General features: G+C 30.7%; 4 protein-coding genes across 8 annotated transcripts; 2 read left to right on the plus strand and 2 right to left on the minus strand.

Moving 5' to 3' along the window:
• Positions 1-12,906: 12,906 nt before the first annotated feature.
• Positions 12,907-15,648, plus strand: LOC108332289 (myb family transcription factor EFM). Its single transcript, XM_017567461.2, has 4 exons — positions 12,907-13,376; positions 13,705-14,319; positions 14,607-14,683; positions 14,890-15,648. The coding sequence occupies exons 1-4, from the start codon at positions 13,187-13,189 to the stop codon at positions 15,358-15,360; spliced, it is 1,353 nt and encodes a 450-aa protein (XP_017422950.1). The 5' UTR covers positions 12,907-13,186; the 3' UTR covers positions 15,361-15,648.
• An 11,459-nt stretch (positions 15,649-27,107) lies between these two features.
• LOC108321141 (zinc finger CCCH domain-containing protein 25) lies at positions 27,108-31,125 on the minus strand. The gene is made up of 9 exons (XM_017552835.2): positions 30,809-31,125; positions 30,573-30,671; positions 29,977-30,449; positions 29,800-29,866; positions 29,622-29,675; positions 29,243-29,311; positions 29,098-29,163; positions 28,924-28,992; positions 27,108-27,530 (listed from the first exon to the last, which is right to left on the minus strand). Exons 1-9 carry the CDS (start codon positions 30,917-30,919, stop codon positions 27,438-27,440), a joined length of 1,101 nt encoding a protein of 366 aa, XP_017408324.1. The 5' UTR covers positions 30,920-31,125; the 3' UTR covers positions 27,108-27,437.
• A 7,177-nt stretch (positions 31,126-38,302) lies between these two features.
• Positions 38,303-51,288, plus strand: LOC108323858 (protein argonaute PNH1). Of its 5 annotated transcripts, none has more exons than XM_017556646.2 (25): positions 38,303-38,525; positions 39,540-39,687; positions 44,285-44,372; positions 44,504-45,129; positions 45,251-45,459; positions 45,599-45,745; positions 45,870-46,003; positions 46,166-46,275; positions 46,692-46,798; positions 46,884-47,022; positions 47,110-47,226; positions 47,450-47,557; positions 47,643-47,714; positions 47,807-47,926; positions 48,103-48,262; positions 48,565-48,686; positions 48,827-48,964; positions 49,041-49,183; positions 49,459-49,521; positions 49,668-49,731; positions 49,834-49,969; positions 50,155-50,228; positions 50,434-50,528; positions 50,606-50,637; positions 50,781-51,288. In XM_017556646.2, the coding sequence occupies exons 4-25, from the start codon at positions 44,866-44,868 to the stop codon at positions 50,945-50,947; spliced, it is 2,721 nt and encodes a 906-aa protein (XP_017412135.1). In that variant the 5' UTR covers positions 38,303-38,525; positions 39,540-39,687; positions 44,285-44,372; positions 44,504-44,865; the 3' UTR covers positions 50,948-51,288. The 5 variants fall into 5 exon arrangements, with proteins under 5 accessions (XP_017412135.1, XP_052729573.1, XP_052729568.1 ...); XM_052873613.1 differs by having other exon boundaries at positions 44,848-45,129; XM_052873608.1 differs by lacking the exon at positions 44,285-44,372.
• A 3,477-nt stretch (positions 51,289-54,765) lies between these two features.
• On the minus strand, positions 54,766-56,226 carry LOC108331228 (GDP-fucose transporter 1). Its single transcript, XM_017565877.2, has one exon. It carries the CDS (start codon positions 55,951-55,953, stop codon positions 54,901-54,903), a length of 1,053 nt encoding a protein of 350 aa, XP_017421366.1. The 5' UTR covers positions 55,954-56,226; the 3' UTR covers positions 54,766-54,900.
• Between the last annotated feature and the right edge of the window lie 15,863 nt (positions 56,227-72,089).

The raw sequence follows: 72,089 nt of genomic DNA on the forward strand, positions 1-72,089 counted from the left end.
GAGTTCTAAGACATTATTTTGGGTAAAGATTATTTGTGTCAATGTTATAATGAGTTTTAATTATCTCATCACTGATCTAGTGTCTTCTGGAACCTTATCCTTATTATGACAACATGGACATGAGCTATATGAAAAAAAATAAATCCAAACTTGCACATTGATGATACATTCATTCTTCATTATTGTTAATAATAAGATTTTAAAGGTGGAGAAAACTAAATAAACAATAAAATGCAATTTTATCCTATTAATTAATTAATTTTGAAAGTGAATGCTTAAACGACATAAATGAGCGACTCCGGAATGAATACATTAATTATTTGACAGACATTGAGGTAATGATGAATGATGAATGATGAATGATGAGTAGGTTTTCTTGACATGCAAGTATGCGTTTGAGGCTTTGAGCAACATAGAAAATAATGGTTTGAATGTTTGGTTGTTGGGGTTGGAAAGTATTAGTAGAAGGAAATATACGGAATTAAGAAAAATGTAAGCCATAAGTGTTGAAACGAAATCCTCTTTGGCTGGATTTATTACAGGGTAGAAAAGAGAAGCCTTATTATATGGAATGTGTTTGATGATTATGAGAAAAACATTTATTAGTGTTTGTGTATGTAACATATTAGCAACCAAAGGCGTAGGTGTATTAGTGCATGTGTTTGAGGATGTCCACAACAACAAAGTTGAAGGAGAGGAAGAAGACAATCATTCTGATACAGAATTGTTGTATGAATAAAAAGGAAGGGTTTTAGTGTGTGACCACATTCTTAGTTAAGATCGGATGAAAGCAATTTAAAATATTTTGAACATGATTGCCAGGCTGTGAGCTTTCCTTGCACATGAAACAACCTACTCGCTCAAATTATTGGTGGTCACTAAACACACTTTAATAATAGTAAATAATTTAGGAAAAAGAGATTTTACTTCATTCGGAAATGCCAAATGGATTTTGATCCTGGGAGTGGGAGAAAAGATACGTCCAAGCGTCTGTTTGTGCGATGCTATCAACTCATTCGGCATCTCAGTTAAAGAAAATGTTTTAGATATATTTTTTATTATGAAGAAAAGTATTTAGATATATATTATGTCTCAAAAGTTACCAAAATGTTACACATGTTCAACTTTGGTTCATATAGGATCCTTTTTATTAGATATTTCTATTTTCAAATATTTTACTCAAAAGTTGGTGAAATATGCTACATGATATTTAATTTATAATGTTTTTCTTCTATTTTCAACAATTTTATACTATATTATATATATATATATATATTATATATATATATATATATATATATATATATATATATATATATATATATATGGGTTTGTTAACTTGCGTATGTTGTTTTTTCAGTGAGTATATTTTAGCAATGTGTATTGGGTTTTAGTAGATTATCTTCACGAATTCTAAGTTTTAAGATCAATAGTATTTGAATAATTTTCATTCTCAAAACTAAAAAAAACAAGAAACCCTCAAACCCTTACTCACCTTCATCATTCCTCTCAACTCTTTCTCTTTCATCTTTCTCACTCCAACATTTTCTTTGTCATCCCTATTGTAGCCCCAACTGAAAAAATCATAAACTTTCGCCTAATCCTAATCCACCTTTCTCACTTATCCAATTTGTTTCTCTCTTATCTCCATACTCTCTCACCCGCACAATTCCAATTGAAGTGAAATATTTCGGATAAATCAATGCAATTAGGAGGATTTGATGAAAGGACATCAATTCAAATCTTGGATTTTCGAATTGAGAGAGATATTGAGAGAAATCAAGAATTCTCGCTACTTCTTATATTCATGGATAGGTTGGAGCAACAATATCATAAAAAATATCTAAAAAAAACTAAAATAGTGGCAATTTGAAACGAAATATAGTTCTAAATCCATGTATTCTTTTTGTACTATTTTTTTGTACTAGATTCAATTAAATTGGAACAAAATCTTTTATCATTTTTCAAATTCTTAGATTTTATCTTAGTTGTTTTCATCTTTTTCTTAGATTCGAATTCGAAAAAAGTTATAAGTTCATTAAAAGCAACCCGCGATATCACAATTTGTTGTTCTTGATCTGTTCGATCATTTGCTTTCCACTTTAATAACAAAATAAAAGTGTTTTATAATTAAAGTGGAAAACAAATGAATGAACAGAGGAAGAGCAACAAATTACGGTGTCGTGAGTTGCTGTGTGTGGGTGACAGAGAGTACAAAGATGAGAGAGAAACAAATTAGATAAGTGAGGAAGATGGATTAGGGTTAAGCGAGTGTTTCTTATTTTTTTTCAGTTGGGGCTACAATAAGGATGATAGAGAAAATGTTGGAGTGAGAAAGATGAAAGAGAAAAGGTTGAGAGGAATGAGAAAGCTGAGTAAGGGTTTGGAGGTTTCTTGTTTTTTTTAGTTTTGAGAATGAAAATTATTCAAATACCCTTGACCTTAAAACTTAGAGTGTATAATATATAAAGGTATTTTTGTCTATTAAAACTCGTTACACATTGCTAAAATGTACCAACTGAAAAAGAGGGTACGCAATTTAACAAACTCATATATATATTACATAATTATATGTTGAAGATTATTATTTTATTAGTCATAAATATTTAAAGTAATCTAATTATATAAAAATTATGGCTAAGAATATATGTTATAAAAGATTAATTGTATAAATAATATAAACAATATTTTTAATTTAGTGAGTGATTAAATTAAAAATGTTATAATTTTAAATATAAATTATAATCCACATTTGTCTAAATAGAAGTATATTATTTTTAATATTTTCTTTTCATTCTATCAAAAGAGAAATCCATAAAAGAATCTAGAGTATTCTGTATTTTAAAGTGTACTATACCTGGTGACCAATTGGCTAAGGAGAATCCGGAACCAAAACAGAAAACCGACTGACTGTTAGACAAACACTAATCAGAAAAGGTAAATATCATTAATAGTCAATTAATACATTTAATGGCCATATTAAATGCGAATATATGCTATTTATGATCAGTTATTGACCTGTAGTATTATTGAATTTATTGTCATATCAAATATGAATGAATTAATGAGCTTGATTGCTATAAGCCCTATAAATATAAGGTTAATGCCCAGGTAAAGACATCATTTTCTATCCTAATAAAATATAGACCTCTCTATGAAACATATCTGACTTGAGCGTCGGAGTGTCTTCTGCATGTCAACAACTCATCAAAGTGGATTGCATTTTTTTATAGGATTGAAGATCAAAAAAGAGCAGAACAAAAAAGAACGACCGACCCTCGGACCAATTCAACCAAAACAAAAAGATTATATATTGATAGTTAATCTCATCACTTTTATTGTTTCCAATGATAAATTTAATTACATTTTCGTATTGTATTTTCTTTAAAAAAGAAATCTATAAAGAAATCTAGAGTGTTCTATATTTGGAAAATTATATATTCATTCTAATCTCATCACCTTCATTATTTCTAATGACAAATTTAGATATATTTTTGTATTTTATTTTCATTTTGAATTGGAAAATGATTCATAAATATTAATATTTGATTATGCTGTAATTTTGGTTATATATTAAAAGCATGACTATTAGTATCAAAATATGTGTTAATAGATTTATGATTCTTCTCTTATAATATTTTTTTTTTCAAATTAATTTAAGTTTTTCCTCAAATGGGTAGAACCTAATTATGAAATTTAGAGATTTTAATTTTATTGAAACTTAAGAATTAATTATAGTTTTTCGTTGCCTAAGAAATGGTAGTGGATGATGTTTTGCTGCATGCGTGAGTCAACAACGTGAATAAGTGCAATTGGAATTTATTGAAAGCTATGGATTGGGATCAAATCCTGTTACGAGAATTGAGAAAATTTAATGTCTTAGTTTTGCAGTAATATAATTGGATTCTTGGTTTTATTTCCTGGTGTACATTGAATTGCATGCCACTGGAAGTTAATTGCAATATAAAAGACTTTACGAAAAATGTTAAATGTTTGTTTTTATGTTTATTATATGAGTATTGATCTATCCAAAGGTGATAATTATGATATTTTTTCTCTTAATGATAAATCAATTCAAATACGAGTTTATTATAAGACATATTTTGATATTTTGTTATCAAGATTATTACAAAAGATAGTCTTAAAAATTAATATTAATGATAGACTTAATTTTTAATATTAATGATAGACTGGTATCATAAGACAAGTTATGCTATTATTTAAACGTATTTATGATAATTAATATATAATTAATATTTATATGAGTTGATCTTAATTATATTATTTGTTTTATTCTAAATTCAATTAATGTTAATTTAATATTTGTTTTTAAAGACTCGAAAGAGAACATGAAAATGTTCTCGGTTCCATACATCTTGACTTTGTACTATGAGAAACTCACTTATCCTACAATCATTATTCTTTTTTTTTTTCATTTTATTTATGATTTTAATTAGGAATGGGAACATTATTCTTCCTTTTTCGAATCATTCCATAGTGAAGTCAAATATGAACTATATTTCAAATTTCTTTATGCAAACATCACATCATTAAAAAAAAACAAAAATTAGAATAAAAAATAAAATCATTTAAATTAGATAAAAAAGAAATTAAATAAAATACTTAATATTTTTTATTATGAAATTTTTTATTACTTATTATTTTTATTATTTTTTATTATAAATTTATTATTAAGAAAAATATTCTTAAATATCAATTAATATATCTTAATTGATATGTCATAATCAATCATAAGTGTCTCATCATCAATTATGAGTTAAATGTGTATAATTAATCATATATGTAATTTTTTACAATTTTTTTCTTATATCAACACAGAAAAAATAACTTATTTCTCCTTTGGTTTCATACATATACTCTTAGAAGATTGAAATTAATTCATATATGTTAAGATGATAACCATAACATGCAACGAACATTTTTCTAAGATACGTCTCATAATTTTTCTCTTATTTTCTTAATTAATACCTATTTTAACTCGCATAAAATAGGAAAATATTAATTAATGAAATTAATACCTTGATCACATGAAATTAATGGAAGGGTGAGAATGGATGTCTCTAAAAATTTAATGGGAGTGGAAAAAGAAAAATAAAGTCCAAGACTCAATTATATCTGATGCAGTTTGTGTGTGAGCTGCTTCATTTAATGGCCCTCACTCTTTCTTCTTTGTTTTTTAGTTGGCCCATACCAATTCAGTTTGGATCCACTTCAAATATCTTTCCCCATCCACATTAACTTGAATCAGTCAAAGTTTAAAGTTATCTTCAATTTCGAATGCTAAGCATTCCTGAAGAACAAACAAATAAAAGATAACTGGAATATATATTAATAACCATTTAAATACGCAATGGTGTAATAGAATGCATAGGAAAAGTATTTTCAAATATAAATAATTTTTTTAACACTCTTATCAGATAAAAATTCATACGAAACTTGTTATGAGATACTTCAACTTAAACAAATAGTATATAAGATTTTTTTTTAAAAAAAGACATTTACTTTTTCCAATAAGTTTCTTAATTAGTGTAGTACATCAAAATAAACCATTTAAGCTTGTTCCAACAAAATAGGTCTATAATCCTCGTACTTGTTGCTCTTACATTTTTTTTTTTTGTAATTACCAAATATCACAAACCCTTTTTTAAGATATTAAATATACGTAGTTTCTCATTTAATATTTTAATCAATATCAATAAATTTACTATTTCTATATATATAATTTTCAACTATTTATTATGAAAGTTGTGGTTAACTTTTGTGACCCAGTGGCATCTAAGGATAGATATATATGAACTGCTTTAATCTGAATAATTAACCTAATCTTATTCATATCTACAGCTATGAAAAAGGCATCTCGATCGAGAAGCTATGAATGCAGAAAACGTAGCTAAATTCAAAGGATGAGAAAACAAAGATACATGAACTTCCGTAGAAAAACTGAACCTGAGTGGAGACTACATAAGTGCAGAATTTAGTGTTTGACAAGGATGTTTGACGTAGGTAGTTATAATTTACTTTGTGTTGACACATCAATAATGGGGAGTCAACATTTATTTTATTGCAGTGTTCAAAATTCCAGTCTTCGCCAACACTCTGAATTATAGTGTATAGCTTTATCTCTTTACAACAAGTTCATCTTTTCAATAGAGGCCGACCAACGTGATTCTATTCCATCCTCCACTCTCTCTTATGCTTCAGATGCTATAATAATATTAATATTTTTTTTTCTGTATAATAATATGTACATTTATTCTTTTATCTATGGTCAAACTCAGTGCTGATTTCTTGCTGTCTGATAAATATATTGGTCTCTTGCATGATCTGTAATATATATTCATAATCGCTTAAACTGATTATACTATGAATTGAGGTTAAACTGATGATGAGTTTATTAAGAAAAAGGAGGGTCGAAGATGAAGCATGCAGAAAGTTATGTATTCTCTGACATGGGAGCATAAACTAAAAACAGTAATGAAAATTGAATTGAATTATTTTTATTGGATGCTTAAAAGGGATGAGAATCTATCCTGAATGGAAATTTAGAATATTTAGTAGCATAATCCTGTTGGTAATATACTTTTAATTTAATCAACAAGTTCAGTCTCACTGATTCTCGTCTCATATGATAGATATGCAAATTCCTTCCACCCGTGGACGTACCTTTCCTCGGCTTTCCGCAAAGCCCACCACAGAATAATTTTTTTTTTTATAAATAATAATAATGTTTACTCAAACTACGTTATTCGTTTTTCCCTTTTTTAACTTATAATGCCATCTTCTTTTTATCCAACTTTAACAGAATTTTCAAAATGAATTTCATGGTTGCATGAACTGCTACCTTTTATTCACAGTTGGATTCACACGAATAGAATATCTCATTTCATAAATAGTCATGCTTCTTAGTAATCAACTTCGTTTTATTGAAGTATCTTAGACAAACCATTTGCATTTTTAATTAGTTTCGGTTAACTAATTTTTTAACATGCCTATTTGTTATAAAAATTACTTTTTAAAGGGTTTTTCTAGATATGAAAAATAAAACAAATTTATAATATCTATGTAATAAAAATTTTACTTTATAAAAATTTATTGTTATTTGTCGAATCTATGTGATCCATTATAAAGAGTTTATTACACGTTGATTATTCTATCGTATTATTATTGTCGAATTATTATTAATATTTAATTCCATGTTCGAAACTTAATTTAAGATTATAAAAAAGATAAAAGTATTGCTATCTAAACTTGAATATAGACTTTCGTGTTAAAATTCTCAGCCAACCTTAGACTAAAAGAAAACGAAAATCATAATAAATAAAACAAAGTGCAAAGTTCAATATTCGAAATTAAAATAAGTGGGGAAAAAAGCGTGTCGGGTACACTACATCTGAAGACTAAGGGTTTGTTTCAACTTATAATATTGTGGTTAATTTAATTAAAGCTAGGGTTTTTATTTTGTATGCTTGCCTGCATAGTGGGTGTAGAAAGGAAATCATAAATTATAAGCAATGCAATATTCTGCTTACCATTTTAAGCTTATGTGTAATAATTGTCAACAAAAGCTACTCCTAATCTTTGATGCACAAATTTTATGAATTATTATATAGGTTTGCTAATTTAGGTAACATATTCAAGTATACCAAATTTTATAGTTGTAAAAAAATTCTTATTCATAAGAGACATACTTTAAACACATAAGTATTTTAATAATTTTTATTTTTAATTTAAAATAAAAAATAGAAAAATAAGAAATTATTTAAATACTTTTAACTTTAAAAAAATTTAGAATTCATAATATATAATAATATTTTTGTTAACTAAAATTTGATACATTTATATAAGTTAACAAACTTTATATATATATATATATATATATATATATATATATATATATATATATATATATATATAAAGTTTTTGAGAAAAATGTCAGTCCAAATTTATTTAAATCATCATTTTCTTTTTAAGGTAATATAATTTTTTTCTTAATATTTTTATATACAGAACTCGGTCCTTTTTTTTCCTACTTTTTCTAACAATTTGATCTGGTAGGTGACTTTTAGAGTTAAAACATTAAGAAAAAACTTTTACAATTTTTCATATTTTGTGAAATTCTTTTAAGAATATTAGATGATATTTTACAAGATCTATAAAAAAGATTACAATAAAAAAATATTTTTTTTTCATTCTTTAAAAAATTTTGAAAAAAAAGTCCTGGGAAATATAAAAAATTCCCCACTGATAAGAACACCTCCGATAAATTTGAAAATTATTTTCAGACTCAACAATGAAATTGAAGATATTAAAGGTAAAAAGTAAGAATAAAAGAGGGAGGATTTGTAACATACTTTTTAATTGTTAATTGAAATAATAACAAATAAGGTCATTAGTTTAAAAGTAACATTTATAGTCTATAGTAAAATTGAATTAATAAATTAGTAGTAAATATGCAATTAAAAGATTTTGTTTTCGGTGGTGAAATAATTGGAGGAATCTGAGGAAAACATGTGATATAAAGTTAAATGGAGTTGGAGAAATAGAACGTTATGGACCATTGTGTTTGGTCTTCCAGACCCAAATTAGCGCGTAGGATTCAAGAATTTAGTGAAGAATCTTCACGATTGAGTGCAAGATTGAAAGCATTAGGTTCAACAAATAAGACTACAGATTGAAATTATTAGGCATATCTATTGGTGGAATACTGTTTATTCCTCTCACATTATTTTTTTTTTTCAATTTTTACTCCACTCAAATGCAAAGTGTTTTAACAACCAAATCTTTATTGATGTTTTATTTAGTTATTAACATGAATATATATTTTAAGATTTTTTTATTCTTATAACTTCAAATCTTATAATATCTCGATGAGGTGGAGATATAAACAATCTTGAATGAATATATTGTATATATCTACATGAGTCAAAAAGAAAAAAAAAACATTAAACATATGTGACAATGAACAAGTTTCGTTAATTATGAAAAGTAGTAAAATTCATGAAATATGACTTGCAACTAACAATTAATATTGTTTTCTTGCGTAATCCAATGTAAATAATATTTTAGTCACTTGTAATATGCATTATATTTGTTTGATATGTTGTATAATGCGTGCAATGTCATATTAATGAAATGGAACAATGTAACTTTTTAGTATCTCGTAAGAGGGGTGTGTTTTCAAACAACAACAGTATAATAAATAACGACTAAATTGTATAAATGGGTTAAAGTGTAATCGAAAATAATTATTATTTGATTGGAGTAATAATTTCAAACGAATGTAAAATAATATCTCTTCTTGACACAAATATATACTTTTATAATTTTATATATGAAAAAAAGCCATAAAAAAGAGAAAAAGAAATGAAAACATATTTTATTTTGTCTTTTGTCTTCAATATAATCTCCCATTGGAATATATATATATCTATTATTTATGAAATTCATGGTTTTAATATCTTATTTAAATTTTCTATTTAATGCTATTATTAAAAGAAACCATTGTAGTTTACATTATCACCCTTAATTATTGCATTATGTATGGTTTGTGAACATGGTGGGTTAAAAAATAAAAAATGAAATTAATATGTATCTGGAGATATTTTGTAAGGTGGATAAAAAGTGATTATTCAGCTATAATGTTCTAAAGGAATAGTTGAAGAATTATTTGGCTAAAATCTCTAAATAGAGGAACAACTTTAAAAAACAATACGTGGATAAGATTTTCATATTCTATCGAATAGATCACGTGTGGCGAGCAGGTTAGAAAACTTTAGTATGACAAGCTTGATTCCATTTTTGGTTGTGTTTCATTTATAGTTGTTTCAATGCAAATATAGCTCACAACATGTGTGCAAACTTAATCCTTATGTATCCACTGAGCGACATGATACGATGACCATCTTAAGAAGAATCAAATTCTTTTAAAAGTGAAATTCTTTAAATTAATTTTATTTTATTAAAAAAAATATTTAATTAATAATTATTTTTACCAGGGATGAATCAATATTCAATCTTTAGTTGAATATATTTTGTTTGTGGTTTTATTTTAGAATGTTAAAATAAGTGAAAAGAAATTAGGCGAAATGTGAGTTGCACAATAATAAGAAAAGAATATGGTGAAAACGGCAGAAGGGAGGAATATTCTGACAGGTACTGCAAATGGGCCACGCAAAAGGGATATTCAGAAGAAGGACGATAGGAAAGAATATTATGGACACGCGTCTCGAGGATAATAATAGTCATAATAATATCAATTTTTTCTTTTACTCTTTTTTTAATCTTTTTTTTTTCTTTTCTTTTTGTGAAGAGAGAAAAATAAATGAAATAAAAGGAAGAATCCGAAGAAAAGGTGTGAGTTGGAGTTTAGCTTGTAGAAGAAGAGTGAAGTTAGAAAGCAACCAACCATTTTTATTGAAAGCTCGTGGAATTTGATGCAATCTTCCTCTCACTTTCACACCCACACTGTTTTTCCTTTTTATTTTTTTAATTCAAAATCTCATAATCTTTTGTTGGTGCATCCCATGAACCATGACATGTAAAGATTTCAATTTTAACTCAGTTATTTATAGTATTCACATAATATCTCAGATTATGAGAATTTTATAAGGAGTCACAATACTTCATTGTTACACCCAAATGCATAATTTTTTTTTAATGGTTAAATATTGGTTAGGGTAGAACCGGATCTGATCCAAATGAATATTGCTTAAATATTTTGTATAAAGCAATAAAAAGAGAGCTTATTAAATATTTTAAATAAATATAAAATAGTAAAATACCATAGTGTTTTAAAATACTGATGACATTACTTATAAAATATTATAATAACAATAAAACCAAAATTTTCAACAAACTGAAAAGGTTAAAAATCACCAAAAATAACCGGCCAAAATCAAGTTGTATCTATTATATCTATTGCAATATATAAAACTTGAAAGACGAATTATGACACGTTAATCAACTTATTTTATTTTTGTCTTTTGCATTATTTTCTTACAATTAATCATCATTTGTTTTGATCATCTATTTTAATTTCTTTAAAATATTGAACAATTAATATATATATATATATATATATATATATATATATATATATATATATATATATATATATATATATATATATATATATATATATATATATAATCTCACAAGCTTTACTTTGAATACATCTATTTCATTGACTTATGTTAGGAAGTTAAAATAAGCATCATATACTCAATGAAACTATTCCGAACACTTATAAAATTCTGACTTATTTTATAAGATATATAAATAAAAATTGACTAAGTTGTTTTGGCTTTTTACAATTTACAATTAAGTGACTTATAATAATTTATCATTAATATTACGTGAAAGTCTCAGAATATAGGCTTGAAATGAATAAGTTTGATAGATGCTTAAGGAATTGTTGAGAGAATAATGTGATGAGTTATAGTATATAAGAAAAACCATCATAACCAAAAATGCAAATAATACATATGTTTATGATCACTTTATCGTTAGATCAAACTCACATGAAAGTTTAAGTAATAAGAGAATAGCGACATTAGTATATATATATATATATATATATATATATATATATATATATATATATATATATATATTTGTAATTTAATAATATCTCTTTGTGTATTATATAGTTTGATAAGAAAATTATACAGTAGATAGAGAAGATTTTAAGAAAAAGTAGAGTTTAATTTGATTGTTTGTGTGAAAGCCGGAAAGAATGAAGTAAACGAGACGTGATCCAATGAATGAACCATATGAAGGAAAAATGGTTTAACATGCAAAAGAGAATCTTCTTAGCTTCTTACCCACTTCATTAAAGATGGTAGCAGAAGAAGATTCTCGTCTGATAGGCTCCTTTATCACTCTTTTAGAGCATGATTTTTTTTTTCTTCCCTTTAAGCTTAGTGGGTTGTGTTCCCTTAATTTAGAGTCGCAGAATTGGAACTAAGATATTCCTTTCTTGGAGCCAAATATTTTATTCTGTATAGTGAGTGTCTAGTTTTTTAGATTAGATATTCCTCCCCTTCCCTCAATGCACTCCAATTCATCACAATTATGCAACTTTTTCGACTCAAAGAGAAAGTTGCAAGCTAGTTTGATACTAAACACCTATTTGAATATGTGCTTTCCCTCTCCTTCTTTCTCCCTTTCTCTTTATTCACTGTGTTGGTAAAAATTATGTTCATCGTATATGCTCCCCCACAATTCAAACTCTTTCCATTAATTAATCATCACAGATTCATAACACCAATTCCATAACATCTGCATCCATATCTTCATTTCACAAAGGAAAATCTATTATACTACTACATACACATGCATGCATGCACATGCATATACATATTAAATGATATATATATATATCTATCCTTTTACTTTGTGCCTAAGACTTTTGAAGAAAAAATTGATGAATATATCCTGTAAATCAAGATATGAGTGGTGAAAAGAAGTATGACAGGAAGAAAAGAAAGGGAACAAAGATAATAGAGCGTTAATAAGATTTTGATTTGAAATTGTTGGAGAATCTGAGTCTTATTTGCGCACAGGCGTAGCTAGTATGAAAAGAAAGGGAAAATAAAAGGAGTAGATGAGGGATAAAAAGAGAGAAAGGAGTAAAGAAAAAAAAGGAGTAACAGTAAGAAGAATCATCTTTTGTATTAGTGATTTTGAATTCGTACAAAGAACACTGAGAGGTTCTAAAACCAGGCTCTAAGCACATGACCCTCTAATGTCAGACTCTCTGATTCCTTCACCTCTCTCATTTTTTGCACTTTTTTTGCATTGGTTCTTTGTAGGAAGTTACTTCTCTCTGCTTTATCCCATGCTTTTTCTTTTCTTTTTTCTCTCTCTCTCTCGAACCTGCTTTATTCCCATTGAACTCACCTCTAAAAGAAGACGATCCTCCCTCGATCCTCCTTGTGTTCAGAAACAACACTACCTCCCTTTTCTCTCTCTCTCTCTCTCTCTCTCTCTCTCTCTCTCTCTCTCTCTCTCTCTCCCACCAAAAACCACAAAGGAAGAAGCCAAACACGCTCTTTTGCTCTTGTTTGTTCCCACATACCACCCTGTTCCTATTTTGGCATGAACATATTTTAAACAGTGAGTGCTTGTGAAATCAGTTGCTATAACTATACGTGAAAATTAGGGAATGGCATCACCATCAGAACTTAGTCTTGATTGCAAGCCCCAAAGCTATTCCTTGCTACTCAAATCCTTTGGAGATCAAACTGATCAGACCTACAAGCTTGAAGAATTCCTCTCTCGCTTAGAGGAAGAACGTCTCAAGATTGACGCCTTCAAGCGTGAGCTTCCTCTCTGCATGCAGCTTCTCACCAACGGTACACAATTCAAATCATCCTTTCATAAAAACCACCATTAAATTAATTCAACATACAGAATCGTAAACCTTAAAGATTCAAGCTTCCGATTCTATTTTAAATATACAGATACATAGATAAATAGATGCAACACTAACAAATTTACTCGTTCAGTATTCCGTTTTCTTATCATTCAGATTTTTCTAATAATAAAGTCCAGTTTGGATATATGATTAGCCTTTATCATCGTCTTCTTCTTATATTATAACACGAAACCATGATTTATATATTCTTCTGTGCACACCAAACAATTCAGTAATTACCCACGCAATTCTTTTCATTGAAATAGCCATGGAGGCTTCAAGACAGCAACTTCAAGCCTTTAAAGTAAACCATGGTGCAAAACCAGTTCTGGAAGAATTCATACCCATGAAGCACTTGGCCTCAGAAAGCTCAGAGAAGGCAACAAACATGTCAGACAAGGCAAATTGGATGACATCTGCGCAACTGTGGAGCCAAGCGAGTGAAGGAGCCAAACAACAACCAACATTAACATCACCCAAAGAAGCTGATATAGGCTTCAGCATCAGCCCCAAGCTGGCTCTGGACAACAAGCCGAGGAACGGTGGAGGAGCCTTCCTTCCATTTTCAAAGGAAAGAAACTCCTGCCAAGGCTCCACATTGCGGCCTCTACCTGAACTTGCCCTTGCCTCTTCGGAGAAAGAAATGGAGGACAAGAAACGAGCAGAGGCAGAAAAGGGACTTTCGTGTCAGAATAAGAAGGAGAATTCTGGCAGTGATGGAGCTGTGGTTGATCAAGGAAAAAGTGGTAGCCCAGTTGCATCATCTCTTGCACAAACAACAACAACCACTTCGCAAACTCATAGGAAAGCTAGAAGGTGCTGGTCACCAGACTTGCACCGTCGATTTGTTAATGCTCTCCAGATGCTCGGTGGATCACAAGGTATATAACAGTTCAATTTAACATAGTTAATTGTTTCTTTGTGTGTTAACTGTATAACTTTGAGAAATATTCATTTTTTTTTGTGTCCGACAAGAAAGAGTATTACAAATATAACCGATTAGGCTGTTATATATCTAATTGAAAATTAATATACATGACAAGATTTTTAGCTTTATAGTATCAATTACTTTAAAGGTTGTCATAAAGAAAGTGATTTCTAATTTTTTTTTCATGGGTTATTTGAATTTTGCAGTGAGTAATTATGTGTGACTTTGAATGTTTTACAGTGGCAACCCCAAAGCAGATAAGGGAGTTGATGAAGGTTGACGGTTTGACCAATGATGAAGTTAAAAGCCATTTGCAGGTAAATGTTTTTCTGTTCAACTCTTCTTGTATGTTCAGACAGACAGGCACCTTTGTTGTTGCTGTACTATTACTGTCATTGTCAACCTGACGTACCATTCTGCATTCCCAAACGAACTTTTTGTAGTTTTGTTACCGTGTTCTTTTCTTTAATCAATTAATTAATATAAAATTCATAATTACATTTCGTAATTATTCTGTTAACAGAAATATAGGCTTCACACAAGAAGACCCAGTCCAAGTCCTCAAGCGAATGCAGCTGCTCCACAGCTCGTGGTCCTAGGCGGAATCTGGGTCCCACCGGAATATGCCACTGCGGCACACACAGGCACCCCAACTCTCTACGGCGCCCACCCAACCTCTCACGCACCGCCGCCACACTACTGCACTGCCACTCCTGTGCCGCAAGAGTTCTACACTGCGGCGCCGCAGCAGCAGCTGCTTCCGCCTCCTCCGCCTCATCACAACCCGCTCCACCACCTGCACATGTACAAGGCAGCGGCACACGGGCATGGGTCACCGGAGTCGGACCTTCCCGGAGGAGGAGAGAGGTCGGAGAGCATTGAGGACGGGAAGTCGGAGAGTAGCAGCTGGAAGGGAGAGAGTGGGGAGAACGAAGGGGAGAGGAAAGGGATCGGTGAAGAGAGCAATGGGAGTGAAATCACTCTGAAATTCTAGGGTTTGTGAGAAGTGGTTTTAGAATTAGGGTTTTGGTTGCATACCTACACATGCATGTTGAACTATTCATTAACAAGAATGGGAAAAAAACAAAGTAAGTAGAACAAAATATCCTAAGCTGTACTTTTTGCATATATATTTCTGTGGTAGTCTCCGGTGCAGAGGGTAAAAGAGGCATAAAAGTGGACATTTGTTTTGTTTTTGCTTTACCAGATGCAAAGTATCGATGCTGCTATGTATCAGTATCAGTGTACTACTATCAAGGGAAGAATTGGATTCCTATAATTGGCATTTTCTGGGTTACAAATTTACCCTTAAGTTTCCCATGTAATAACAATGTCCACCACTAAAAGGATTTTTTATTTTTCCATTCTTACTTGGACTGTTCTGGAGAAGAAGGAACTGCTTGAAAAGAAAGAAGAACAAGAAGAGAAACGCTAGTGCTTTATTTTAATGATAATGAATATTGACTTTTGTTATTACTATCTATATAAAACTATAATTTTAAATAAAAGTAGTTATTGATTAAAAAAAACGACATAAAACTTGTAGTTTTATTATATATATATATATTAAAATAAACAATCAAGTGTTGTTAAAGTCGTTTATATTTAACCACGTAAGACCTTTTGTCTGGGGATTTTCATAGTTTGAACTAACGACAGTTTTTCTCTGTAAAGCAATCAATCTTTATCTGTGTGAAGTTCTTGGGAGTATGCAAAAGAAATGCTGCACACAACACACAGTACTTCAGCCTAATGAAGGAAAATTCACTTTAATACGGCCATTAGCACTTCAAATTGCTTTTATAATAAGGAGGAGTTTCACCGAAAAGATACAAATATCAATAACATCTGAGTTTGATTATATAAGAGATTGACATTATTTTTTATCCAAAATCTTAAGATAATAAGTTAATGAGAATCTTTATACAGTGTTTTACTTTCTCATTTTTATCCAATATAGATTTAGACTCACTTATATTTTCAACATTTAGATCACTACTCAATGAAAAATTGCCAATTGTTACTAATTATAGCTTTGATCTTTGCCAACTCTTCATCATTTCCATTACCTACTCTTGATTTGAATTTGCATGTTCTACCCATACATCAAACTGTAGAAAGCCAAATGATAGTTTTAATATTTATTGCATTCCGTGTTACGTAGCTGTCATTGCTAAATTTGACCAACACTCTTATAATCTGATATTTAAAATTTATGAAAAATAATGGTTTAATCCCTAATTAATTAAATTTCCCGAAAACTATTCCCCCTAAAAAGTTATATTATTACGCAGTGTCGTGTGCGCAAAAGAAAAATCAAAGATCTATATATTTATTGACATAATGAAAATGTTGAACCAATATTTAAAAAATGGTTCATAATCATAAGTTTAACCATAGCATCAAGAAACCTTATTTAACTCTCGGACCAACAACTTCTTTGAATAAAATATATTGGGTTCAAAGATATGGTGAATTATGAGACATTTTTGTAAATGGATATTCGATTTTCTTTTTAAATAAGGTTATATAATTTGAGGGAAGTCAAGTTACTTGAAAAAAGTTAGGTATGTTGGCTTTAAGTTCTTTAATTTAGAAAAAAAAATATAATATAGGAATGTTAGCTCTACAATAAATTAGAGTAAAGGAAGAGAAAAAAACGTCAAGTTGTATACTAGGTCGTTTTTTCTCAAGAATTACATTCACTTGGTCATTTGTCTTTGATCAAACCAATTCATTATACTTTATAGTTTTTATGACATTCAATATACAAACATAATACCCAACAATCAAGATATTAAGTCTTACAAGATCTTGGCAAAACATCTCGTAAAACTCAATCACAATCACACTTTAATAACACATACACACACAAAAATAAGGTCACTTGAGAAGCTAAACTTCCAATTATGAATGAGAAATAAAAGTAATCTTCGAAGTATTTTTCTATATAAGATTTTGAATTCATTAATTCAATAAAAAAAAACTCTAAATTCGAGGAAGTTCTTGTATCCACTAAAGTGTACGTGTTATCCACTAAAGAGGTTCAGATAACAAAACATGTTCTGGAGAATTTTATCATTTGGGCTAGCTAGATTAATAAAGTCATCCGTAGTGAAGTTAGTGTTTATTTTATTTTATGTTAATTATGTATTATTTTTTGTAACATTAATAACATGATTTATATTTGTATATTGTTACTATGGGCTCATAATCGACCGAACGGTAAAAGTGCAGAAGAGTCAGCTCGACCGATGATACCTCTCAGGTCAATGAATCGATCGGTTAAGACAGCCGTTAAGGTAATTAATAGTAATAACTGTCGGGGGTTAATGAAAATAATTGTCATTTATTGACAATTAATATTGTCATTCATTGGTGGTTAATGAGTCAGACTTAACGGTAACCTCATTATAATTTATAAATATATTTCTGGCAATGGAGACAGGTAACTTTTAACTTGAACTGAACTTAGAGCTCTGATAACTAAATCTTGATTACAAGATTATTACACAAAGTCACTGACTTGAGCGTCGGAGTGTCTTTTGCAAACACTCTCCCTCACGGCTTGGACAAGGAGAAGAGAGAAGACAACACAACTAGACATCGGAGCAGACAACTTTGAATGTTTTAGATTAGGGTTCTAAATCCTGCCGAAACATATACTAATTTTATTTAAATGTAGAATGACTCTAAGAAAAGGTTAACATTTCTTTAATGATATTACAACTTATTGTAGTTACTAATACTTCACCACCTTCAACCACGGCCATTTCTTGTAATTTCTTGAGTTCATTACATAAGAGAATTAACACTTTGACCATGTACGCGTAAGTTACTAAATCTATTGTTTTTTCTCTGTTACATAAATTAAACATAATAAATTGAATTATTAATATTACGTAATGAATGTTTCTTATACCGTTATGCAAACTCATTTGAGATTAAGCTACAGTTCACTACACTTCACATAAATTATTTATCTTACTGTTTTTATTTAGTTACAATATAAGATTTATGTTTAACTTTTAGTGCAAACATGAATCAGAGAACTGTAATGTGTAGATGGTATGTAGTGACACAAATGTATACATTTATCGATATTATTCTGCAGTGAAAAGCGATAATAAAAAATTAACTCAAAATTAAGAATGAATTTAACTTTTTGTTTATTGAGTCCAATTTTGAATTTCTAATTATTCTGAAACCCATACTCCTTGAAGGATGAAGAAGATACGGAATTCATTAAAATGTATTTATTTATTTTAGGTATTTTGTATTAGTTGTTGATTTCCTTAGTTTTATTTAAATTTACATGTGAATGTTATATTAGTATTAAACTTTTTTTTTCTTGTATGATATTTAATTAATGTTTATCATTATACGCATGTTTATTAAAGAGAGATGAATCAATGCTATAAATACTAGCGAAACCAGAATTCGGCCTATGTATTGAAAATTCGGAATGGGCGTAGGCCTATTTATTGAGAATTCAGAAGACCTATTTATAGAAAATTATGAACGGGCTTGGGCCATCATTGAAAGACAATTGCTTCCTGTATCCCATCAATTTCTTCATGCATCCAATCAATTTTCCCAAATGACCATTTTATTTTTTATAAAAGTGACCTCCGGATTATGAATTCCGTAACAGGCTTTCCGGAATTTTTGGAATAATAGTTATCGAAACGAAATCTTTGAAACGTGATTTTCTGAACAAAATTTCCGGAACGCGTGAAGTACATTCTGAAACAATTTTTTTAATAAATTTTCAAAATACACTTTATAAATGCATATAATACTTTTCAAGATAAAATTTCCAGTAAACTCTTTAAAAATGTGAAATGTTTTTTAGAAAACTCTTTTCAGATGATATTCTTTTAGCATTTTCTCTCTTCTTTTGCAGTAGCGGTCTGGTGATGGTGGCAGTGGAGGCCACAATGAAAGTGGGAGTGTGATGCAATGGTGAAGGATATTTAAGTATTTCTCTCGTGTGATGGGATGCAGAAATAAATTTTTGGGGTGCAGGAAGCAATTGCCTTATTGAAAATTCAGAATGGTCTTAGGGTAATGCACTGAAAATTTGGAATGTGCTTGGGCCCGTGTATTACAGAAACAGACAGGATCACAGCCTCATTCAACCACCAAAACTAGAGTTGTATGGGTCCTTTCCAAGTAAATAAGTTGAGTGTTGCTGCCTCCACCACCACAGTCTTCTTAATGTACCTTTCCAATTTATCTTTTTCAAAAAATATCATTAGGTTAAATTTTTTTTACTTTTACCATTAATTTTTTATATTTTTAATTAAATATCCTAATTCAATACCTCATTCCAGTACACACCACCCCCTCCCCTCCTCTTTTCCTTCTCTTTGTTAGAATAGCTACAGCGGAATTGTTAGCGTGGAATAACAAACCAAGAGAGTTTTTAATACGAACGTGTGCCTTTTAATTTCTACTCAATTAAACTTACCAAGCAAATAACAATGACAAATAAAGAGAGTAAAGTTGAGAGAAATTTGCACAGATGATTTTATCCTGGTTCGGATCTTACCAATCCTACGTCCAGTCGCTTATCTCAAACAAGATAAACCTTTTTCACTAACACAAAACAATTACAAATATTAATCACAAAGAATAACAATTTGTAAGAGTTTAGAATTACCACCTCTCTTGAAACCACAAGAGATGAACTTACACTTCCTTTGAATCTTCACAAAGGATGACCACCTCCTTCGAATGATTCACGAAGGATGATTCTCTTCCAGTCACTTCCTCGGACACACCAAGGATGAACAAGCTATTCCTCTGTCACCGTAGTAGCACTTCAGGACTTTGCAGACAAGAGTTTCCTTAGCTTCAATAGAGTTCTCAAAGAGTTCAGAGATCTTTAGCACAATGGAAGAGTTGTTTTTGAGATAAAGAGTGAGCCATTTTATAGACTCAGCCTAATACCCTTCCATTCTTCGAAAACGGGCCATCTAACGCATTTAATCGATTAACATAAATATTAATCGATTAATAATGAGTACAACGGCTAGTTTTTCAAATCTGAAACCCCCAACGACTAGTTTTTCAAATCTGAAACCCCCAACGGCTAGTGTTAATTGATTATTCTCAGGAATGATCGATTAACTAATCGATTATTACAGGGACAATTGGGTTTTCAGTGTCAGCCTCGTTTTAATCAATTAAAACTGGGTTTAATCGATTAAAACAGCTTGTGGATGATTCTCAACAGTAAATAAATCAAATATAAATTACAAGAATCAACCCTAATACATATAAGAGCACTATTACATCAACTTTGATTATTCTAAAAGCTTTATAAACTACAGAGATCTTCAATCTGCCTTTATGGATCTTGACTTGTTCAAATCTGTTCATCATCAAAACTTCATCTTTGATTTTTGCTAACATTCTCCCCCTTTTTGATGATGATAAAAAACTCCTTTGATTTAAAGCTTTTAGTAATAATCTGGATAAAACACAACTTATGGAAGAAAAAGTGCATTAGTGAAAAAACACAAATAAGCAAATAAGCTTTAAACATTTTCTCCCCCTTTTTTATCATAATTAAAAAGTTGTGTTTGATGTTCTCCCCCTAAGATAATACTCCCCCTTAATAAAAGCATATATGCATATGAGCTAAAAATGTTTCAAATTTAAAGATTCATTCAAACATACACAATAGGATATTTAAAGCTTATAATTTTAGGATAAAGAACTTATAAAACATTGTTTATATCTTCATCTTGAGGATTGTCATCATTCTTCGCTTCATTTGTTGTCTTCTACAAATCTTCATCATTGCCTGCATGTAATTCAACTGACTCAAGAGATTTTGCCTCAAGGTCTACAATTTCATCAAAGACAACATGCACACATTCTTCTATTTCAAATGTTTTCCGATTGAAAACTATATATGCTTTGTATATTAGAAGATATCCAAAAAAAATAGTTTCATCGGCCTTGGAATAAAATTTTCTTAAATTTTGTTTTAAAGAAATTCTAAATATTAAACAATAGGTACCCAACTACTTGTATGGGTCCTTTGGGTTAGATTTAGAAAAAAGAAATCATTTTACAACCCAAACATATCTATCACTTGGAACACCATAATGCTTAATTTTACATTTATTTGAAGTATGACCCTTTTTCATACAATAAAAGCATGATACAAAGTTTGTGTTCCAATAAGTTGTTCCTTTTTCTACCCATGTTCTACGGGTTCTATTATTATGTTTATTTTTAATTTTAGGAACATACTTATTTTTAACAACCTTATTTTCATTATTTTTACTACATTCTTCTAAGGTTGTGTGTTCTAGTAGTTTCTTAAAATTTTCACAAGAAGCACATTCATCACTACTAGTAAATTTACCCTTTTCAAAAAATAAAACTTTATTTTTCAAATCTTTATTTTCTTCAAAAATATTTTCAAAATTTAATTTTAAATTTTTATTTTCTTCAAGAATATTTTCAAAGTCTGATTTCAAATTTTTATTTTCTTCAGAAATATTTTCAAAATTTAATTTTAAATTTTTGAAATCCTTTTTCAATTTCTTATGAGCTTTATCTAATTTTTCAGATTCTACTATTAAAGCGGCATAAGTTTCATGCAATTCATCTTCACTAATTTGACTATAATTATCAGAATCGCTAGATGTACTTACTTGGCTTCCAGCGTCGTCGTTCACCACTAAACAGATGTTTGCTTCTTCATCAGATTCGCTCAAATCGGAAATTGTTTCGTTGTCATCGTCCCATGCGATGTAGGCTTTCTTTTTCTTGAAGTTTTTCTTTTCCTTTAATTCTTCATTCGTTTTTTGATTTGGGCAGTCCGCTTTTAAGTGCCCCCTTTCTCCGCAACCATAACAATTATAGTGTGAGGAAGATCCTTGATTTTCTTTCTTTTCGAATTTTAATCTTCCTTTGTCTTTTGATTTCATGAACCTGTTGAGCCTTTTTATCATGAGTCTCAAATTTTCTTCATCTTCTGAATCTTCATCTTCCATTTTGCTCTTGCTCTTTTCTACCTCAGATTTCAAGGCTAGACTCTTTTTCTTAGTTTTTGCTTTTGCTTCTTCTTCATCTAGTCTTCCGAGGTCAAGTTCATGCTCTCTCAACTTTCCAAATAATGCCGCCATAGTCATTGTGTTGAGATTTTGTGACTCCGAGATTGCAGTCACCTTTGGTTGCCACGACCTGTCTAAAGACTTCAAGATTTTAATGTTAAGTTCATCGGTATCAAATGACTTACCTAGTCCAATGAGATGATTGACAATGTTGGTGAAGCGTTTTTGAACGTCTGAAATTGTTTCTCCTTGCTTCATCCGGAACATTTCATACTCTTGGATTAAGGAGTTCTTTCTTGCCCTCTTTACATCATCTGTTCCTTAATGCGTCACTCTGAGTACGTCCCACATTTCTTGAGCAGTTTTGAAGACAGAGACCCTGTAGAACTCATCAACAGTCAATGCTGATGCAATGATATTCCGAGCTTTTACATCATTCTGAAATCTTTTCTTTTCTTCAATGGTCCATTGACCACAGGGCTTTGGTTCCTGTGTATTGTTAGTAGGAACAGAAGAGCCAGACGCAATAACATCCCAAATTTCACAATCAATAGATTCAATAAATATTTGCATTCTTACCTTCCAGAATGCATAGTTCTCACCTGTGAATAGTGGGGATCTATTGATTGATGCACCCTCTGCAAAGGTTTGATGTGATCCTGCCATTTGAATGACTATCAAAGAAAGCTCTGATACCAATTGTTAGAATCGCTGCAGCGGAATTGTTAGCGTGGAATAACAAACCAAGAGGGTTTTTAATACGAACGTGTGCCTTTTAATTTCTACTCAATTAAACTTACCAAGCAAATAACAATGACAAATAAAGAGAGTAAAGTTGAGAGAAATTTGCACAGATGATTTTATCCTGGTTCGGATCTTACCAATCCTACGTCCAGTCGCTTATCTCAAACAAGATAAACCTTTTTCACTAACACAAAACAATTACAAATATTAATCACAAAGAATAACAATTTGTAAGAGTTTAGAATTACCACCTCTCTTGAAACCACAAGAGATGAACTTACACTTCCTTTGAATCTTCACAAAGGATGACCACCTCCTTCGAATGATTCACGAAGGATGATTCTCTTCCAGTCACTTCCTCGGACACACCAAGGATGAACAAGCTATTCCTCTGTCACCGTAGTAGCACTTCAGGACTTTGCAGACAAGAGTTTCCTTAGCTTCAATAGAGTTCTCAAAGAGTTCAAAGATCTTTAGCACAAGGGAAGAGTTGTTTTTTAGATAAAGAGTGAGCCATTTTATAGACTCAGCCTAATACCCTTCCATTCTTCGAAAACGGGCCATCTAACGCATTTAATCGATTAACATAAATATTAATCGATTAATAATGAGTACAACGGCTAGTTTTTCAAATCTGAAACCCCCAACGGCTAGTTTTTCAAATCTGAAACCCCCAACGGCTAGTGTTAATTGATTATTCTCAGGAATGATCGATTAACTAATCGATTATTACAGGGACAATTGGGTTTTCAGTGTCAGCCTCGTTTTAATCAATTAAAACTGGGTTTAATCGATTAAAACAGCTTGTGGATGATTCTCAACAGTAAATAAATCAAATATAAATTACAAGAATCAACCCTAATACATATAAGAGCACTATTACATCAACTTTGATTATTCTAAAAGCTTTATAAACTATAGAGATCTTCAATCTGCCTTTATGGATCTTGACTTGTTCAAATCTGTTCATCATCAAAACTTCATCTTTGATTTTTGCTAACACTCTTTCCTTTCCATCACCCATACCCATCCTCCCCCCTCTCTTCTCCGTCACCCACTACCTCCCCCCCCCCCCCCCCCCCCCCCCCAACCTCTTCTCCTTCCCTTTTCCATTTCCATCACCCATCCCCCTTCCCTTCTTTTCTTTCTCTTTTTCATTTCCATTACCCACTCTCACACTTTTATCTCCCCAGTTCCAGTAATCAGAACATTCTCAGGCTTAATATTCCTATGGATCACGTTCATAATCATGACAATACTTAACCACCATCATTACCTCCTTCAGTATCCCAGCGGCCATGTGTTCCGAACACGGTCCCTCCCTCATCTTATTAACCAACCTTCCTCTGGAGCACAGCTCCATCACAAGGTGCCAACACTCTGCATCCTCATACACCACTTTCAGAGTTACAACCCCAGGGTGCCCCAACACGTGCTGCATTATCTCCACCTTGCGGTGCACCGTCTCCTCCCCTTCCTTTGCGTCTTGCACGCGTACTCCACGCTTTCCCATGTATATATATGTAAATGTGTACTGGTAAGGCCGAAACGGATGTGGAAATCCGTTCGGCCTTCAGCGAACATGGATATCCGTTAACTGATGTTTATTTTTGTTTATTTTTTTTAACGTTTTAAACATGGTAATTCAATTTTTACTGAAGGACAATTATGGAATGGGGTGGTGCAGGAGAAGATTCGTGGTGGTACAGAGAGCAACACCCAAATAAGTTTTACTTAAATGTGTTCATTCGGGCCTTGAGAAAAGTTAAGGCGCTACTTTATGAGTGTTGTTCCCTCTACCACCACCAAATGCTCTCTGCATCACCCCATACCTAATTTTTCATTCCAATAAAATGGATGTCAATATCCGTTTCACTTTTAATAAATGTCAACATTCGTTTCACCTACAACGAATGTTGATATCCATCAACGAATGTGACAACATCCATAAACTAAAAAATAGAAAAAAAACTTAACAGATGTGACCACATCCGTTAACGATGTGACACATCCATTTAACTAATAATATGAAAAATATTATAATAATTAATTAAATAATAATATATAAATTAAATTAATAATAATTATTTTATTAAATAAAATAAAAGTAATTTATGTATAATTATGTAATAAATTTAAAATAAAATTAAATAATATTTATATATTAATTTAAAATATAATAAATTAATTAATTAAAAAAAGAACTTATGACACATCTGTTTAACTAATAATATAAAAAATATTATAATAATTAATTAAATAATAATACATAAATTAAATTAATAATTATTATTTTATTAAATAAAATAAAATTAATTTATATATAATTATGTAATAAATTTAAAATAAAATTAAATAATATTTATATATTAATTTAAAATATAATAAATTAATAAATAAATAAAAAATTTAAATGACACATCGTTTAACTAATAATATCAAAAATATTATAATAATTAATTAAATAATAATATATAAATTAAATTAATTATTATTATTTTATTAAATAAAATAAAATAATTTATATATAATTATGTAATAAATTTAAAATAAAATAAAATAATATTTATGTATTAATTTAAAATATAATAAATTAATAAACTAAAATAAAAAAAAAACAAAGAAAAATCTTAACGGATGTGACCACATCCATTAACAGCACGTTTATTTAACTAATAATATAAAAATATTATAATAATTAATTAAATAATATTATATAAATTAAATTAATAATAATTATTTTATTAAATAAAATAAAATTAATTTATATATAATTATGTAATTAATTTAAAAGAAAATTAAATAATATTTATATATTAATTTAAAATATAATAAATTATTAAACTAAAAACTAAAAAAACTAAGGAATCCGTTCAATTAATTATATAAAAAATATTAAATTGATAAACTAAAACTAAAAAAAAACTTGAATGAATGTAATCACATCGTAAATGACATATCCGTTGAAGTATTTTTTCTTTAAAGGATGCGACATCCATTGAAAAGAAAATTGTGAGGGTGTAGACTATTTTAAAATATAAAAAATAGTTTTAGAATATTTTAAAAATGTGATGATGCATGGAGCAATGGTGCAGGGTGTAACCCTCCTACTTTATTCACTACCTCACTTGCCCTTCAGTCTACAACTTTATTAGGTAAATTACCTCGTTTTTGTAAGGCTACAGTTTTTATTTCCTATGATAAGTATTCTTTTTAATATTTCTCTGTTTTAATACAGTAAAGACCGCATTTAAACCATTCTTGGGTAACATAAAATTCCTATTTTGTGCAGTGGAATATGTTGAATTTCGAAAGCAACAAGTTGTAGAATACGATTGTCCCACTAAACCACCAAAGTAGACAGGCCCAATCCATAATTTACCCAAATCAAGTAAAACTTTCATACCAAGGATCTTTCATTTATTTTATTTTTTGTATGACCAGAATACATACATGACTTCCACTTAGTATCTAACTAATCTTTCTTCACCAGGCTAACCCATTTTGAGATTAAGTGTTCCAGTTAAGACATCGTGGCTAAGTTGGACCCAAATTTGGTTACACGCTTCAAGTGGAAAACTTTTGAATATTACCAACAAAGTTATCACTCTATTTGACTATGGAACAGAACAAATAAACATTTGCCTAGTAGCAAGTTTAGTACACCAAGTCCACAGTTTTTTCATGCCAAAATACAAGCTTTTGGATAAAACATACCACTTCATGCAATTGAGTATAGTAGTGCTATGGATCATACCCGAACTGGTTATTGTTCTCTCAAGGTCACCACCAATCAAACTAAGATAAAATTATAGAGCTATTCTTGTTACCAAACAAGTGAATCATAATATCAAAGGAATATTTCTACTAAAAAGGGATTATTCATATGAGGACAGAAAGGATCAGACATTAGGTTAAATAGAGATGACAATGAACAAAAGATAACACTGAATTCTCTGACCTAATACAACAAGTCCAAAAGGTACACCACATGCAATTTGTTTATCTTGTGAATTTATAACAGGTGAATCCATAATTATGACCAAGTTAACCAACAACTAAACAGTATAAGCAAAACTCTATTGATGCTATTTAGTAAAAGCTAGAGTTGTTGAATCAGAAAAAGAAAAATAAAAGAGATTCATTGACTTATCCAGCCATTTTTTCTTCATATCAGACAAGGTATTATGTGTGCTAAACCCATTTTAAGCATCAGCGACACAATCTGAAATTTCCAAATATAGAATTACTATCTAGCATCAAGACTTCCATTTGTTAGTTGTCCATCCTTTAATCCAACGCCATCACCATCAATCTCTAACAGTACTGTATCAATTAGAGCCTGCAAGTCCCAAAAAGAAAACACTCAGTCGTGCTACTATTACGACTTCATCTCATCCATTTGGACGTGGAGATAGAGAAGAAAGGAAACAAAGCTACTGGAGTAATAGGAACAACTGAACTCAAATAGAGCTCACAAATTTATAAGACAACTCCAAACATCAAACAACGTTCATAATTTCATATCAATAATGATGAACAAACATCAGAGATCTTTCAAATCTCAACAGGTCTATTTCATACATCTCCTTTATTTCTCCAAAAAAAGGTTTGCCAGGGTATTTTATTGCATAGTTCTTTTTGTCTTTTTGGACATAAACATATTTTTTATTCCTGCAAATATTGTTAAATATGATTTTAGTAAAAAAAGTTTTTTTTTGGGTTTTGGCCCTCACAAATTTATTTATATTTTAAATATCCATCTCTTGTTTAGTGCATAACATGCATCTACACGAGCCATGTAAATGACCATTATGACGTGACATGTATAGACATATGTAATCACCACTACGTATTAAAAGGGACCAATTGCCAAAAATTAAATGGATGAGGATCAAAACTAATCAAAAGTATTGGATGTCTAAAACCAAATTTAGCATATTCACATGAATAAAAACACATTTCACCCTTCACTTCGGGTACTATTATGGAGCATGACTATCTGTGACAATAGCTTTAGTTGACGTTTCTTGTATATTCCATTCCTCTGCGGCATACTCTTTTCCTTTACATTTGTACATCTCTAACTTGCATTACTAAAATTTCTTACGTCAAAATAAAATCCATGTCTTTTGGCCCCAATTTAATAATTTAGAAAAGATAGAAATTGTTTGCTAGGAACTTGGATATTACGGAGTGCCTGAGTCTCAAATTGGAGAAGTATGGGTGCACAATGCAATATTTCAGTGTTCGGTTATTTCCCCTCACTGAATAGCTTTTGAGGGTGGGTCCACAAGTGTTTGAATGCTTATCAACTGGTAGCAAAACTAGCTGTTAGTGCCTCGAAAAGGGTACTTACTTGAGTGAGACTTGGGCACTCCTACAATACCCAAGTTCTAATGATAGGCTCAAAGACAAAATAACATATAGAGATAAATGGGGCAACAGAAAAAACAAGTCATGAGACTCGTCTTCTATACAAATTATACTATATAATGCTTCTATGTTGACAAACAAAATTCAAGGAAACACAACAATTTGAAAAAATAGTTTATAAAGGGAGCATTTGTCACAATTCCACATAAAATTCAATACACATAATGCACAAAATCATGTGAAATTGAAAAAAGCAGTATCCAAAATCACAATGTATAATTTAATCATTTTTTAAAAACACAGAACATACTTTGCAGATCTGTACATAAATCGGAATTATGTGGTGTTAAGGCTCAAACCTGAAGTTCCTTTTCACTAGATTTAAGTCTTTCTGTGTAATCTTTCACTTGCAGAAAACATTTATGAAGCTGAAGATCAATTGCCCAAATTCAATGTTAGCAGCAGTGCATGAATTTGGCAATAGTATAGAGACTGCAAGTATTTGATTTATAATTATGACAACTAGATACTACCTTTATCAACTGCATCTGACGATATGAAGTGTTTTTCTTTGCATTGATCAGTGCATCCTCCAGTTTCTGCAGTAAATATTTTCCAGGTCAGAATAGATTTTTTGTTCAAAGTAAGGACAATCAAAAGAGTATAGCAAACAGATACCTTAGATTGCTTTTGCAATTCCTTAACATGGACCCTTTTCTCTTCCAATCCCTCTTCCATTAGAGAAACCTGATAAGCCAAAAATTCCACTTTCCACGTCATCAACAAACAGCAGAAATAAAAATAACACAAAGGGCTGGAGGACTTGTTATCCGGAATTGGAAGACTTCTGAAGGAAGTGATATGCCAACTTGGTATTTAGTAAACATTGGAATTCAGGGAAGTCTTCGTATGCATTTGTATGCACACCCCAAAAATGCAATTGTTCAGTTAGAAGAAAACATTTGTCACACTACCATAAAGCTGCTTGCTAGCATAGACTTGACCATTTAACAAATTGTAATCATTCATTCATGTTTGCTCTAAAGAGATTACAAACCTCTTTTTTGAGTTGATCAAGCTGCTTAGTTGAGCTCTCTAATTGAGCTTCTACCTGAAATCACACAAACAAAAAAAGTGCACCACAATCAACTACAATTTATTGTATGCCAATATGCAACCTAGACAAGAAATTCAGAATTCCTCACATTTCAGAAATTTAAAGGCATTTGCATTACCTGATCATCGTCAGCACCAGTTGATTCTGATGAAAGATCCATGCTATGTTGATTTGTAACATTCAAGCTGCAGGAAAAGCACTAATAAGTCCAGTAGATTATGCATGTAACAAAAGTAAACTGAAGAAAAATGGTTGGAAATAAACATATGTCAAGAAAAATGGATGGAAATCTTACTCATTGTTTCTCCTTGACTGATCTTTTCTATCCTCATCAAAACTTCTATCAAGGTCACTTGTCCTATCCGTTTTCCTGTCTGCATTAAAATCCAAGTTGTGGTCTCTATCCACATCTCCACCATCCCCCCTGCTATGTTCTTGTTCATTTTCAACTCTATCATCCTCTCTACCCCAGTCATTATCTAACATAGGATCTCTATCTTCATCATAGTCATGTATATGCTCAAATCTTCTATCCCTGTCCTGGTCTCGGTCTCGAGACCTATCACGGTCCCGACTCCAATCATTGCTCCGATTCCTGTATCCATCCCTACCACTATTATCATGATCATAATCTCGGTCTCGATCTCTCCCACGATCCCAATCTCCATTCCTCTCATCATTATGATAGTAATACCGTTCTCTGCCAAAGTTTGACCTGCCCCCACGAGACCTCACCCCATTAACTTTAACCACACGCCCGTCAATGGTCTGATTCGGAACAACAGAGAGTCAAATGCCTAAAACCCAAGCTAAGCACGACAATAATAATTCATAACCAGATATTAAAGACCCTAAAACATGTAAAAGAGGATAAATGATTAAATTACATACTCTGCCATTCATGTCGTTGATGGCGTCGATCGCTGACCTAGGATTCGTGAAAGTAACAAAACAATAGCACTTCCCCCTACCGCGTTGGTCGTTGATAATCTGGCATAAAAAAATTAGCGATTGAAACAAAACCCCGATGGGTGGAATTGATTATTTGTGAAAGGAATTACATAAATAAGGTGGTTATAAACAAAGTTGGTTAAAACCCTAAAAGAGATGGAGTTAGAAAAATGGACCTTCACATCGAGAATGGCACCATATAAATTGAAGACAGTGCGAATGGTTTCGTCGGTGATGTCGTAAGGAAGACCCCCAACATATATAGAGCTATCGTCGTCCATCGTCATTTTTCCTTTTCTGCTGTGTGTCGATCTTAGCTTACCTTACATTATTTACTTGTATTTGCATGCCATCAATGTTCTTCTTGCTTTGCGTCAACCTTCAAACTTCACTTATTCTTCCTTCCTCGCTGCCACTATCCCCTGATCCTTATTCAGTCAATCAGACATTCTACTTCACTCAATTCTGTTTCATATGCTAACTAATTAAAATATCGTTAAATGTCCTATGAAATTATATTCTAGAAGTCGAGTTCTTCGGATTTTTCTTCGACATGTTTCATTATTTAATCCAATTAAATTCAAACTTTAGTGTTTATTTTGTTAAATTTTCAAATGCGTATTTAACTTACTTGTAGTTTAACTTTTCTTTTCAATAAAATGTTTTCTTTTACTATTTTATAAGAATTTCATAACTAGTTTAAAAATGTACTTAATATGTAACATGTGAAGCTAAAATATTTAGACTAGTCAAAAAATAATAACCTATTAGGTAAAATTTTCATCATCAACTTTTCATCCAAAATGTTTCTGTATTAGAAAACCTTATGTTAAATCAAATAGCAATTAATATTAGCTAAATGGTTATAAAACAACAATTAATCTTCATCATTTATTCACAAGTCTATAATTTGAACTTTAGATTTAATTAATTAAAATAATCTCATATAATTTTAAGTTTAAATTTATTTATTTAACTACATAAAATGTAAATAACTTTATTTTCCGTTTCAATTATCTTCTTTTGTTTTTTTTTTATTTCTTTATTTCACTGTGTAACATTCTTCAATACCATGAAAAAAGAAAACATGGTTATTTATCAGTCTTCTTTAGGGAAACTATTTTACTCACCTTTGACTGAGTTAATGGTCCCTTATTTTAAAATTTTAACTATAGAGATATTTTGTATTGTTTTTGTACTGATGGACTGTGTACTGATGGGCTTATGGCCAATGTGTTGAAAAGAAAAACAAAAACTTAAATGGAACCATTTTTTCAGTAAATGAAGGCATTGCTTTTTGCACCCTCTTAAGTTCCTCCTACGCTTCATCGACGGTGTAAAATAACAAATTGTTCCTAAATTTTCTACCTTTGTACGTGTGCGTATAGATAATAAATCTCATGGAAGTGCTTTAAATATTCTTGCTCATTTCATTCTTGTCTCCTTTTCACTTTCCTGTTTCCTACTAAAGTTATTTGTTTTCGTAATATGATGTTTAAGGTAAGATGTTTAATGAAAATATATATATTTGAATTTAAATTCTTTGTACTAAGGGATATTTAGAGCTCCACATAATCGTTTGATGCACAGAATTAAATAATTTTTTTTATTTCAATTAAATGAGAATAACAGAAAATTCAAGACGTTGTAATGTATACATACCAACTTGTTGGGAAGTTTGGTTCAAGAGGTAATAATTTCAATATTCTTCAATGAAGTCTTAAGTTTGGGATTTGTAAATAAACAAATATACTAGAAAGAAAATATTTTCATGATAAGAAAAAGTAATTACAAATTTAAAGTTATTTTGTAAGCATAGGAAGGGGATAAAATTTGTAGAAAGTATATGATGGATGAAGAAATTGGGGTGTCCCACGGGTACTATTGGTTTTTTGTTGCATTGTAGGCTTTTGTTAAAGTGAGAAATGATGAGCATAAAGAAAGGGCAACAAGTTGAGATAATGAATGCAATGCAAAGTAAGGGTTTCTTTAACTTCATGTGTAATTCAAAGCACGACATGTAACAGAATGATTGCTATTATGATATGGATAACAACCTACCTCATACTAAGACCCATATTTTACAAATATGCATGTTGCATTGTTCGATTGCGTGGTCGAAATCATTACCTATAAATTAATCAGGACAAAAAGTCTAAAAGATCAATACCTTTATCATTTGTCCTTTATACACCTAAGTACACCTTTCGTTGCCCTTTTCCATACCAGTCAAATTACTCTATTTTATCTAACTTAGTCCTAACCTATAAGGATTACGATAAAAAAACATTCACAGACCATGAAAATTTTTCATTATAAAAGAGTTCACAAAATCAACTATCTATCAAATTTTTAAGTCTTTTTTTTTTATTATAAAAAATATAATAATAAACTTTGCCCTATAAGTTATAGTTGTGACATCGTTTAATCATTGCCAATTTTAAAGTATAATTAATTCAATTAACTTTTCGTGTTCGCAGTGTGTCATTTTTTATTTATATAATTACAATTTTATTGATTTTTTTTTTCACAACAAAGACTCTTTTCCCTAAAAATTAAGTTTCTGCATTTTACAGGTTGGTGGGTTGAAATAGAATTTCTTGAAGTATGGATTGCGTGTATTTTTCGAAATATTCCTTGCAGCTGGTTAAATGTCAGTGTTGGTAGCATCATTTATCTGGTAGGAGCTGGTTTCTTTGATTAAGAAAATGCAAGCATAACATAAGCACATCTTAATTGTTACATTAATCACCATTGATAAGCATAATTGGGTTGCATAATAAGGTGAAAATAATGTTAGAAGTGGACTTTAAGTCTAACTCAATCCCATAAAATTGGCTTGTAGGGTAAGATTTACACCAATTTATCTCTAATCGATATGGAACTTCCAACACATTTCCCTCACGCCGCGTGAGATTAGGTATTTTAATGGGTGATTCGATAGGAGTGAAACAATATGTTCAATAACCAACAAATATTGATAGGATAAGCTCTAACCATGACTCTGGTACTATATTAGAAGTGGACTTTAAACCTAACTCGACCCCCACAAAATCGATTTGTAATGTGAAATTTGTTTCCACTTATAAACTGTTAATGACTTTCTCCCGACGTGAGATTTCTAAGGAAAAGGAAAATGGTTAAAGGTTAGAAAATGAGTGTGATGATTTTTTTGAAAAGTAGTTGATAAGTTAAATGAAGATGAAGAACCCTAATGAGTGAAGCTGTGGTTTGAAGAAAAGAGCATCTAATGACTGTTATGGTGAGATTGATGGATCCCCTTCTAATCATTCTTACCTTTATGGACATGCATGTTCCTTTTGATTGCAACGTTTTGTCAATCATTCTCACGTTTTGCTGGGTCAAGCTGCGTCCAATATTCCGCAACCTTTTAAAACAAACACAATCATTTCTCCCTTTGACTTCATAACCACTTTCTTTATTTTCATTTCTCATTTTCTATTTTTCTTATTAAATAAACTCATTTAAGAATCCTTTTTGTTTTTTCTTAAATTGTGTACCTTTTTTATTCCATTTTTTCCTTAAATATTATATTATGTAGAGTTAATTTACTAAATTGAATAATAAAATATATCTTTCTATTTCGCTCAATTTCCCTTTTCCTCTCACAAATTACTTTATAGCTCTGTTTGGGCATAAATTAAACTACATCGTTAATAAAATGTTTTAAGTAATAGAAAAATATACATTATGGAAATATTAAATTAATATAATGATAAAGTTATAAATTTTACAAGATAAAAGTAATAATAGTTAACGAAAGAGTTTATATTGTGAAATCCTTAAGTGTGTATTTTAATTTTTTATCTTAAGAGTATTTTAGATAATATAATAAAAGATTAAAAATAAAGTGGATTTAAAATATCATTTCAAAATCTATTTTTCACTCTAGTTTTCACTTACTCCGCATTGATTTGATTAGCTTCCTCTTGGGAAGAATACCTCGGCACACATTACATTTATTTGAAAAATAATCATAGAAAAAAGTAAAACGTTATATTTATAAAAAAAAAGTAATGAAAAATAATATCAGTATAAATATTTTTGTCATAATACCATTACTTTTTTTTTATATTTATTTCCACCGTCTTAAAAATTTAATACTTTACCTGTTTGAAGTTAACATCCAATAGACCAGTCAAATCAGTCAATCCACTTTCTGAAAAATAATTATTATGTGAATATGTCAAACTCAAGTTGGATTATGTGATAATTTATTCCGAGGTTTTCTCACAACAATATAGTCGGCATTTATTTATAAATATTTTAATAATGGAATGAATAAAAGTCAAAATAAAAGGTGAGAGATTTAACTTTTTTTTTCAAAATAAATAGTAATTGTGTAATTTACTTTTAACCTTGTATAAGGCGAGTTCACCAATGGATTATTGTCTGTTTCGGATTATTTTTTACGATAAATATTTCACGTCATACACTGTCAAATGTTTTTCTAATACAAAGACGTTGTATATTTAGATTTAAAAAAGTTAAAAAATATCTTTTTATATAAAATTAAAAATATTTATGATAAAATATATTGTTGAAAAAGATTAAAGTATATAATTTTATTTAAAATAAAAATAAATTAAAATTTTAATACTTTTAAATTTGTACTTCACCTACTTTCATTCTTTACTCAATTTGATTATAGATAAAATAAAAATATAATTAGCTTCATTAAGATTGAAACATTAATATAATTGAATTTTCTATATTACAAGAATGAACTATAATATACATTGAAATTACATATGAAAATTATAATTAATTTAAGTATATTATTTATTTGATATAGTAAAAAATTGTCGGTGCGTAGCAATTAAATATGTCCTTAGCGTCGTGAAGGAAGATTCATAAAGCCCATGGCCCAACCACCATAACAGATGTAAAAAGGGTGAAGATTTCAAGGTAAAGGATTCATTCAAGCTTCGTACTTTTTTCTCTTCTAAAATTATTGCCATTTAGATTACAATCATACACAATATTTCTACATTAGATCTTACTTACAAGATTTTAAATACAATGTCTTAATTTTTTTATTAATTGTCTATTGACAAGAAAATAGAGGATTTAATTACTGACATTAACTAGCGACACTAATATCATTTATTAGGTAATGAATAAATAAATATTTTCTCTTTATATATTATTCTTGTATATTTTTATTCGATTTCAAACTTACATATATTTCCAATAAAAAAATAGAGTTATTACTTTGTATTTCTTAAAGTATTTTAGAAAATATTATTAATTTTAGTGGGCATTATTTGTTCGTACCTGAAATTTCAAATTTATCTATTTAATTAAAACGAACTACGAATTTATTGATTATTTTATTCCATTCATATATATTAAATCGAAATAAGAAGAATAATGGAATCTAAAAGAAATATTGTAGATCCATTGGAAATTTTAATAAGTTTCTCGATTGAAGAAAATATAAAGTGTGTATAGAAGTTGATTATTTTCATCCTACGTAAACATATGTTTGCGACAAAATATATAGATCACTCTATCTTTATATAAGTTGGATAATGATACTTTAACAACATTTTTTTGACAACATTTTAACATTATTTACGTGTCATTTTATGATTGGTCTAAAATTACTCCATAATCAATAATAATAATCATAAACACTAACATGGACCAATCACAGAATGACACGTAGATAGTGTTAAAATGTTGTCAAAAAAATGTTATCAAAGTATCATTGTCCATATAAGTTTATCTGCACGATACTTTTTAATAGTTTAAGTATAAAGACTATTGTATTTCAAGGATTTTGGCGTGATACTTATCAATTTATTTTAAAGTCAATTAAATCAACTCGATGTTGAATTCTTTATCAATAAAACTAATAAATAATTATTTTCAATTTAAATTAAAGTGTTTTAATTTAATATTTCATAATTAACACAAAATTATATGTGAGGAATTTATATTTTGAATTAATTTTACAAATATGTTTAATTATCTTAATTATCTTTTTATATAAATTTCAATCAAGAATTTATGTATTTGTTTTCAATAATCATATTTTTGTATTTTTAGATAAAGATGGAATGATAAAAATTCGATGAAGAAAAAATAAAGAATATGAAGATAGATTGAAGTGACAAATTAAAAGTGTGATCAAATGTAAATTTGCATACAGAATAAAATAAGTTAGTAATAATATAATAGAAACTAATAAAAGAAATTAATAAAAGCGGTAATCTAAATTACAATAAATATGATAGTGGGATTTGTCATTATCCTATTCATAGCGTTTTTCGGAGTATTCATGTTGTAAACGCAATCTGTCACATTGTTTTTTTACATACGAATTACTTATTTATGTTCCTTTTTTTTTCTTGCATTTAAGCCAAAATATAATAAAAGAAAAATACATAATTTGTAATAATAATATAAAAATCCATATCACTTATGTCTACTAAACCCATGTCTTGCAATGATTATCATATGCTTCAACTCCTTTTGGTATCACGTAATATTATACTTTTCGATTTTTCCTAACAAACGTTTTGCTCGAGGCATATTTTGCGTTTACAATCATTATTGAGTCTCAACTTCTATGTTAGATTTATTTTGATTTTTCTTTTTCACATTCTGTGTAACCACTTATTTCTTAATCTTGTCATCGATATTTTCATCTTTCAATACGATACTAATTCTTTTATATATATTTACTTTGGTACTCTCTTTATTTCTCAATTTTGATGCCCACAATAACTAATATTCTTCTAATTTTTTTAATCAATCCTTATAGTCTCCCATTGAATCCAAGTTGACAAAATTTGAAAACTCCCATTGCACGTAATGATGTAGTCTAACCGATCAAATCAAACCTCTTTTATAGGAAACTTTTTTTTTTGTGTGTAAATAATTACAACTATAGTATATTATATATCATTCAGTAATACAATTTTTAACTTCACTCTCGAATAATCATCCACCTGATCTCACCAAAGAAAATACTAATCCTTCACATTACTTGATGTATATCTTACGTAATCCATTTAAGCCAAAGCAGCACATAATGAGAAGGAAAAATAAATAAAATATTTATTATAGTAACACACAGATAACTATTCATTTTTATTAATCATTGTTTTAACTTTATCACCTTGCATAACACCATATGAAAATCGTTCCATGATTTTTTTCATAAAAAATGTTTCACTTGGCGCTAAATAGAAAATCAAACCTCACTTGTGCCTTATATATACCTTCTAATCTCAATCGCTCAACTAAGCGCAACCGTTCTTTTACACTAAAAAAGGTTTCAAATCATTTAAAAATTAAGATTAATGGTAGTTTTCAAACACCTTTCTTAGACTCATGAAAAAACGCCTTTCGCAAGCAAAATTGTGAATATTAAGTCTAGTGATAATTTGCGTGAGAAAAAGTGGATGGTAGTTTATTATGTATATTTTTATTTTCTGTCCTTGAGCATTTTATACAATCAAATTCTATAAAAATATTAAATTTTTTCAAAAGGGCAAAGAAAAAACAAAGATTTAATGGAGATGAAAAAAAAAACGAGGGTGGGGTTGCCCTCGTATGCAGTGCCCAGGCTGGTTCCTTTCCTTTCCTTTATAAAAGTTCGACCCAGCAATGCACATGTGCTTCACCCTCTCCTCTTTTTTCTTTCTCTCTCACTTTTCTGACACATAGTCCCCGGAATCTCAATTTCCGACCGGTCATATTTCCGTCAAAGAAGCTGACACAACCTTTCTTTTCCTCCTTTAACTCTTTCTCATATAACATCTCTTGGTTACACATTTCACAAACCAATAAAAGCGCTCTTACCCTGCAATTCTTCCACCTACAACTGCACTCAAATTAACCTTTGCACCACACATAATAGTAGGCACCACTCTCCTTTCTTTCTATTCTCTCTACTTATTTATCAAATCTCACACCTTACCACATGCATAATCATACTTACTATATATCATCAAAATTCAAAATCCTCCTTTCTGCATTTATTCGTTTTAATATTATATATATACATCATGCAATGCTATAGCTATACGTTTCTTTTATGGTTCCCAAAAGGTAAAAGGTCTCCTAGTGTTCCCCCCTTTTGACAATCAGTGGCACGCTTTCAAAACTCGTTTCACTTCTGATGCTCCTTTCTTAAAGGCACTGAGTGAGGAGTACTCTTTTCTTAGAGTAGTGTTCTTTCATACATGCTTTATCAATAGCAGAAAGTGAACCATCCCTAATAACCACCTGGTCTGGTCTCCTCAGGTCCCCAAATCTATGTTCCCCCAACTTCTCTTTCTTTGCTTCCTCTTCCTATCACACCATCTTCCTTCTTTCAACCTCAACCAATTCTAAAATCTCGTTAACTCCTTCGCTATTTCTCATAAATTGGTCCATGCATGGTGAACTGGTAGTAGTCCTTGTTTCAATTTACTTTTCTCTCTCCCATCAATTACTTAAAAACATTGCTTTTTGAGGTTGTTTCACTTCTGTTACAAAACAACATGTCTACTTTCACTGAATCCAAACAAGAAAAGAAAGTCCTCTAGACTAGTTGCCTTTCAATTCAGAGTATCAGATTCAGGCTATAGAGTTAGCACATATAGCTTCATTGCTTCTCACCACCCCAATTCCTATATATGCTAATGTATTGTCCCGTGTCTTTAGCGTGATAAACCAGTTTTAGCTTACTTTAAATGTAATGTCATCCACTAACTAGCAGTCTATGGCAGCAGAAAATAGTTGCAAGTGTAGATTGAAACGTTTTGGTGGTCTATAGCTAGCTGCATGCGGTTCACACTCATGTCTTTCAACACCTTAAATGAAAGGCTGTTTGTTATAGTATAAACCATTTACAGTATATAACATTATGTGTACGTTGATTGGAAGCAGGTAAAGGGGAAGTTGGAGGTTGAAAGGTTGAGTTCGTAGTTGAAGTTTGGCGTAGTTAGAGCACACAGTTGCAGACATTAAAAGCAAAGGCAGCAGTTACAACAATTCGCACGGATTGCTGCATAAGATACATGGCGTAAAGCACAAGGTTTGTTTTTCTACTTACTATGCTCTCTCTCTATTTTTTCTCATTCAGACCAGTCATACTCATAATTATCTTTTAAGTTGAAAACAATATTTTGGTATTTCTTTTATAAGTTTTGGCACACTCTATGCACCTAGCTGGTTGATGTCTATGAATGGTGTTTCCCCCAAAGTTCATAACCCAGAAACTAGTAAGACAGTGGGTTTAATGTATGACTCTCCTGAATTATTCTTTTCCTTTTTTTGTTCTTGTTTGTTTTCATGGGTAATGGAAGTAGGGTCTCACTTAGTCATTACGTGCCTAAATATCTCTTTCAATAATAATATTCTCCCAGAACTAGTACTTCACCTGCTCAATCTTACCATTTAAATTCAAAATAATTCAGAACACAATTATATATATATATATATATATATATTAAAATTCCCTAAGCATTAGATAAAACCATATATGCAATGACAGATTATTTTATATATATAAGCGTTAATAATCATCACATTAAATAAATAAAACAATTATTTATTTCTTCGAAATTTGTCTAATATATATGGTCTTTAAATTTTGTTATAAAATAAAGTTAAAGTATCTTTTACTTCATTCACATAAAATATAGCAATAATTTTTTCTTGAATACGTAGAGTGTAGGTTAAGGAAATAAATATGTTTTTTAAGTGAAAAAGAAAAATATTATCATATTTGAAACGAAAATAAACCACTTTTTATTTTTTAAGTAATCAAAGTACTTAACGGTGTGTATTTAATACTTTTAAAGCTCACACACGAATACAAACAAAATAAAAACTACATACTACATTAGAGTATGACTTATTTTACCAAAATATCTAATTTTCTCCGTTTTAAGTCTTGAATTATCAATGATATTAAAAATCATTTACATGTTGAAATTAACTTTTGTAATATTTTCCTTAATTATTTTTTACACAAATATTAAAATATTAAATATATAACATTTGATTTTTGTAAAACTGTAATACACACTTCTAGTATAACTATCGTCTATTAATCAAAATTTCTCTCATTTACAATGTTGAAATTAACTTTTTGTAATATTTTTCCTTAATTATTTTTTACACAAATATTAAAATATTAAATAACATTTCATTTTTATAAAACTGTAATACACACTTCTAGTATAATTATCGTCTATTAATCAAAATTTCTCTCATTTAGATTTACTTTTTATTTTTCTACTCCACAATTAATAGTTACAGGAGTGATAAAAAAAATATTGGGACCATAAAATAAAATAAAAATATTATTAAACAGAATTAATAGAATGGATTATTGTTTCTATTAATTTTCAGAGTCAATATGAAGTGGTACTTCCTAAAGAAAAGCTTTTTTATATTCCGAAATAGTGATCACGATGAATTTCAGGTAGTATGATTATTTTCGTTTGTTAATATATGCCTTATTATTGGTTAAATCTTTTTCAGCCTATTTTTCTATGAATTTTAATTTTATAAAAAATTCTTACATAATACCCCCTCTTATGTATAGAAGCAAAATTAATTAGTTTCATATTTATTAAAAAGGATAGTTAGGCTCATTTAATATTATTAATTTCTTACTAGATAGGATTATAATTTCTAAATTACTTTTAGGCGTATTTATTGGAGATAGTTCATTATTGCATAAATATACAAATATTTTTTAAATAACATTATCAAATAGAGTTTTAGGAATTAAAATTTATTTATATTTGATTCAATCAATGTAATAACTTTTTTATGCGAATAGAGAGAAAGTCTATATTTAATATTTAAAAATATAAAATGTTAACATTTTCTTCATGCACTATACGAATATGTTATAAGACGACTAAAAGTTTTATATCAATCATAAGCTTTCTAATAGATAGAGCTTTTCCTTGAGAAATCTGAACAGACATTTTGGGCAATAGGAACTTTTGTCGTACATTATACAATTTTTTTATAAAAAAAATTCTGTAATTTTAGTTCCCTAACTTTTAATAATTTATTATTCTAATATTGATTATTTTTATACAATTGTTATATCTTGATTTTTCCTTAATAACTTCTTTGTCTGTAACTTTTTGTTACTTTAAACATATTGAAGAAAAAACATACGTTTCTCATAGCTTTCTTTTTTACCTTATTACGAAATGTAACTTGAGAGAGATTTAATATACTTGCACCCCTATCATCAAACCTACAGTTATTTATTTATTTTATTTTTGTGAAAGAGAAAGAGCATAAATGTTTATATTTTGAAACACCCCTTGGACCTCGGTGGTGTTTTTTTGTCGTACCTATGAATATGATCAAGGAAAGGAATCTGGGCCAGGAATCTTTATTTCATCATGATCTTAGTAAGATCGCCTTAGGTGAAGGAGTTGGTGCTCAATCAGGCAAACAATGCAACACATATCATATATACAAAATATCACACGACAGTGACACTTTCACAACTCACTTTCTATTTTTCTTATAAAATCAATATATTTCTTCTTTTTTAGCATTTCCACTGTCAATGTACGGTTCCCTTTTCAATTTTCTTTACTTTTTTAAGTTTAAACATGACAAATTTACATATCCAAAACAGAGAAAAAATCCAGTAACCAAACTGGCAAAATCTACTTCATTATAACCATTAATTACTTTCAGGGTTCAAAGCATACTCTTTTTTTCTGAGAAATAACCGCAAGTTAATGATTGTAATGTAGTTTAAGAATTTATTTAACATTTTTATTTCGGGAACTGATCATGATATATAATAACATCTACCACCTTCAATGGCTAGAGTGACTGTTTACTAAAACAAAATATTGATGTGTAATTATATGTTAGGTTGAGAATTTATTGCAAAATGATAAAAGATGACGAGGTAAGTTTTGTTCATGTGTGATAGGACAAATGTTGGTTAGATTATACAAGAAAAAGAATAAAAATAACCTTGGTTAAGTATACAAAAGTAGATAAAATAACCTTAATTGTCATATTCAAATATTTTCATAACAATGATATAAATCAATATAATTTTTTGTTTTTTCATTAAGAGATAATAATGCGTTTAATATCCAAAGAAAGGGATAATAATGCATATAATAAGAGGAATCACATTAAGAGATGGTAGTGGTAAGTATGAGTTAGATCTAAATGATGTGTTTTGTCTAAGGGTCACTTGGTCACGTGACATGGTGAAAACGATTGTAGGTAAGAGAGGTGTGGTTTGGGGTTTGTAGGGTGTAGTAGGTCTCTGGCGAAGGTTTCTGTTTTTGTGGATTTTTTAGTACATGAGCTGATAGGAAATAGTTTTGTCTAAAGACTTTTATAAGCTTTGAATTTTGTTTGACGATGCTTGAAAATCATGGATCCTTTCCTTTGATCTTGAAGCTATCTGGTTTGGTTTGGTTTGATTAGATGAATAAAATGAGAAGTGAAGTTGAGGTAACTATATATGAGAGTTGTTAAATGGAGAAAGCATAAAGAAAATTAGAGAGGAAGAAGGTTGGAGGAGGGGGGCCTGGGCATCCCCAGTGGGAAATTTTACAGCTTAGATGTGACAAAATCGAAAGAAATCAAATGACATTGACCAAAGAAACAGTCAGACAGGTAGCTTGAGCCACAACAACATGAGTATGCAAATTAATGCCTCTTACCAATACATCCAATAACAACATTAATTCTCTTTTCTCTCAGCAGCAATAATGTTGTCATAGGAACAAAATCTGAAACCTTTGCTGCTTGCCATACAGTGAGGTTTGGTTCAGGAATTAATAAGGGCACGAAAGTCTTCACATGGGTGGTGTTGTTCATTTATAATGAACAATTGTTTGTTTCTTTTGTTATGGAAGGAGTTTTTGATTTTATATATAGATGTTGTATCTGTCGTGTGAAGCCAGTGAAAGGGACAGGACACATGATTGTTCTTGGTGTCTTTGTAATGATCCGAAATAGTTGAAGAGAGTTACTATCACTTGTACCATTCTTGGGTATCCCTAGTTCCCCCATCTCCCCATCCAAAAGGCCACAAAAACAAAGAGAAAAGGGCCAAAATCCAATTTATTTATTTATTGGGACAGGCACACCATAGTTTGCAGCATTTACCCTTGGGTGCACGTACAACTGACATTGGCATTTGGCATTTGGCAGGCAGCCATTATGGCATGTTCATGCATACTGTCCGGATATCCAAGCACAACCAAGCTTCAAATTTTGTTTTGACTCCTTCCTTGCTCCTGTTTTTTATGCCTCTTGTCTCTGCTACTGCTACCCTCCTTTCTGTTCTGTGTTCTGGTGTGGTGTGGTGTGCTTACTCAATCTGCTTTAGGGTCCCGTTCTGTCGTTTTAATTCAACTTGGGAAGGAGTTAAAGCTCCTTTGTGCTCGCTGAAAAGGGTATTTATACATGCAATCTTACAAACTCTCCTGCCAAGAACTTGGAGTAGGGTAAAATTCAAACATCCTTTTGGGACCACCAAATTTAAAGCCCCCTTCGACTATTACTATTCACTCCCCACAAACAAATAATTTACTATACTCCACCGCAACCATTTTTTTTTTCTTTCACTACCATATCATGTGCTTCTCAGCTTATGGAACATTACATTTTTTAAGGAAAGTGGAGATGGTGCTGGTGTTGCTGTTGGGGACTTGAGTGCAAAGTTTTTATTATTATATATGTGCCCATAAGCATCAAAGAGTGGTAAGTCAAAATTAGGCCATCACACTGTTCCAATGGGAGCAACGATGGTTATTAGAATTTTATAGGAGATTGTTGGTTCTTTTGCATGTATGCACGTCACTTTATTTTTCTTCCCATCTTTTCACTTTCAGTTTCAGAGAATGTACAGCGCCTAGGGGAAGATGAAACACTGTCGAGATTTGATGCCATGCCATACCTTTCTTTCTTTCTTTTTTTATTTTTTTATTTTCCCTTCTTTTCAGCTTTCAGCCGTTACAAGGCCTCTTCATGCCTTTCCCACTCTTGTACTTTCTTTAACTCTTGTCTTCCTTCAAGACAAGTGCATATAAGCTGAGTTATGGTTCTCAGTAAAAACGTGGAACCTGCTTTGCCATAAACCTTTTAGTTTATCCCTTGTTGGAATCTCTCACCTCTTGCTCCTCCATCTCCACTTTCAGACTTACGTAAGTGAAGCTTCTTTCCTTATTTTCTTCAGAACTATTTGGCAAGTTCAATGAAGGATCCAGCGGAGGATCAAGTGAAATCTAGAAGAGCCCTTCAGAGATCAAAAGACCTTAGAAGAAGAGATAGAAGAAGAGGCCAATGCAAGCAAGATAAATTACAAGAAACAGGACTTGACTCACAATTCATTTCCTCTGCTTGCAAAAGTCTTGTGTTTCCTGCCAGACCTGGCTATGGCCAGCTGGGGACAAAGTGTCTGGTCAAAGCTAATCATTTCCTGGCAGATATATCAGCTTCTGACTTGAGCCATTACAATGTAAGTCCACCTCTCTGGTAAAGATAAAATCTAGAGCAGCAAACTGATGCAAACTAGACAGACTAATAATTTGATTTGAGTCCGGGGTTTTTGCTGAGGTTATCGTGTGTGTTTTGTGAAGGTTACAATAACACCTGAAGTCACTTCTCGTAAAACAAGCAAAGCCATCATATCTGAGTTGGTGAGGCTTCACAGGAACACTGACTTGGGGATGAGGCTTCCTGTTTATGATGGAGGAAGAAATCTCTACACTGCTGGTTTGCTTCCATTTGCATACAAAGAGTTCTCCATAACATTGAGCCAGGATGACGAGGGTACTGGTGGTACCAGGTGATGATTGTTCAAGTAACTATGTCATGATGTTTTGTTCATAATGTTTTGTTCCTAACAGCTCCCCAAACTTTTGGAGTTTGAAAGTGGACTTTTGAGTTATTAAAGTAAAAAAAAGAGTTTTAATCACTCTTGCCAGGGAAAGAGAATTTGAAGTGGTGATAAAGTTTGCAGCTCGTGTCAGCATGCATCAATTACGTGAGCTTCTGAGTGGGAAACAAGTGGACACCCCGCAAGAGGCGCTTACTGTCATTGACATTGTATTGAGGGAGCTTGCAGCTCAGAGGTGCATTTGTGGTTGTTCTTTCGACATTGTATCCATTGCTTGCTCTTTAACTGAAGGAAGCTATTGTACTATATTCTTGTTTCAATGTTTCTTAGGTCTTATTTTGCTTGTATTGCATGTTCAGCTTCGTGTCAATTGGGAGGTTTCTCTATTCTCCGGATTTAAGAAAACCACAGCAGTTAGGTGGTGGTCTGGAATCATGGCGCGGCTTCTACCAAAGTATAAGGCCTACTCAGATGGGATTGTCCCTTAATATTGGTGAGAGTTGTACCATATATATATCTTCGTTTTTTTTTTTTAATTTTACGTTATCAAGGTGAGATTTTTTAATACTGTCACTGATAATAATTTGTCAACAGTAAATACTAAAACGCTTCTTCTTCTTTTTTTCCTTTCGATTTTGATGCTTCTTTGTCTCAGACATGTCATCAATGGCTTTTATTGAACCACTCCCTGTAATTGACTTTGTTGCTCAAATTTTGGGAAAAGACGTGCTCTCAAAGCCACTGTCAGATGCAGATCGTGTCAAGGTATGGAGTTTACTATGGGAGCTATCAATCTTTGTAATTACAGACACTATTGTCCACACAAGTTGAATGAAATAAGTGATGCTTGCATGCCCTATGGTCTTCACTAACTCCGTCTTGACTATAGCTTGAGGAAAGACATTTGGAGTTTCAGATTGAGATTTAAAACGTAAAGTGATATATTCTGCAAGGCCGAGAGCCCCTGTGCTCCAAAGGCATGCTAATGAATGTAATGCAAAAGTTTTCTTATTCTGCTCCAAAGGCGTCAAGTAATGGTTGAGGTTGTCGATTAAATGTCTTAAATCTAGTTCGTGTTCTCGGCTATGGAAGAATTTAATTGATGAATTTTCTAGTTTAGAAACCATGAGAAATATTTAAGCAGATCTGACCAAAAAATCATTGTGGTGTCACTAATGCAGATTAAGAAAGCCTTAAGAGGTGTGAAAGTCGAAGTTACACATAGAGGAAGTTTTCGAAGGAAGTACAGAATTACAGGATTGACATCACAACCTACAAGGGAACTCAAGTATGGTTTTGTAACTTTTGCAGTCGAAAATGGAAGTTTTTAGATTTACCTCTCAAGGAATTGTTGTCTCTTTTATTCCCAACAGTTTCCCTGTCGACGAGAAAATGAACATGAAATCAGTGGTTGATTACTTTCAAGAAATGTATGGATATACTATTATATATTCTCATCTACCCTGCCTTCAAGTAGGAAGTCAAAAGAAGGTGAACTATTTGCCTATGGAGGTAAGCTCTTCCTTCAATTTATTAAACCTATTTTTTCTCTTTGGACTTTATTTTTTAGTGAACAATTCGTCGTGAATCTTATCCCAGGCATGTAAGATAGTTGGAGGTCAGAGATATACAAAAGGACTTAACGAAAAGCAGATAACTTCTCTGCTGAAGGTCTCATGCCAGAGACCACGTGAACAAGAGACAGACATTCTACAGGTCATTGTCATGGATTCTTGATATCACTCTCCAACCTTTATTTTCTTCTTTATACTTTTATTTTTGTCAGAATCAATTGGGAACGGAAGAGCAGTGACATGTGTGATAAATTGCAGTTGTTTTAAGTTCACTTTTTAAGTCATTTATTCTCTTCACAACCAGAAGAATTATGTGTATTGTGGTTTGGTTTGATTAATTTATAACTTTCCCTATGTACTACCAGACACTTCAAGAAAATAATTATGAGTATAATCCCTATGTAAAGGAGTTTGGTATCAGCATTGACAACAAACTTGCATCAGTTGAAGCTCGGGTTCTTCCTGCTCCATGGGTAATTCCTATAGTTAAATTGGCCAATTATTTTTTAGCTTTTGGCATTCTGCTGATAGTACATTTTGGCTATTCTATCTTCGAAGTTGAAATATCACGACACTGGAAGAGAGAAAGAACACTTGCCACAAGTTGGTCAATGGAACATGATGAACAAGGTTAGCTCATACACTAAAAAGTTATAGTTATAATTTTTTAACATTAGAGTAAAAATGCTTGTTCCCACTTCTACTTTGTTATTTCAATGTAGAAAGTTATAAACGGAAGCACTGTAAGATATTGGGCATGTATCAATTTCTCACGAAGTATCCAAGAAATTGCTCGCGGGTTTTGCCAACAGTTGGTTCAAATGTGCCAAATCTCAGGCATGGTAAAGTTTCAAATTTTGATTATACCATTTTGAGAGTAGTTTTACATTTGAGACTGCTTGTTTGAGCAGCACTAGCAACTCCCATCACTTTTCCAATTATAACCATTCTTTCTCGTTATTCTATATCATTATCAATTTATCATGCACACTTGTATACATTTTTTCACTTTTCACAGGAATTTAGTCTAGATCCTGTGATTCCTATATACACAGCAAGACCTGATATGGTAAAGAAAGCCTTGAAGTACGTACATTCTGCTGTGCGAGATAAACTTGGTGGGAAAGAACTAGAGTTGTTGATTGCCATTCTTCCAGACAACAATGGCTCTCTGTATGGTATGATTCCAAGTCACTCCAATATGTCCAGTCATTAGCATCAGTTCGTGAACATAGCTACCATGGTAGAGGTGTATATAGAAATGTTAAGAGGTTCTAGTAGTACCTCACTACTAGATCACCTTTCTTTGTTTTACATGCATGTGAAAATTGGAACTTTTGCACTCTAAGAGATTCTAGTATCTTACTACACATTCCTTGTCTTTCCAAGAAAAAGAGCCTGAGCATTTTATCTTCTCCATGATCATGCCAATCGATAACTCCATACTTGCTCGCACTTAAAAATCGAATAATTGTTTCAGGTGATCTCAAAAGAATCTGCGAAACAGATCTGGGATTGATTTCTCAGTGCTGTCTTTCAAAACACGTGTTCAAGATCAATAGACAGTATCTGGCAAATGTGGCCTTAAAGATCAATGTCAAGGTCTGTTCTTAACTTAATATATACCTAAAATTATCTATGAAAATTACTATCCGAAGTAAGAGAGAGGTTACTTGCTACTCAATAATCCTCGCCCACCTTTCTTTTTTACATTTTTCACTTAATCTTACATATACTTTTAGTTGGGAGGAAGGAACACAGTACTTTTGGATGCCTTGAGTTGGAGGATCCCATTGGTTAGTGACATTCCAACAATAATTTTCGGAGCTGATGTGACTCATCCAGAATCTGGAGAGGACCCTTGTCCATCCATTGCTGCTGTAAGTATTTCTAAAGTCCTATAGGCTATAACTTACACCTTGCCATATATTTGGTCTTCTGATTACTGCTATTCAGGTTGTAGCCTCCCAGGACTGGCCGGAAGTAACAAAGTATGCAGGATTAGTATGTACTCAGCCTCATCGTGAGGAACTCATTCAAGATCTTTTTAAATGTTGGAAGGATCCTCATCATGGTGTAGTTTATGGTGGCATGATCAGGTACGTAGTAGCAGCCTGACGACTTTCATATTTGGATTAAGTGGAAGGTCACGCTTGCCTCCAAATTTTGTTTTGGTTTAGAATAATATAGATTTTCCTCAGGTATTGACTTGATTGTCTTGTTAAGCCTGAAAATGTCTTTGTTTACATTGTTTAAATTGGCCGATGAGAAAGGTTTTTGTTAGTTCTTCCTCCAGCTTTTCCTTTTCACTTGATGGTTTTGCATTGATTACCTGTAATTATATCTTGAATCATACTATTATGTTCTATTGCAGAGAGCTGTTACTCTCGTTTAAGAAGGCAACTGGACAAAAACCACTGAGAATAATATTTTACAGGTAAGGTTGTTCAGTTCTAATATTTGAAGAAAAAAAAAAAGAAGTGTTCTTGCAAAGGAAACTAGGGAGTTGGACATATTACGGTCATACAAGTGGAATAATGGAGGATGGTCTATATTATTTATAGTCATTAAATATATTTACAGGGATGGCGTAAGTGAAGGACAATTCTACCAGGTTTTGTTGTATGAGCTTGATGCCATTCGTAAGGTACTTGAATATATTGCAGTTATATTTATTTACATTTTCTTGGACCATGAATGCTAGCAAAACACTCTGACCTTGTTTCATGCTTTCATTGCTAATGTGTAGGCTTGTGCATCTTTGGAACCGAGTTACCAACCTCCGGTAACATTTGTTGTGGTTCAGAAACGGCATCACACCAGACTATTCTCAAACAATCATGACGACAGAAACAGCACTGATAAGAGTGGGAATATCTTACCTGGTAATAAAATTTTACTTCCATTTTCTATCGTTAGAGCATGTCACCAATCCAAGGATGTTCATGAGATCCAACAGGGCATACAACAACCTTGCTTGACAAAATAATGTTATTTATACAACAATCCCCACACAATGTTTCTCTCTACCTCTTTCCATCGCATCGCCTAACTTTGATTTTTAATGTAGGTACCGTGGTGGATTCCAAGATCTGTCATCCGACGGAATTCGATTTCTATTTATGCAGTCATGCTGGAATTCAGGTATCATAGTGATATCTATGTGGCTTCACTAAAGGGATATGTTAGTCTTAGGTTGAACTTTGATTTTGTTCCAATACAAATACAAAAATAAGATATTCGTCTCTTGTTTTATAACCAATCAAATGGGGCATCGGAGGAGGGTATAAGAAAAATGAGATGTTAAAGAATGATCTTTGTATCGGATTCACATAAATGCAATTTACAGGGTACAAGTAGACCAGCTCATTATCATGTTCTGTGGGACGAGAACAATTTCAGCGCTGATGAGATTCAATCTCTGACCAACAACTTGTGCTACACGTAAATAACCTCTCTCAATCATCTAAAACTTGTTGCTCCATTACTATGATGAAATAATCTTATTATTTTGATTGTAGATATGCAAGATGTACTCGATCTGTTTCTGTAGGTAAGTCTTTTGGCTCATGAATAACATTTGTACTTGTATCAGTTGTATCATCATTTACCTGTTTTAATCTTTCATACACATTGTTTTAACAAAAACAAAATCTTGGAATTTGGGTATTGATAATTTGTATGTTATGTGTACAGTGCCTCCTGCGTACTATGCTCACTTGGCAGCATACAGAGCTCGTTTCTACATGGAACCAGATGTTCATGAGATTGGTAAATCTCGAGGTGGTAGATCAAAAGATGAGTCAGTTCGGCCACTACCAGCTCTGAAAGAGAAGGTGAAGAATGTGATGTTTTACTGTTGAATGAGAAGCGATAGAGAGACTTCCACGTAGAGAAACAGCAGCAAATGTAGGAAAAGGAAATTGAAATTAATACAAGATGTACAACCTAACCTGCTCATAATTCATAATTCTCTGCATGGAATTTTTTGACCAAGTCTAGGTTGTTTTTCAGTCCTTCTAGTGCTTAGGGAAGCTTATTATGTAGAAATTACTCGTATATCGGTTTTCGAGCTTCAGAGCATGTGCTGGTGGAATTACCTTATATTTTAACATGAAGTGAAAAAAGGTGTAAAAATAGTGAAATTGTTAAGCACTATTGTTTGGACTAAACACTATAAGTTCATACTCCAATCCTTTTATAAATTAAGTCAATTTTCTCTCAAACTCAAGATTTTAAATGTTTACTAAATAGGTCTCTTAAATAATCTCATATCTATACGTCATTAACATTAACTTTTAGAATTTTTGAAATATAACTGAGCCCAAGAATGCTACTTACTGAAAATTGTTAGTGGATATCTATTCTTAATATGCATAAACAACCAAAGCACCGGTGGAGGTCAAATACTCGTTTTGTTTATGAAAATATTTTCTGCTTTTACTTTATTTTCAATTTTAGAAAACTCTGTGCTTCTTATATAAGCTTTTGAAAAGAAAAAAGAATATGCCAAGGAAAACCATTTATATATCACGTTGATCTAACAGGGCAGGGCTTGATTTCATAATGTATTATATGTTGGAAAGATAACAAATAATAACAACTGGAAACAAAATCTTGGTTAATTATTTATTATATAAATAATATGTAAAATATTGGAATGTATATAACAAAAAAAAAATCGGCAAACATCAAAGTTTTTTAAAGTGGGTAATATGAAAGCCAAAAATGACTTCCATAACTTGAAAAGGTTTAAGAAAAAATAACTACAGATTTTACAATCATTTCACATTTATGAACTCTTTAGTAATGACCTATTGTACGTGATATTGAGCATCAAATAGAGGTTCATTGAAATCTAAATTATAATCATGAGATTTACTTTCAAGTAATAAGGTAAAAATCAATAAGATTGTTTTTTCTTTGTTAAGATGAGAACTTTTGTTAAGCAAATAGAGAGTTTGATTGTTTTCTCATTAACTTTTGTTAAGCAAATAAAGAACTTGGTTGTTTTCTCTTTCTTAAGATGAAAGTGCTTTATAGTTGTGTAAGATTGTATGAGTTTCATTATATAAAGTACAATATCTAGCATTCATTATAAGATTATAGAAAATAAGGTATTTGAAGTGATATTTAGCATTTATTATAAAAATCTAGAAAATAAAATATTACAAATGATAGTGTATAAGTAAAATTTTAATTAACGATTTTTATTATATAAAATAATACTATCTCTCTAAAACATTTTCTTTAAAAGCTCTCTACCCTCTTTGAGCATTCTAACTCGTAGTAACTTTTAAATAAAATTATTTAAAAATTTAAAAATATTTTATGGGTACATGTATAAAATCTTGAATTACTCTCCCAATGATAATACACTACCGCGCGTCATCATAGATATAGAAAAGGATTTGGTCGCCTATTTAGACTTTGACCTGAATAATCTCTGGTTTAATAAAGAATAATCAAGAAGGAAATCACACATCAATAACTGAATAGACAGAGGCATAATGATGGATGGATAATCAACGTTTCTCTCAGTCAATCCTTCCTAATCCCTCAAGTAATGCTCAAACAGTTTAGTCTAAGTTATTGAATTTTAGAGAATGCCAATTTTCTCAGAGAGATGTTAAAAATACCTTTCTCAAAGACAACCCACTGTTTAAACTTCAGAGGCTGAAATCTCAGAGGACTGCTTCATAGCTCTCCCAAAATAAACTGGTTTAGACCCTCCAATTCAATAATGTATAACCTGGTTATACTATTGACATGCAACTATTCTTGATATCTGTGAAAATATTACACTGCGAGGCATTTCATCTTGAAATGAAGTATCTACGTAATTTGGAAGAAACTGCAAGTCAAGTTTTGTTGTGATCTGTTTGGGAGCAGAGAGATTCACCACTAATGTTTTTCATTCACATGCCTTGCATGGTAGTACAACACAATTCCATGGTTTTATAACAGCACGAAATAATTTAGCAGAGCGGAAGTAATTGGAAGCCGAAGCCTCTTATCAGAAAACCCTCGGGGTCAATTGAGAATTGCATGGTGTTATTTCCACGTTACCAGTGCAACACCGCAGGGAATAGGGCCGCAGCCAGTGGCATGTAACAATGAGTTACATTTCCATCAAATTAATCATGAAATTTGAATAGCATTTCATGAAACCAAGCTTTTATGAGATGTTCTGGACCACAACACCAATGTCAACTGATATCTCTAGTCTCTGGTGGAAACAAGTTCTTAACAGAGTTCCTTGTCCAAAAGACAGCCAATGAGGCTTCAACTACTAGAAAAACTGAGTATCGGAAGCTTTCACCACCAAAACACAAATTCAACCACGGAAAAAAAATGGAACAACATCTATCTCTTTAGTTTTTCTAACAGATGATTTATAATTAATTCTAAAAGCTTAGTATATTTTGAATCAGAGATTGACAGTTGCGTTAATTTTGAAATAAAAAATCAGTGCTTCGTGTATCAAACAAAGTCCATGGAGATTTGTCCAATATGAGAGGTGCTCCATATAAAAACCACTCGCCAAAAGGTTCTGTTGTGCATCATATTGGAAATGAATATCATATTTTCAATTGAATTAGCCAGTAATTGACCAAAACACTATTCTAAGAAGAATTTCAGATGCTAGTAGTAACTTAATGGTAAAGTCAGCAGCTGCAGGGTAGAAGAAAATAGATCAAATATTTAAAGTACAATACCAAGGTAGACGTTACGGTCCCTAAATCATGCGCCATATAGCTTCCCAATATCAACATTTAAACGATTGGGTTTCTCAACAACACTTCTTTGTATTTTGTTTTAACAACATCTACTTTACCTTTTCTCAGTCGATCCCATTTGCCTAAGGAAGAAAATGAAGAGAAATAATTTGAAGTGGTGGAACTGGCTATACTATTTTCTCACATGTTTATGCTCGTTTTTCTATCTCTTTCATAATTCTTTATTTCTCATTTATTTCCACTTTACTAACTTATTTCCATCTCATCTATTTCTCTTTTCTCAGCCAAACAAAACATTAGGTTGTGGGATTTCAGCTTAGTAATTGGCATCAAGTTGTGTTGAATCACACACAAGGGGTGTAACTAACTCGGTTAAAGGTGGACTAAGAGTCTACTTAGATAAATTTCTTAAACAACACTTCAAAAAATAAGAAGGAAAACGAAATTTATAACTTAGAATTATAGAAGAACCTTATTTCACTTTATTTACTTATTTCCTTGTTGAGAAGTCTATCAAAACAAGACCTAAATCTCACTTAGCAGAAATCCGAAAGAAAACAGGACGCAGGTTTTTCAGACAATTTAGGGCCAGTAATTAACGGAGCACATGGTCCAAACAGAGCCAAATTTGCTAAAACAAAAGAAGAAATTGACAAATCTGGCCTAAATCTATAACTCGGGGTCGTTGGGGGAAATAACTAGCTTTACTAAGTTTAAAGTTATTGCTCATCAGTCTGGAAGTACGATGATTATATTATTCTGAAAGTTGATACAGATGAATATCACAGTTCGTTCAGAAACAAAAGCATAGCATTGGCACGTGAATTATTCAATACTACACCCTACCTAGATAGCAAAGTGCCGAAGATGGAGACCATGGAAATGAAACAGCCAGCCATGTATTAAAATCACAACAACAGGAAAACTGGGAGAAGAAAGTATGCAAGCAAAATTGAAATTCCACATCGTTGTGAAAACAATTTCTCACATTACATAAAATTTCCCTAACGTTGTTAAAATAAGACAATAATTATACAGTCAATGCAGCTTAAACACGAAACAAGTGGTACAAATGCTCATCTAGAGATAAGCTTACCCATCCCATCACTCTCACCTGCAAAATCATCATCATCGCCGCCGCCGCCAATGCCACCACCTTTGTTGTTTTCGATATCCAACTGCTTGGGCTGGACCGGAGCACTCACAGGCCCAGTAACGGACTGCTGATAGAGAACCCCTCCAACAATGGTGAAAAGCAAACAAACCAACCCAACAGGGCTAGCGTGCTTATCCCAAATGAGGACGTTGATCGCCACGGTGAGGAACTTGTTGACCACACCGGTGACGGTGAACGCCGTGGCCGAAACGGCCCTCCTAGCGGCGAAGCCAAAGAAACTGATGAGCAATCCGAAGAGGCAAGACAATGAGACAGCGTAGAAGGCAGCAGGGTCAAAGATGCCGGATCTAAGGGCGGCGAGAACCTGGACATTCTCCCCGGTGAGGAACCAGAAGAATGGCGCCATCATGAGGGAGAGCAGGTTGTTATACAAGACGAAGCCCCAGGTGTTGAGACCGAGGTTCATGACCATGTGTTTGATGTAGACCATCTCGGTGGTGATGGTGATGAGGTAGGCGAAGGCCCATGAGTAGGCGGTGAGGGTGAAGCCGGAGTCGGTGGCGACGTAGCCGACGGCGGAGGCGAGGATGAGGAGGAGGGAGAGGAAGGTGAGGTTGGAGGGGCAGGGCTGGCCACGGAAGGCCGTGTCGGCGAGGGCAACGAGGAGAGGGGTGAGGGAACGGAAGACGATGAAGGTATCGACGTTGGCGTGGCGGAGGAGGTTGGTGTTGGTGAAGATGGCGAGGTAGAAGACGAGGGCGGCGGGGAAGAATTTCTTCGCGGTGGGGATTGTGAAGGGGTCATGGTGGAGAATCCCTAGCTTCCCCAGGACGTAGACGCCGAGCGCGGAGGTGAGGTATTGGAGGGCCGTTAAGAGTCCTGGGTAGTTGAATTTGGTGATGGCGTATTTGTTGATTATGGCGAGAAGGCTCGAACACAGTGCGTAACCCACCACCACCCCGCTCGTGCTGTAGTACTGCTGCTTCCACGAATCCAATCTACCCAACGACATTCTCAAGAAATCGAATCAGAAGAAGAAGAAGAAGAAGAAGAAGAAGAAGAAGATTGTTGTGGAATGGGAATGGAACACCGACGCCCTAATATATAGATCTGAGAGTGTGTGAATGCTAATGGCTGTGGCATAGGACAATTATTTACTGCACCCTCTCAGCCACACTTATTTCTTCTTTCCCAGTTCAGACTTTGTATGGTACCATCCACGCAGAGGAAACAGATCTCCATATCTGCATACCTAAATTCCTATTATGTTTTTCTTTCCTTCTTTTCTTTTTTCTTTTTCTTTTCTTTCTTTTACTAATTGAAAATACCGGAATCAAGGAGTAATAGATTTTTGGAATTCCCTTTCCAACATATTTTTTATAAATCAAATAATACTATTTCAAGAAAAATAAAATCTACTTTTAATTAGTATGGATTTTTATATTATCTTTTTCATCCTCATTCATCTAAACAATTTTTTTAATTTCTTTCGCATTTTAGTCATTGTTAAGGAATGGTTCTTGTTCAAGGTTGCGTTGACATAATATGCGATTTCGAAAGGAAATAAAATATATATATTCGTGATTAAGAAGCATTTCGGAATGTATACAATTGGAAATAAGAAAAATAAAGTTATGGGTGTGCTATAATTAATTAATAAACATGAAATACGAAAAATCATTGAGATAAATTAAATATTTTCTGTAACATTTGTTTCGTATGGAATAAAGAAATAGAGAATCAGAATGTGGTGAGGTAAAGAGGTAAAAGAAAAGTAAATTAGAGTTTTGTAATATTTACTATTGAGTTTTTTATACTATTATTTATTAAACTAATTGCTTAGTATTTAATATTATTAATTTTATTATTTATTCATTAGTATTTAATTCTTTTTCATGTATTATTCATATTGACTATGATATATTTACTGTTGACTTTATATTTTAGTATTGACTGCTGACTAGTTATTGTTTATTATTATGATTAGTAATTATAATTTATTTTGTATTTTATTATTTTATCGTTAGTTATAATTTGTAGTATGTTAATTATTATTATTATTTATTTATTATACCACATAACATCTAAAATTTATTCTTCACCTTTAATGATTTAATTACTATTTGCTAGTTATCATGTATTGTTTATTATACATGAAATTTTATATTTATAGTTTATCATCTACTATTTAATATTTATTATGTTTTAACTATTATTTAGTATTTATTGGTTTATGTTATTATTATCATTGACACATATTAATTAATATTTAGTATTTTTTATTTAATACTTTTTATTACTATTCATAATTTTTATTTATTATATGTAAACTATAACTCATTTCTTTTTATTTACAATCATTATTTAATTAAAATTATTTTTAAATTACTAATATTTTTATTTATTACTTTCTATTTAATACTCATTGTTTATTATACTATTTATAATTTATTACTTATTTATTAATTATTATTCTTTAGTTTGATGCCTACAAATATTTACTCCTAAACTTCGTTTGCTGATGTGATAATTTTAAGACATTGGCTGAAATTATTTTGTGTGTATTTTATGGCTTAAAGTTCATTATATGTATTACTAGCAATTTAACTTTTTTTTTGGGGTAAAACTAGTCGGATTTTGACTAATTTCTGAAAAGTAAGCTCATCCAAGATCTACAAAATTACAGTTACTACCCACTATTTGATTACATGTTATTGAGAATTTAGAATATTGCAGGAGTTTGAAACTTCTTAAAATTGTCAGCTGTTTTAAACTCCATTATAACCAGTGTTAAAACTCTTACTACTTTGCCACAATTTTTAAACTATCCTAAAGTCAATTTTTTTTAATACGGAGACGGGTTAGATAGGATACAGATATTTATTATATGATTTCTGTTATCTTTTTTGTTATTTATTGGATATTTATTTAAAAAATATTTGTAGGTATTTAAAATTTTTTATATCTATAAATATTCATAAATATTTAAGAAAAACATATTTTATAAATTTTAAAATAAAATATAAATAAAATTAAAAAAAAACATAAATATAAATATAAATTAAATATATGAAAAAAATTTATATTAATTAAATTTAATCTAATAAGATATATATTTAATTTTTTTATGAATAATAAATATAAATAGTATGTTATCTATTTATCAACAAAAATTAAAATACTTATTTTCTACCGCTCATAAATAATAAATATCTACTACTCTCAATTATCTACCACAAATTTTTATTTTTGTCATCCTGGTAACAAGGCTTTCCTTTGACATTGTTTTAGTTTTTTTTTTCTCCTAACAAATTAGGGTTCCACTTGTGTTAAATAAATTAAGGACGAAGTCATGACTATAAGACCAATGAAAAATATTTACTTTAATAATAATAATTTTATTTTTAGTAGTAATAAATTTCTTTGTGAATGAAAAATATAATTAATAAGTTTATGTAAAAATAAAATGTAAAAAGCTAAAAAACAAATTTTGGTACCTTAAATGGTAGAAAATTGTGATAATTTCAAGAATACGAGTTCAAACTCTTTTCTACCTTTTTGTTTAAAAAAAAATTTAAAATAATGATAGTGGATAAGCACACCACGTTTGAAGTTATTATTGAGGGATCAGATATGTCAAGTGGTGATTAAAATATTAATATAATAAAATAATAAATAATATTAAAAAATTATTAAATAGTAAAATTTTTGGACTACAAATAGTCATGAGAGGGGAGGTTATTCTGCACAAAGAGAGGAAGAATCAAGTGAGAAATCTTGAGAAATAGAGAAGAAAGAGTTAGGAAGAAATTTTTAGTTGCAAGAAAAGTAGAAATTCTGGAGGGTTTTCAGGGAAACAAATTCTGAGCAAGAGATTAAGTATAGAGGTAGGGGAACTAACCTTTATAAGCTTTTATATTATGATTTAGTATTGATTTATTACTATTCATGTCTTGAAATTCTGTTTGTTAATGAAAAACATAGGTGCTTCTTATATATCTATCTATATTGAATTTCAGTGTTAATATTATATATTGTTGTTTTGAATCTGTAAATAGATATGGAATTATGAATTATAATTGTGATGGTAGGATAGTGGAATCTTAAAAAATCGGAGTTGGTACATTCCTGATCATAGAGCAGCCTTGGTCAAATCCAGTAAGTTGTGACTAGTCATATGTACTGGCGTTTATGGTGAGTTTGATTCGTTAAACATTTGATTCTTCTCCGGTGACCATTTATGGTGATATTTTAGTATTGTTAATTTATTTTGTGATATATTCATTTTGTATGATGTCTGTGATGATTGTATTTTATTATATTGGATTTGAATTATGTATCTGAACATGATATGAGTATTATGGAGAGATTTTGTAATGGTATAATATGAGTTGAGGAATATGAGCATGGTATGAGTCTCGTGGAGAGATTATGTAATGATATGGTATTTGTGTATATGTTGATGTTGAGGGTCATGTTGTTGGAGGTTATCCTGATATTCTAATAATCATCTAGTCTCAAGTAGAGAAGGATGAATTATGTGGTGAGAGGGGCAGGAGGTCCTGGTCTATGTGCCGGTTTTGGACATAGTGTTGAGGACTAACCTTGTGGATGGTATGAAGTATTTTGGAAGTGCATTTGTAAGAAGAAGTAGAAGTCATCACAAGTGCATAACCTCCTGTGACCGCTCATCAACGTATCATCCGAATGAATGTTTATTAGGTATTGTGGAATGAGTGTCTATTGAGTATTGTGGGATGAGTGTCTATTGGGTATTGTGGAATGAGTGTCTATTAAGTATTGTAAGATAAGTGTCTATTGGGTATTGTGGAATGAGTGTCTATCGGGTATTCTGGGATGAGTGTCTATTAGGGATTGTAGTATGATGGGATGAATATCTATGGTGCGATTGTTGTATGATGGTATGAGGGTGTTTGACATAATTATTATATGAGGTTTGTTGAGTGTATCAAAGTAATCATGCATGTTTTATAAATGATTTGTTGCATGTTAGCTCACCCTACTTGTTTGTGTTTGTATATGTACGATGATCATATAATTCGTTATACGGGAGCAGATGAAGGAATGTCGTCTGATTCGGTACTAATGAAGAAAGAGATAGAAGAATAAATTAGAAGAATTCGAGTTATATTTATGAGTTTGTAGATATATATACATATATTAAATTATGGAATGTTACCTTGAGATTATGCGATGTTATCTTAAACGTAATGCTACAATTATGAATTATTAAATATAAGATTATGGGATTGACATTATCGAATTGGCAACCACTGGGACAGTAACTGCCAGCCAAAATCCTACCATACATACACATTCTAAATTCAACACAACTATGTTTTCTAATTAATAATTAGAAATTATATATTAAAATGGTAAAATACTTTTTTTCATGATTTTCTTTCTTCTAGTATCTACTCTTACACTACAAAAAGATATACTACACCGAATCAAAAGCATATTATAAACTTTTTAAATCAAAGAAGAAATAATAAAATGTCCTATTCTAAACTTCTGCTCGAGTATCAAATGGTAAGTTAAAAGTAACAAAAAGAACATATATTTTAAAACATTAATATTATATTCATAATATAAATTAAGCAACAGATATATCATCTACAACTTTTGTTATAATTTTTTTTTATGAGATGTTTTATTTTTTAATTTTAATTTTATTTTATTTTATCACACCTTGTATTACGCTTGTAGTTTTCTTTTTCTTATTTTATTTTTCTAGAAGTACATTATAGTAGTATTTTGCTTCAGTTTTCCTTCAAAAAGAAATAGTCTAAGTGAGTCTTGCAGGTCTTTTTGTGTACCATTTGGTCGGTTACATTTGTCTGTTTTTCCTTTCTCAATATTATTTATTTGAAGAATAAAGTCATTAAAGAAGAAGGCTATTCGTCCATTTCGAAAATATTTAAATGTCAGATCACTTGTACTATATTTTTTATTATAATATATATATATATATATATATATATATATATATATATATATATATATATATATATATATATATTTTGACGACATTTATATATTATTTCAAAACATAAATATATATTGTGTAAAATTTTCATATGCAACTTTTATTGATAAAATATGTTGTATCGTATATAATATTCAATATTCTCATTGTATCACGGCAGTTTACAATAATCTAATTATTAAATTTTAATTTCAACGACATCACCAACTAAAATTCAAATGTATTTATTATTTATATTTTACCCTTCAAGATCACGATCTCAATTTTTGTTCAAATATTGAATGAAGTCAACTTTCTTTACCTTTTAACTCTTGGATCGTTCAAAGAATTGTTCAAAAGATTTAAAAATATGTATATAATCCACAAACCTAATATATAAGTAGGCATTCCCTTAATTTTCAACTAAGCTCTCATGCAATTGTCGCAACAACCCAAAGAAAACCATTTCAGAGAAAAGAAAACTTAATCAAATTGAATCAAAATTTTCTATATCCCCTTCTAATATATACTCTTTGACGGAATAAAAGATTAAAATTAATTTAAAAAATCTAAAAAAGAAAAGTTAAATGTTTTATATATTTTTTTAAATAAAATATTTTAAATAAATAAAAAGTGAATTTAGTATATTTTAAAAGTGTCAACACAGAAAACAGTTAATTGCCCACTACGTAAAGTTAAAACTAGATTGAAATTTAAGAACCACAAGTCACCCCTAATTAATAATAATCCATCATATATAAAACACAAATGAACATAATGCAGTATAAAAATATCCGTTTTTTTTTCTTTTTATCGGTTTGAAATTATGTATGTACAAAATATATATGCTACAAATGTTTAGGAGCTGTTTAGGTAAGTAAATGGTGTTGGAGATTATTATATTTTGTCAGTGTTGTCAATGCACTTACATTTTGAACATATCTTTGTATATCTTGCATTTATTGTACAGTAAATCACATATCACATTTTTAATTGGACCGACTCTGCAATCCACAAGTATAAACTGTCATGTAGTATAATATGATAATTATGTAGAAGTTGTAATTTTTCTGATTCGCCATTATATTAGTTGAAGGTGAGAGAATGCATTTAAACCAAAACTGATTTTTATATTTCACTTTTTCAAGCAAACAGATATACCTTCTTTCGTTTTAAAGCCCACTTAAATAGCTAGCATTTATTTTATGGGTATACACAGTGGTTTCTGTCTGGCGGGCCAATGGCCCTGGGCTCTGTCTGGCGGGCCAATGGCTCTGGGCTCTGTCTGGCGGGCCAATGGCTCATGTGGGTCACCTTATCTGTAAGGACCAAAACTTGCAGAAATCACGTGAGAAGGAAAGTGAACACATGCGAGCTATAATAACGGTTCTTCAGTGGATTCAAATTAATAGTTTAATAGACAATGACCGGTCACTGAAAGAGCAACAAAAGGAAAAATGATTAAGAAAAGAAGGAAAGAAATAAATGTGGAAGTTCCTTCAATAGCAACTCCATGCGTAAGGCTGAATAAATTAATGGCTGAGTGATACGTAAGACAGTGAGTAAAACGTCGGTAGTTTGAAGTAGATGATGATAATCAACTGCGTTTCTCATCATATTTAATCAACATCTCATTCTGGATAACAGACATAGTGACTAAACAATTCATAGTGCATGCCTACGTCAACATAAAGTCACCTAACACGTAATTTTGTAATATGATAACTTCCATCGAACTAATAATTAAGAATTGAAGCAGACATTCTAGTATGTCAGTGGTTACAAGTTGGATGGTACTAGGTAAGCGAACATGTATATAGTTTATGCTGCAGGTGCGTAGTCGTAACTACCGTCGTCGTCATCGTCATCGCCCTCCATAGAGACAACTGGGAGAAAGCTGAGAAAATCTGGATGACCGTTGAAAGCAGTTTGTTGAATGGAAGTTGGTGGAGCATGATGATTCTGACGGACAACATGATCGTTGGCATGTTCGTTGCAGCAGGGGACAATGGCCTTGGCAGTGAACGACATTTTTGTAAGATGGTATAGAGGAAGAAGAATAGGAATGGTAGGTATAAGAGAGTAGTGGTGTGAGTTGAGTTTGAGTAGAGAAGAGAGTGGATGGTGTTTATATAAAGGGAAGGGTAAGCGTTGCGCTCGTTGTGGCGCGTGGAAGCCACGAGGGAAGTGTGTGGATTTATGCTTGGGTGTGAGGAAGACCCGGTCCAAGGATGTCTGATGCCATGTTGACCAGCCACGCTGGAATTCCTGTTCACACTAGTCAGCAAAATAGTTGGAGAAATCTCAACATGTTGGTGTTGTTGGAGCCTACAAGGGTCGTTTAAACGGTAAGATTAGGGTCACAATGGTTGGTTTAGACTAGTGCTTTACCTTTTAATACTCTACTTAGCTGCATCTTTATATTAATTAATTAGCATCGAATCTTTATCGTTCTTTACGTGAACTAGTGGGTTTTTTTTAGTGTTAGTTTCTTTCCCTTTTTGGCCTTTCTGTTGTTGTAGCCAGTGGACTGTGGCGACAAGGGGAATTAGTTCGATTTCATCATCTGTTATCTTCACCAAAAGCATCTCTTGAAATTAATTAACAGTGAACTTTTCCTTGTGCCTTTTATTATTAATTAGAGAAAGAAGTATCTGATATCATTTATTCATAAATATCACAACTAGTTTGTTGATAATCAGCATTTGAAAAAGCTTTCATCAAAAACTGATTTTTTATTGATCGTTAATATGATACTAATAAAAAATCATTAAACTTTTATTTTTAATTTGTGCGTTTGAAACCTGGTGTTTAGATTTAGAGATGAAAAATGATACTTTAATCTACATTAATTTTCTTTCTTAATTTTTTTAAATATAAAAAATATTTTTTATGATTATTTTATTCTTGTGTTGTGTAAGGGCCTGTAAAATTAATAAAGGGGCCTTTGGACATTATGTGGGACAGCCAGACCCATCAGATCAAAGGCACATGACCTTAGCAGGGATCTTTCTCAATGTCAGCTTTCCACTCTGCCAACTTTTTCCTTCTCTCTCTAAAAACTCATCTTCTAAATATTGCTCTGTGTTCTCTCTAAAATACCACCATGTTGAACCGTTCAATTTTTGAATAGGTGGTGTTCAAACGTTTACCGCGTCAAGGGCTCCGTAACGGACGGAACGGGTTCTTGTTCCAACCGGTAAGTCACTTTCTCCTTTTCTCCACCGTTTCTAGCACCTAGGGCATTGCTATTTTACTGGATGCATGCCATTAGAAGTGTTCTACTTCAAATCTGTGATAATTTCTAGCCTAAAAAGCTAATTCTATCACCATTTGGGTGATTTATAGGGTGTCTTTGAATTTTGCTGTGAGGAGCACTGTTTAGATCATCCCTGTCAAGTAAACTATGAAGTTTTCAGCAGTTAATTATTTTTGTATGAATTTATTTTATACAAATATATGCAGGTTGAATGTTGAACTGGTGTGTTCTTGTAAAGATGTTAATTTTTATTGGATAATTATAACTGAGACTGTGGAATTGTGCTTAAATAATTTATGCTTTGGTGTTGAACTGGTACATGTGGCAATTATGTTTGTAAGTGTCTCTGTTGAAATTAATCTGTTTTGGTTGAAATTGTTCTGGTTAGAGGGTTTGGAGTAAGGGCTCTGTGATAGCATGTATATGGGCAAGTACTGTTTAAGGTTACTGTGAGGGGAAGGGTGATATATATAATTGAGTATTTGATGTCTAGAACACTGTAGGACAGTTTCAATAACTTAGATAATTAAATCATAACTTGTTAAAAGCCTTTCTTTGTTGGTAGGATAGAGGAGACTTAAAAACCTGAGTTGGCACATCCCTGATCATAGAGCAGCCCTGGCCTGGTCCAGTACGTTGTGACTAGTCATATGTGCTAGCGCCGAATTTGAGTCTGATGCGTTCAGACATTTGAACCCTCTCCGGTGACCAATTGGGGGAAAGTAAGATCTCTACTATGATGAAAATTAGATAAGTAGTTTACCAAATAAGAACCATGATATATATATATATATATATATATATATATATATATATATATATATATATATATATATATATATATATATATATATATATATATATATATATATCAACGTAAACTGGTGCATGGAGGGGATCTCACTCATTTTTCTTCTTCTGTTTGGATTGATTGATGTTGTTTGACTACCAGGATGTATGTATGGTGTTGTTGAGTGGTTGTAAAGCATATGAATGTGAACTACAATGATGTAATTTAGTATGAAGTGGACATCTCAAGGTGAGATGATTGAAAGTGATGTGTGGGGTGTTGTTGTTGTTCTGTATACTGTATGGAGCTTTGAACTGGTATGTTTATCCCTACACTCGAAACACTGTTCATGCTCAAATAGAGGAGGGCAGTGTAAGTGGTGAGAGTACAGGGAGGTTCTCGTCTATAGTCTTAGAATTTAGACATAGACAGATGGGGATTTACCTTGCATAGTATTGGGGAGTGCCAACTGAACTACGCAAGTGCAAAGACGACCAATAGTTCGACAGTTATACCAATCTGGATGAGTCGTGTGAGTGTTTGAGTCATGGGGTTTAAAGTGGTGTGCCTTGATTGTTCTTTATATGTAGCTAAGCACGATGATATTTATTGATTGAACTATATGATTACTACTTGTTTATCTAACTTACCCTTGCTTCTTTGTTGTGTGTTGCTTGTGTATGTTTTCCTTTGCGATGATCATCCACTTGGATGGGAGAGGAGGTTCCCTTAGAGCAAGAGTTGGAGGATGCTGATGATGCAGTATAGTATTTTTAGGATTTCTAAATTTAAGTTGGTGTTATTTTGAAGTACTCTAAACTGTTTAAGTTTTAAGTTCTGTACTTTTGTAAATGACTGTAATATGAGCTACCGAACTACTATTCTCCTCTAACTGTTCTCTTTATTAAAATATAGACGTCTAAATTATATGATTGTGGTTATTATATATTTGGGATGCCCATGTAAAAGTACGTTATCTCTTCATTAATATGTGTAGATATATTGCATATCAGTAGCTGTGGTCTCTCACGGTTTTTTTTCTTTCCCTTTTTAAACTATTTGCAAATTTATCAAGAGAAAATATTATAGAATAATGTACAACTTGTTGGCCTTAAATCACAACTACATGTATAAGAAATTAGCTTTTTTCTTCTTAATCAACGATTTATTTCGGGCAAGTGATGATAAGTCTTAAATAAGAATAATATTCATGATCGTTTAGTCGTTTCCCCTAATTAGTTTAAATATATTTTATTAGTATAGTTATATTTAGATATGTTTATAGTTTAAAACAATTTGTTTTATTTTATTAATTTTATAACTTTTTGTTTTATGAGTTGTAAGGACTAAAAATTGAGATGCTACAAATATTTCTTAAAATAATTATTAATTGATGCAAAAAATCTAGTAATAAATAATAATAATACTAATAATAATGATACAAATAATAATAATACCAATAATTTTACTTCTACTATTAATACTACTATAAGTAATATATAATAACAATAAAAACAGTAGTAATATTAAAAATATTCATAATAAGAATACTACTAATACTAATAATAATATTATTAATAAATCTAATAATATTAATACTAATAGTATTAACAATACAGATAATAATACTAATAATAATAGTAATAATAATATATAAAAATATTATTATTATATAATTTTGTTATTATTAGTATTATAACATTATTATTATTATTACAATTACTATTATATATATTATCATTATTAATATATATTATTATTGTTAATATTAATATTACTATATATTGTTATTATAATATATTAATGTTATTATACAATAATAATAATATATAATAAATATATATTAATAATGATATTAATAATAATAATAATAATATACTAATGATAATAATAGTTGTAATAATAATAATAACGTTAATATTAATAATAATAAAATTATATGATAATAATAATATATAATAATAATAATATTGATTAATAATAATTTGAATGACATTTTTGTAAATTAGGAAATATAGCAAGATTATTTATGAGTGACACTTTTGTATATCCCACAGAAATATTTTGGTAGATAGAATAGTTGTTGGAATTTGAAATAAATAAAAAAATCAAATATATAAATATGTGTCAAAATTATAAGTGAGAATTAATTGATAATTTTTTTTTATATTATAGTTGATAGTTGAGAAGAGAGTGTGAGAAACATTGTCAAATGTTAGCATCATATTTAACCAAATATCTAAGTTGTAGAGCATGTCTAACTTTTTTTCTTTTAATAAATTTTGGTACTTTTAATTATTATTTTTATTGTATGTTTAAAAAGTTACTTTTGGTATTTTTGTGATTAATTGATATATAATAAATATGACGTGTTTGGACACAAAATTTTGGATCATATTATTAATATTTTTTTTCAATGAGATTTGTTAAAAAATTACATAAATATGATCCAAATTTAATTTATATAAGAAATTAATATTATTTTTAATTTAAAATATTAAGATAATTTATAAATATTTTTTATTATATAATATTTAATTTTATTATTTCTGTCGAGGATTTTGCCAGCACTTAAATTATATTTTCCCTAGAAGAAAATTTGGTGATCTCACGTCACATGATATATTGCTTCATATGTTTTCAAATTCCCCATCATCAGTTTGGAAACTGTCAAATGCTGCCAAATTGTCTACCTAACCTTCGAAATAGGCCAAAACTTTACCTCAAAAAAAAAATGACAGCACGGTTTTAAATTTCAAGACTAGAAATAAGACTATTGTTGAAAATTTAAATTAAAGTGAGTTATAAGTTTTATTTTGATTAAAAATAAATAATATATAAGTAGAAAGTCACATAAATCTATTACTTTAAAGTGTTGGATTGAAAAGAATATCTTATATGGATTATTTTCTTCTTAACTCATTGATTCTGAATTTCTATGATGTATTTCTTGAAAGCCTAAGAAGTACAGTGTGTAAAAAGTTACAAACATCATTTACATTATATTAGACACATTTCTTAGATAATAAAGTCGTTGCTAGAATAACTTTTTTTACTCATATTAGCATTAAACTAATGTTGAATTTACGTTAGCAATCCTTAAATAATTGGTAAGTTCAAAATTAACTTAAAAAAAGCCTCTATATATGTTGCTAAAGATACGGAAGAGGAAGCAGAGAACAAAAGGAGTTTCATAATCAAACAGCAAAGGACAGCATGGGATGGTGGTGGAAACTTTGATTTAATTTGAAGATCTTGTACGGCAAATTGAAAGCTCCTAACAACTAACAATGAGTTACTCATGTGGTACTAACCAAATATACAAAATTATTAAATGATTTAATATTCGAAGTTGTAATAATTCCGTAAGTAATATTTTGGAGTCTTCTTGTTAATAAAAGAACAAATTATAGCTTACCACTTACCTAATGAGTAATGGTAAGGTAATACATTTTTACATTCATTTGACTTATGATATAAGTGATAATAAAGGAGTAAAATTTGTAATTTTTTTTTAAAAAAAAGTAAAAAATAAGAAAAAAGAACAATAAATATAAAAAATTTATATGTAAAAATTTATGTGTTAAAGTATATATCTAATAATCAAGGAATATCCATTTCGAAAAAATTTGATGGTTTTATTAGATATATTAATATTAATATTAGTAAATTTGTGAAGTATAACACAGAAACAATAAATAAGTGTGACATAACAACAATTAATAAAATTCAATACTTAAAACAGTGAAAAGTTGAGTTATATAATTACTGATATAATAATAATTGATCATCTCATTTTAAATTATTTCTGATTAATGCTAACTATTGATGCAAACGTAAGCAGTGAAATATATATGGACTAACAATTATTTGCAGCAATTTCTTATATACGTAAGCTATATATCATGGTACAATAACGTAGCTCCTTCAATTTTCAGCTAAGAACATATAAATTACGTTTTTCTTCCTCAGCTTTAGTTCTAAGCAAACAAGCTATAGTTGTAATACATTCGCAGATTAACTAGTGACAGGAGCACGAATTGTCGCCAACATCTCTTATCTTTTAAGCTGCCGGCGCATAATCATAATCACCGTCATCATCGTTATCATCATCGTCGTCGGCTTCGAAAATAGTCATGAGTTGGTACGCAAACCATTCTTGATCATAGTAAACATTAGCTTCGTCATGCAAAAGTTTTTGAACCAGAGACCCCATTTTGACTTTGTACAGAAAGAAAAGAAAATAGAAGCGAAAGGAAGGTTTATAATAGAAAGGATAATAATGTAAGAAAAATATGAAGTGAGTTTGTTAATTGATGGAGGGTAGTGAGGTATATATGTAGTGATTCGAAGCTTTTAACGTTATGGTGAATTGCTTTAGAGCTTCTGGAGAGCTTCTGGAGGGAGGAGATAGGCACGTGGAGAAATGCGCCTTAACGTTGATGAGTGCGCGTCCGACACGAGAGAACAAATCCAAGGTGGCATGTTACGAAGCAAATGCTAAATCTCGTAAAGTTAACATATCGAATCTATGGAAACATGGAATGGTTTTGGAAGGTAGTGGGAGAGAAGAGTGATGACATTTGAGTCTGCGTATACAGTGTAAAGGATTAATGTTCCCATCACAAACCCTAAATCCGTATTTCTGACCAATTAGTTATTTGGTCACCTCCAATGATATTTTTATCACTAATCTTTATCGCCAAAAAGAATCTGATAACCCTTTTGTAGAAAACAGAGTGGAGGATAGGATGATTTAAAACTAAATCTGGAAAAAGAAAAAAAGGTCTGTGATGGCATACCAAGGATAGCTTAAAAACTCATGACGTGTCTCCAACATTTCTCACCCTTTCTGTCTTTATCTACTTCCTTAAACCAGGTATTGTTTGGTATTATAACAAAAATAAATAAATTTATAAGATATCAATTATAATTAATAATATACAAATTTTAGTTACTCATCATTTAATCCTTATAATTATATCAACTTACTTTCTAATGCTTTAAAGTAATTCATTTTAGTCCTACATCTTATTTCTCCAAACTATATATATATCATCGTCCAATATACTTTTGCCATGATAAGATATGTTTTTTTCGTAATATTTGATTATTTAAAAGTTATATTTGTTGTTTTAATTAACAATTGTAAAAGTGTATCCCAACCATGTATTAAAATTAAATCCATATATAGCACATTTTGTTTAAGCTAAAATAGAATTTAGTTCTTCACTGTTTAAATTTTTTCATTCAATTGGTCCTTAAATTTAAACTTTCATTTTCATATATGTTAAAGTGTCTTTCTCATACCAATATTCAACTTTGTTTTTGAATTAAATATGTTATTTTTTCTAAACTATGTAAAACGTCGTTCTTAATATATAATAAATTATTATTATTATTATAAATAAATCGTCTACTTGTTTGTATACTTGAAAGGAGATGTCAATTTTTCTTTTCGTAAATCAGTTGATCTTGAGGTATTACAAAACTATTTTCCATTAAGAAGATTTAAGAAAAAATCTTGTTATGCAAAATGGACTGTCCTACGAAATAATTTTAGAAGATAAATACATCGTAATAGGACACACGAGTGTTTTGTTTTACTCAGAAAATAGAACATGAAACGAGTTCTACAGAGAGGTGGCACTATGCAACAATGATGATAACTAACGGACAATTATAATTAGAGAATGGAAGCTAAAAAAAGGTGACGGATAAAAGAAAACAGAAGCTCCAAAATCCTTTACGGAAATACTGTCTAATACGCCGCCTTCAATCAGAACAAAATTATAAAACTATTTATCGTTCCAAGAACAAAGTGCAATAAAATCAAACAAAATGAGACTCATAAAAAATAAAATCCTACATCACTGATCATACTGTAAGAAATAAAATCCTATAATCTATGTTTTAACATTATTCAGGAAAATGATATTTAGTTTAAATAGAGAGTTCCTTTTTCCTAAAAGACTCAGTGGAAACAGACAATATCCACATACCTAATTGTATGATCTTTTGGCCACTAGATACTTCGAAGAAATCCCATGTTCAGTTCTGATAAGTTTGAGGTAGATTTAAAGATAGCTAAATACCATTTTGATTTTTTCTTTTATAATTTTTTAATCCTATTCTTTACAAATTAAGAAAGATAGAAGCTGTTTGAGGGTAAGGTTACAACTTTTAAAAAATGGACAAAATATTTATGCCTAATGACTAGATGAAATATTGGTAATTTATTATGACCTTTTAAATGCATTATTTAGAAAATTAAAAATATAATAAAATTCATTTTCAAAACAAACTTAGCTTAAAAATAAGTTAATATGAAACTTTTGGTTCAAAATTGAACTGAAATTTGGTTTGTTTATGATGGTTGACCTGTTATTTTAGTAGACTTAAAAGTTGAATTAGATATATAGACAATTAAAATAAAGATAAACAGTTTGATATGATTGAAATATATTTCTAGGTTAAGTAAATAAATATATTTTTATTTTTTTATAAAGTTTAATTTAGTCCTTCTATTTTTAAAAGTTTAAGTTAATCTATTAAAATTTTAAAAAGTTCAATGTTAGTTTAAATTAAGTTAATTACATCTATCCTTTTTTACAGCACAAAACTGCTTTTAAGTGGTTTTTATTAGTTGTAATTACGAAGTTTTTGCTATAACAATAAAAAAAAATAAAGTTTCAAAATTGAATATAAATTATCGTTTCCACACATTTTATCATTAATTTTTCATATTTTATCACCTAAATTTTTCTTGGTTTATAAATAAATACATGCTTTTGAGTCTATATTCACACATAAACAATAGAAAAAACAAAGTTATCGATAATTTTTTCATCTTAAATCTGTAAGGCTATTTATATTAATTAAATAATAGAAAATGAAAATGCGCTTGTGCCTCCTTCCTATTTCTCGGTTTCATTCCACTAGTCATACCTTCTTCCCTTCTTTCTTGATTTTACTTCCAAATTCGCATCTATTTCAGATTTTAATCTTAACATACAATAGCTCTAAAACTAAGAATTACTTTAGATAGGCTGGATTTGAAAATAAAATAAGTTTTTATTTACTGTATGGATTTCTTTGTCTCTAACTTTT

The sequence above is a fragment of the Vigna angularis genome, chromosome 1, assembly GCF_016808095.1.
Source record: "Vigna angularis cultivar LongXiaoDou No.4 chromosome 1, ASM1680809v1, whole genome shotgun sequence".
NCBI classification, from domain to species: domain Eukaryota; kingdom Viridiplantae; phylum Streptophyta; class Magnoliopsida; order Fabales; family Fabaceae; genus Vigna; species Vigna angularis.

Coding starts and splice junctions, on each gene's coding strand:
- LOC108332289 (XM_017567461.2), top strand. CDS start 13,187: ATGGCATCACCATCAGAACTTAGTCTTGATTGCAAGCCCCAAAGCTAT. Junction 13,377..13,704: donor CATGCAGCTTCTCACCAACG/GTACACAATTCA, acceptor TCATTGAAATAG/CCATGGAGGCTTCAAGACAG. Junction 14,684..14,889: donor AAGTTAAAAGCCATTTGCAG/GTAAATGTTTTT, acceptor TTCTGTTAACAG/AAATATAGGCTTCACACAAG.
- LOC108321141 (XM_017552835.2), bottom strand. CDS start 30,919: ATGACGATGGACGACGATAGCTCTATATATGTTGGGGGTCTTCCTTAC. Junction 28,993..29,097: donor GTCAGATGCAGTTGATAAAG/GTAGTATCTAGT, acceptor ATTGATCTTCAG/CTTCATAAATGTTTTCTGCA. Junction 27,531..28,923: donor CTAGTGAAAAGGAACTTCAG/GTTTGAGCCTTA, acceptor TGGGACTTGCAG/GCTCTAATTGATACAGTACT.
- LOC108323858 (XM_017556646.2), top strand. CDS start 44,866: ATGAAGGATCCAGCGGAGGATCAAGTGAAATCTAGAAGAGCCCTTCAG. Junction 46,276..46,691: donor CAGATGCAGATCGTGTCAAG/GTATGGAGTTTA, acceptor TCACTAATGCAG/ATTAAGAAAGCCTTAAGAGG. Junction 49,970..50,154: donor GAGTGGGAATATCTTACCTG/GTAATAAAATTT, acceptor TTTTTAATGTAG/GTACCGTGGTGGATTCCAAG.
- LOC108331228 (XM_017565877.2), bottom strand. CDS start 55,953: ATGTCGTTGGGTAGATTGGATTCGTGGAAGCAGCAGTACTACAGCACG.